We start from the raw sequence: 72,089 nt of genomic DNA, 5'->3' as shown, positions 1-72,089 counted from the left end.
GCGAGACGTGTGTGTGACTACTTATAGCCATCTCATGGACACTGAAAGGAAGGCCATTGGAAAAAAACTGGCCTATTTTGAATGTAGGGAGTAGAACGCTTCCTAAGTCGCTATTTGCGTTCAAAATGAGCAAGAATATTAAAGACATTATTGTCCACACTAGACCACGGGCATGACAAATTAGTCAGGGCCCATGACCCTCTGGTCCTTACCTCCAATAGTAGAACACTTTCCTTGTGGGTCCTGTGCAGTTTGTCTTTACACTAGAGCAACACATGAGGTTGATCTTGGTCTCAGAACACCATGGACAAATTGTAACACTGAGAGTGTGATCTATCAACTGAAATGTCCCTGTAACCTAATGTATGTGGGGAAAGCAAAAACTAGGATCACTTATCACTGTAGTGCCGTTAGATGCCTGAAAACAAACACAAAACTAACTAGGCACTTTCTAGATCATGCTCACAGCCAATTACATCTTTTGGCTGATACTAGATAAACCTCAGTACACCACCACAATGCTTTCATTAGAGTCAGTGCTCTTTTATAGAGAACAACGTTGGGTGTTTGAGTTAAAAAGTAACAGAGCGGGGCTAACAACAAGATACCATGGACCAACTTATCCAAATGATTAGATAGGTCTATACCTCTAGCCCTATGTTGTTCTCATAGCGCTATAATGCAGCAGCGCACCAGGAGTTAGATTAAATGACTTATACTATACTTATCTCCGTGATTAGTGACCATGGTTTTATCTGTGTACATAAGATTAAATCAGTCAAACACGCCTGAGTCAAGAGACTGATGGACATGTACTCTCTTATGCTAATATTGATCAGTATTTTCACCAAACTGCTCATTAACTACAGCAGGATGTGAAATAATCATAATCCTACAATTGTTTGCTTTTTAAGATTTGGGGCTTAGTGTAGTCTCCTTTTAGGTATTACAACATCTTCAAACACTGATGGGGTATTACACTACTATGACATTTTTGCAGGGACACATGTCTTCCTTCTTGACAAAATTGGGACTATGGGTCCCTGAATCCTTAGCGGGTCCTCTGACCCATGCGACAAGTGTCACAAGTTGGTTGACGGGTTTGATACAGTCTTTGTATTTCCTTTAAAGAACATCCAGGTGGCTTGAACCTCACTCTCGCCGGGAGGTCCGTACAGTTTCTGCACCACGCGAGTGAGGTAAGCAGATAAGAGCGCTACCACCCGTTATACCGCAGATATATATATATGGAGATGAAGGATACAGGTCTTTTCAATTGTTTCTAGATGTTATACATGAATATATAATATATATGGACATAAATATATATGAAATAGACACTGAGTTGTGATTTGTTTTTTATAGTTGGGCACAATGAGGGGTACCTAGAGCTTGGAGAGTTGTTTTGGTAAATTATTTTATAGGTAAGCAAAACCACCATTAATAATCCCAAATTACTTTTCAGAACATGAAGTCATGATTGTTTTTTATTTTGGCTTTCACAACAGACAAACCATTTGAAGTTACTTGGGTCATTGATCACCTGACCACGCTTTTCCTGTGGTGGCCAGTATATTTATATTTTTTTGTTTGCATATATGGAGAGTGAGTACTAAACAAAGGTCCTGACAAATGCCACTGGATCCCATTCGGGGACCAATTTATGGCAGAAACATGTTGACCTATATTTAGGGATATATTGTTTTGATCCCTAGTCCTCTCTCTTTTTTAACCATGTCCTCGAGGCCACCCAATAAAGATTTAGTGGACCCATTAGAGATAATTTAAAATCACTACTCTTTTTTGCAATCTACCCCTCATTCACCTCTTTCCAAATGCTCATCTTTAGAAAACACCTCAGCTCCTCCCTTCGGGGAGTTGTGGCCCACACCTCGGTGTGAGGAGGGTACCTATATGATGAAGCAAGTCACCTAACGGTGAGTGAGGGTCCTCGTCCTGAAGGGATTTCTCCTCCCTGTTTTTTCTTCTCCCACAGTCTCTCTGACATTACCCAACTTCTAGTTTTCTCTGTCTTTTCTCCTTTACATACAGCCGGGCGTATTCTGTGTGATATTTAGTTCATTACTCTTCACATATATCACACCCTGCTTCTGCCTCTCCCCTACTTTACAGTTAAAACACCAGGACCTGAGACTATAAAGAAAAAGAATCTTTCAGAAACCTTGTCCAGCTGCTCTATTTCCAGATAAGTTCATATCTCTTTGTCCTCTCTTCATCTTCTGAACTAATATATCACCTCAACAGAAATTGAGAAGATGCACTCGTTAGAAACATTTAAGTGGGAAACAAACAGGAATACTACACATCCACAATGTAAAAAAATGCCTGTAACAAAAATGCATAACCACAACACATTAACACAATATATATATATATATATATATTCACTTAAAAAACCATAGGTTTCACACACGTTATAGTTAGGAATTAGCATTTAAAAAACCTTGCAAATTCACTTAAAAAACAACAGGTTTCACACATGTTATAGTTAGCTGGACATTTCCCTCGTAAAAAGACAATGAAATTCCCCCGTTATAGTTAGTGCAGGCAACTATAACTCACGCGACCGCAATCCTCTGCTGATGACGTCAGATATTACATCACTGTATTTAGACACCTATTTACCCATGTCTTCTTCCATTAATCTTTAGCTATACATATATTACAAATATTTATTTTTCAGAAAGACACATATTTAATCAGTGATGTAATATCTGACGTCATCAGCAGAGGATTGCGGTCGCGTGAGTTATAGTTGCCTGCACTAACTATAACGGGGGAATTTCATTGGTTTTTTACGAGGGAAATGTCCAGCTAACTATAACATGTGTGAAACCTATGTTTTTTTAAGTGAATTTGCAAGGTTTTTTAAATGCTAATTCCTAACTATAACGTGTGTGAAACCTATGGTTTTTTAAGTGAATTTGTACGGTTTTTTAAATGCTAAGTTATGTATTTATTAATATTTGTTTTTTTCAGGTTCTTCACCGTGCGCGCACCGTGCATGCACCGTGCGCTTCGCGCACCATGCGCGTGCTGTCGGCACTCGGTGCGCTTCGCGCACCGAGCACCCACGATGCGTTGTGCGTGCCGTGCGCGCACAGTGCGCGCACCCCGTGCTTTTTCAAAAAAAAAATAATGTTTTTTTCATCCTTGGGGGTCCTTCAGTGACCCCCTGACAGAGGCTAGGGGGTCAGGAACTGTCCACCCTGCCCCCTTTTCACATTCTCCACCTTTGTTTTTCACTGCCTCAGACTGCGAGAGACAAAATGGCGGCCGACACTTCCTGATTTCGACCGACTGGAATGTTTACTGTCATGTAACCACCAATCAGAATTATGCTTGCGCACGTCAGCGTGCGCGTACGGTATGCTTACCATAGGCGTACGGTGCACGCCTATAGATATCTATGTACTTTTAACTGAAATTTTCTCAGGAACTACTGAACAGATTGACTCCAGATATTTAAAAGGCACATCCCTGACCTGAGGACTTTCTCTTTGCCAAATTTCAAATAATTCTGTTCAGCCGTTCGGGCTGTACCTTGGACTAAAGGTCCCTATGGAAAAATGCATGGGGAAAATGCGTTTTGGGACCCCCCTTTTTCTCGGCCCCCGCTTGACTAATCACCCCGAGACTTTCAGGGTAGGAGCGGAGCGGAGCGCCCCACCTATTTTGAAAAATTCGCGAGGATTCGTCAACCGGCGCCAAAGTTATTCAAAATAGAATTTTCAGATTTCCTATGGAAACACGGTCCTAACTATAACTATCTACTGGCGACCGCCAGTAGATAATATATATATATATATATATATGTATTCACAGAAAAAACCATAGGTTTCAGGCACGTTATAGTTAGGAATTAGCATTTAAAAAACCTCAGAAATTCACTGAAAAAACCATAGGTTTCAGGGGTGTTATAGTTAGCTGGACTTTTCACTTGTACAAAACCATTGAAATTCCCCCGTTATAGTTAGTTCAGCTAACTATAACTCGCGCGCCCGCAATGCACTGCTGATGACGTCACATATTACATCACTCATGACATGGTCAGTGACATCACTCATGACATCACTGATGACATCTCAAATGACATCACTGATGACATCACTGATGACATCATCCAGTGAATGTGTGTTTTTCTGAAACGTACATATGTTTTATATATGTATATCTCAAGGTCGATGGAAGAATAAATGGGTATATAAGTGTCTAAATGGATGATTTGTTTTTGAAAAATTGATTGTGTAACTGACTGATTAAGTGTATCATAGTGAATACATGGCTTAGTGAGAAATGTTTAAATATGTAAATATCTGTATCAGTCTCTCACTTTGTGTATAAGTGGCTGCATGGGTTGGTGAGTAGCTACATGGGTGTCTATATAGGTTATTAGTTGGTTTTTTGAGTATCAGTCTGAGTGTCTGCATGGTTCGGTGGGGGTATTACGTAGTGCATAGGTGCATGAATGAGTGACTCACTGTTTGTATGTGTTGAAGACAGCATGTGTGCAGGACTGTATGGGTGGATGAGTGTGTGTATGGGTGTGTTAGTGAGTGAATGACTGTCTCAATAGTGTCTTTATGAGTAACTACATATGATTTAAACTAGTATATGTGACTATTGGTGTATATAAGTGAGTATATGTGAGAGTGAGAGATTGAAAGAGTTCCTGTATGAATAAGTATGTGTTTCTATAAGTGATTGTTTAAAAGACTAAGTATGTGTAAGTTTCCGTAGAAGTAAGTGTGGTGGTGTGTATATAACTGTATATGCAAGTAAATGTATGTTTGATTCTTTATTAGCATGAGTGACTATGTGTGTGAGTAACTCTATGGATGAGTGGCATTGTGTAACAGGATGTATAGGTGTATGAGTACATATGACGAGTGAGTACATGTATGAGTGACTGTATAGGACTGTTGGTAAATGAGTGGATGTGTATGTGGATTTTAGAATTAATGAAGAGGTTGTTGTAACTGGTATTGGTATGTCCATTGTTTTGAAAATTTTAGTCTCTATTTTTGAATGTGTGTATCAAAGGTTATATTCTGCCACTCTATCACAAGGATGATGTCATCAGTGAAGGTTATATTCTGCCACTCTCTCACAAGGATGATGTCATCAGTGATGTCATCAGTGATGTCATTTGAGATGTCATCAGTGATGTCATGAGTGATGTCACTGACCATGTCATGAGTGATGTAATATGTGACGTCATCAGCAGTGCATTGCGGGCACGCGAGTTATAGTTAGCTGAACTAACTATAACGGGGGAATTTCAATGGTTTTGTACAAGTGAAAAGTCCAGCTAACTATAACACCCCTGAAACCTATGGTTTTTTCAGTGAATTTCTGAGGTTTTTTAAATGCTAATTCCTAACTATAACGTGCCTGAAACCTATGGTTTTTTCTGTGAATTTCAAAGGTTTTTTAAATGCTAATTTCTGACTATGCCTACAGAGATAGGACATGTGAAGAAAGAAGAAAAAATGCACAGAAAGAAAAAAAAGAAGTGCAAAAAGAAGCAACAGAAGTCCTCAAAGACAAAGAAAAGTGCAGGAAGAAGGATAACGTGCAGAAAGAACAAAAAGAAGAGCAGAAAGAAGCCTTGTTGCAAAATCATCCTGTACCCTCAACTTTGTCCGACGGATACTGGTGGTAACTGAGTCTGACTAACCAGTCCTAGAGCCAGTGCTATGTTAAAAGACACTTAGAATACAGTGAAAACACCTACATACACTAGGGAACATTATGCGTTGGGGTCCCCCTGTGATTAGCATGACCTCCTCTGTAAGCCCCTAGTATATAATAGGGCAGGGGGATTAAAACTACCTCTTAAAACAGGCCACAGGGCAATTTTGCACACGTTAACTCAGGCCCCGTCCCCTCCCTTCACCACTGTGTAAACACACCCTGTGTCCATTTTTAGTTGGGAGATTAAGTTCATTTGAATCCTGAGGGTCCCTAGGGTCCAACTAGCCCACTAGGTACCTTCAGTAGGTGCCACAGAGCTGCGTTGCAGAGAGGTGTAAAAAGTGGCACGGCCTGGACCACCTCTCTGCAATGCAGCTCAGTGGCGCTTACTGGAAGCACTTGGTGGGCTAGTTAGCCCCCAGAGGCCCTCAGTAGTGAAGGGAAATTATATCCCCAATTTAAAACGTGCCATAGTGCGTGTTTGCACACGTCACCTCAGGCCCCGTCCCCTCCCTTCACCACTGTGTAAACGCGCCCTGTGGCTGTTCTAAGTTGAGAGATTAAGTTCCCTTAATCCTAAGGGTCCCTAGGGTCAAACTAGACCACTAGGTACCTCCAGTAAGCACCACAGAGCTGCGTTGCAGAGAGGTGTAAAAAGGGGCTTGGCCTCAGAACACCTGTCTGCAGCGCATCTCCCTGGCGCATACTGGAGATGCCTGTTGGGCTAGTTGGCCCTCAGGGACCCTCAGTATTGAAGAGGAATTAATTCCCCAACTTACAATTCGCCAGGGAGTGCGTTTGCAGAGTGCTGCAAGGAGGGGGCGTGGCCTCCGGCACGATGCCAGTCTTTTATTTATTTACAGTTTTTAAGAAGGGGGGCTGTGTGGTTCCCCTTCTTATTCTAATTTATTGGCCCTGATGACCCCATCCCCCAGGGCCTGTCTCCTAATTATATTTTTTTGACCCCAATCCCCAGGGCCGGCCACTGTTTTTTATTATTTTAAAAAAATATATATTTATAGACACACCTAGGACATGCTGGACAAACCGTACGTACCTATCACCATGACGATTTGCGTGATATTCATTAAAAGGCGACTATGCATACAATGAATCCACGTGGAATGTATTTACACCACTAGTGAAGCTCTGACATGTCTGATGCCCTACCGTGCCTAATCCCGGTAGACACCCTTGTCGTTTATTTATACAAACATGGGTATCTATTGACGGGCACATTTAATACACATGCACACCAAGCCATTCAAAGGGGATTCGACAAAAATACGACCAAAACTATGCAAGAAACCCCCCTCACGGTTAATAAAACACACATCCACTGCCGGATGTGTAATACTTTTTATTTTACTCTCTGGAAAGGGGACGAACATCACTTGAGAGTCACAGCGCGCTCCTGGCAGAGCCCAATGCTGTGTTACACCCACCATTGCCTGCTGAGTGCCACACACCTCTGTGTTGTATTCCACTAGCTAGTGCATATGCTATGACACTTTCTAGCCCATGTGCACTGTAACACCACCCCGTGAATATGTCATGCCACACTTGTCTTTGCACGGGTTATATTGCCCCATCTAACGTGCCTTCCTCGATGCCTATGTTATAACGCACAGTGCTATGCCATACATATTACAATCTGGGATCCATATCTTTGTCACAGTGCATATGCAACGTTACACTCCCCAGCACATATTTTATATTACAACTTTAGAGACTAGTTAGGTTACACAACACTGCCCTGTGCATATTACTCTCCAAGGCGCATATCGCATAGCACGCGCTAGGGCCTGTGCTATCTCGCGCTCTCCAATGAATCTGTAATTGCGCACAATGTATTGCATATTATATTTCACGCCCGGTTCATCTTATATCACACTTTTTGGTGCATAGTTTATACCATACACTATATCTAGTTTTCATTTTCAATCGTGCTCTCAATCAATCAATCAATCAGTGACACTTGTAAAGCGCGCTACATACCCGTAGGGTCTCAGGACTATGTTCTATATAACACTGTGTTCACCTACCCTTTTCACGGGCATTACATTTTGCCATAGGGGGTGGAGGGTCAGGGGGTGTTTCTGCCAAGTGAGCCCGGAGTCACAGTCACAAACGTCCTCTTCTTCCTGAATAAAAGTGAGATTATGCTGCATACTTGTTCATATTTTAAGTAGTTCGCACAGACACACGTTTTAAAAACAATAAAGTTCCTAATACCCGCCTTCTTTGAACAGTTAGCTTGCTGCCCCATCCCCCTCCTCCCTATTCTCTGTTGTGTGAATCCATGGACTAGCCTCCTCCCTCCTGCCATGCATGGTCTGATGTGCTGCCACTGCCCTCAATTTAGTATGATGTACCAGTCCACTCCTCCTGCCCTCCATTGCCCAATTCTATGCCCCATCATTGACCTCCTGCTTAAACTCTGTGCTTAGCTTGCTGCCCCTATTCTCCTTCCCCCTGCCCTACGATGTCTTTGTGCATGCCCCTGCTCCATCCTTTTTGCCCACCATGTTCCATGGACCTGCCACTCCTATCTACTCTGAGTGTTCTGTTGAGCTGCCACTCCCCTCCCACCTGCCTAGCATTGTCAGATGACTGTAACCTGTCCCTGCCACCTCCACCCTGCCTGTCCACATACCATGCCCCTATCCTCTTCCTCCTGTCCTACATGGTCCATTGTACTGCCACACCCTTCTGCCCTCCCTGGTCTGTTGTGCTGCAACTGCTCCTCCTGCCTGCCCCGTGCGGTCTGCTGTGAGGCCCCTTCCCCTGAACTTTCTTGTCTGTGCATAGGTCCTGACCCTCCCTTCTATCCTCCATCGTCCTTTGTGCATGCCCCTGCACCTTCCTTCTTGCCCATCCTAGCCATTGTGCTGCCACTAACCCTCCCACTTGCCATGCATGGTCTTCTGTGCTGCCATGGCCCCTCCCACCTTCCCTGTGTGGTCAGTTAACTGCCCCTGACCCCCTCCCACCTTCCCTCCATGGTCTCTGTGTATGCCATCACAGTCTCAGTGTTGCTCTTCATGGTGTGTCTTGCTTCTAGTGCCCATCCTGCCTGACCTCCATGGCGATCTTGCTGCTCCTGCCCTGCCCCCTTGCCCCCAGCCCTCTGTTTACATGTGCAGACCCCTACTCCCTCCCTCCTGGCTTGTCTGTTCTATTGTAATGCCCCTGATCCGTCCCTCCTGCCCTTTATGGTCTGTTATGCTGCAGCTTTCCTCTCCTGTCTCTCCCTTATTGTCAGCTAGCTACCATTGCCTCATGCCCCTCTGTTCTCTGTTGTCCATGTGCATGGTCCTGTCCCCTCCCTCTTGCTTTCAATGGATTGTTGTGCTGCACTCCCGTCCCGCATGCCCTGTGTGGTGTATTGTGCTGCTGCAAACCCTGATGCCTGCCCTGCAGGGTCAGTTTGGTGCACCTCTCCATGTCCCTCCTGTCCTCTGTTATCCAAGTCCATGTCCCTACCCCATTTCCTTCCATGATCCAATGTACCATACTTGCGAACATTTTGAACTTGGTAAGAGGGAGATTTTGAAAAAAAACTGGGGTATTGATTTTCCCCTTTGAGTTACATTGAAAAAGAGGAGATTGTAGACAGGAGACAGATCAAATAAAGCCCATTTGAGCTTAAAAACATTGGACGTTTCCTGGCTGAATCGGGTCTGTTGGCATGAATGATTGTACTACCATTGCCTCTTCCTTCTGCCAGCAATGGTCTATTACATTGCCACAGCCTCTCTTGCAAGTCCTGTATTGTTGGTTTGTTGCCCCTGCCCCCCTTTCCACTGCCCTCCATAGTCTGTTGTGCTGCCACGGCTCTTCCTGCCTGCTCAGTGTGGTTAAATTGTTGCCTTTGCACCCTACTACCTGCCTTCAATTTTCAGAGTCCGTGCCCCTGGTCTCTGCCTCTCAACAGTATCCTAATGAACAACTAGATTGCTAACATTCTATATTTATTACAAAAGTGTGGAACGCCTGACGTCATCTTGATGTGATCAAAACTGTAATACCTAGAGCATTTCCTTTAGAAATTACATATATGAGAGGGTCTTATTGGCATCAAAATTATGGTTAGTGCTCTAAAAGACTAAAATAAGGACATATTTTCTGATTTTTCAAATAGCGACAAAGCACTTTTAAATTATTTGTTATCTTTATGTTTTTTTATCCAGTTGACCACTTGATTAAATGTTGCACTTAAGGGAGAGGATGTGGTGTTACTTCCAGAACTGCAGACTTTGCAACTGGGGAACCAGGTTGGAGTTTCTGCTTCAGCTCGACATTCTGTGATTCTGGTCAAATCACTTAGTCTCCCCATGACTACAACCAAAATGAATTTGTTCTTGTGTGATGTAACCAATGCTCATGTAAAGCACTCCAATACCTGACAAGTCTGCACTATATAACACTGCAAAAACACAAAATAATAAGTGTTTTGCACACTTCTGTCATTGGGCTATATTTGGGCTACATCTGGGTGATTTTGGGCTACATTTGGGCTCTTTTGTCTCCGGTGGCCATCTTGGGAGATTTATATGTTATGAAGTTTCCTAATTTCCTCATGTACTGCAGTCTCCTCAGTAGGAAATGCTTTCAGTTTTTTACTTTGATTCCATCATGAAGGTATTCAGATATGTCACACATTTGCCATAAATTCTGAATGTTAGCACTCTAGTTGCTCATTAGATCACTGTAGTAAAACTACTGTTCACCACGGAAGTCTGCTGCTGGTATTAAAAGTGCATGTTTCAGTCTGCATGTCAGAATTTTTTAATGAAATAGAAGAGGATTTGAGAAGTCACTCAAAATGTGCCCTCATTTTCTTTCTTCAGCATTAATCATAATTTCTATGGCAAAATGAACCCCCTCATTGTGTTCCTTTTTAAATTAAATGTTTTAAGTGTTACCAGTTTATTCCAATCAAGATGGCTTCAGGTGTGCCATACTTTTGTCATAATGAAGACAGTAAGCGCTCTAGTTGTTCTTAAGAACACTCTGGGACATTCTGTCATTGGGCTATACTTGGGCTACATCTGGGTGATATTTGGGCTACATTTGGGCTCTTTTGTCTCTGGTGGCCATCTTGGGAGACTTATTTGTTATGAAGTTTCCTAATTTCCTCATTTACTGCAGTCTCCTCAGTAGGAAATATTTTCAGTTTTTTACTTTGATTCCATCAAGAAGGCATTCAGATGTGTCACACATTTGCCATAAATTCACAATGTTAGCACTCTTTTTGCTCATTAGATCACTGTAGTAAAGCTACTGCTCACCAGGGAAAACTGCTGCTGGTATTGAAAGTGCATGTTTCAGTCTGCATGTCAGAATTTTTTCATGAAATAGAAGAGGATTTGAGAAGTCACTCAAAATGTGCCCTAATTTTTCTTTCTGCAGCACTAATCATACTTTTTATGGAAAAATGAACCCCCTCATTTTGTTCCTTTTTAAATTAAATGTTTTAACAGTTACCGCTTTAATCCAAGCAAGATGGCTTCAGGTGTGCCATATGTTTATCATAAGTAGGACTGTTAGCGCTCTAGTTGTTCTTTGGAACACTCTGGGAAGCTGCAGTAGAACACAAAGGAATCAACTGACAGTCTCTGCCCTTGTTGGATGTACATGTTTTACTGAGAATGTCAGACTTCATTCTCACATGACTGAGAAAGATAATATGAATTTACAGAAAATAAGCTCTCAGTTTAGCTTATAGATCACCTTCCAAACCTCTGTGGGAAAAGCATGAGAAAATATTTTTCTCTCAATCATGATATCCCAGTAGAAGGCTTTTTCACATGGTGAAATCACCTTAGAACATACCACAATTCCTAAAATGATTATGGTACCATCAACATATGATTTATAATGTAACTAAAGTCTTAAAACCTTCTATTAACTGCAATGCTTTTTAATGAGGTGCTATCATGTATATTGGTCCCAAGATGGCTGCCAACACTTCTTGGATGAAGTGCTGACAGCCAATCAGATCTCAGGATGAGATGTGTGGTTAGGCTCCGCCCACATATATATATGATTTTACTTTTGATTTTCTCAGGAACTACTGAACAGATTGACACCAGACCTGCAAAAGGCACTTCCCTGACCTGAGGACTACCTCTCTGCCATATTTCAAGTAATTCTGTTCAGCCGTTGTACCTTGGACTAAAGGTCCCTATGGAAAATTGCATGGGGAAAACGTGTTTAGAGACCCCCCTTTTTTCTCAGCCCCCGCTTGACGAATCCCCCCGAGACTTTCAGGGTAGGAGTGGAGCGGAGCGCCCCACCTATTTTGAAAATTTAGGGAGGATTTGTCAACCGGCGCCAAAGTTATTCCAAATAGAATGTTGCGGATTTCCTATGGAAACACGGTCCTAACTATAACTATCAACTGGCGACCGCCAGTAGATAATATGGATATATATAGATATATTTATATATATGTATATATCGATTTCAACAAGATGCCCTTCCGACTCCTCCAAGCAAAATAAAGAGCACAAACTCCTCTTAGTTAGAAGTGCGATTTATTCCTCACATCTCACATTCCATATATATATAGCATAGTAGCATAGGTAGTACGTTTTATATATATATATATTCAGTGAAAAAAACCATAGGTTTCACACATGTTATAGTTAGCTAGACATTTTACTCGTAAAAAACCATTGAAATTGCCACGTTATAGTTAGTTCAGCTAACTATAACTCGCGCGCCCGCAATGCACTGCTGATGACGTCACATATTACATCACTCATGACATGGTCAGTGACATCACTCATGACATCACTGATGACATCTCAAATGACATCACTGATGACATCATCCTTGTGATAGAGTGGTAGACCTCCTCTCACCCTAATATAACCTTTGATACACACATACAAAAATAGAGACTAAAATTTACAAAAGAATGGACATACCAATAACAGTTACAACAACCTCTTCAGTAATTCTAAGATCCACATACACATCCATTCATTCACCAACAGTTCAATACAGTCACTCATACATGTACTCACTTATCATATGTACTCATACACCTATACATCCTGTTACACAATGCCACTTATCCATAGAGCTACTCACACACATAGTCACCCATGCTAATAAAGAATAAAACATACATTTACTTGCATATACAGTTATTCACACACCACCACACTTACTTCTACGGAAACTTACACATACTTAGTCTTTTAAACAATCACTTATAGAAACACATACTTATTCATACAGGAACTCTTCCAATGTCTCACTCTCACATATACTCACTTATTTACACCAATAGTCACATATACTAGTTTAAAACATATGTAGTTACTCATAAAGACACTATTGAGACAGTCATTCACTCACTAACACACCCATGCACACACTCATCCACCCATACAGTCCTGCACACATGCTGTCTTCAACATATACAAAGAGTGAGCCACTCATTCATGCACCTATGCACTACGTAATACCCGCCACCGAACCATGAAGACACTCAGACTGATACTCAAAAAACCAACTAATAACCCATATAGACACCCATGTAGCTACTCACCAACCCATGCAGCCACATATACACAAAGTGAGAGACTGATACAGATATTTCCATATTTAAACATTACTCACTAAGCCATGTATTCACTATGATACACTTAATCAGTCAGCTACACAATCAATTTTTCAAAAACAAATCATCCATTTAGACACTTATATACCCATTTATTCTTCCATCGACCTTGACATATACATAAATAAAACATATTTAATTTTCAGAAAAACACACATTCACTGGATGATGTCATCAGTGATGTCATTTGAGATGTCATCAGTGATGTCATGAGTGATGTCACTGACCATGTCATGAGTGATGTAATATGTGACGTCATCAGCAGTGCATTGCGGGCGCGCGAGTTATAGTTAGCTGAACTAACTATAACGTGGCAATTTCAATGGTTTTTTACGAGTAAAATGTCCAGCTAACTATAACATGTGTGAAACCTATGGTTTTTTTCACTGAATTTCTAAGGTTTTTTAAATCCTAATTCCTAACTATAACGTGTGTGAAACCTATGGTTTTTTCACTGAATTTCTAAGGTTTTTTAAATGCTAAGTCCTAACTATAACGTGTGTGAAAGCCATGGTTTTTTCAGTGAATTTGCAAGGTTTTTTAAATGCTAATTTTTTTTTTTTCTTCTATTTTTTCTAACATATTTTTATTTTAATTTTCTTACCTTTTATAAAGACTATGATTAAATTTTTAAAATTCTTTAATATGTTTTTTTTAATATATTTTTTAAAATAAACATGTAAAATTTATTTGCAGTACTTTTTTTCTATTTTTTTTATTATTTTTTTAGTACGCGTACCGTAAGCTCACGGTAAGCGTACGGTTTACGCTACGTCCGTAATTTATCCACGCTGCTTGCGTATAGTTACGCAATTTGCGTAGCCGCGCGTACTCCGCGTGGGACGCGTACGCGTGTGCGCTACACGTGCACGTTACGCGGAAGTGTCGGGTAGTGTCTGTTATGCGCATGCGCGCAAGCGCGTGTCTTTTTTACGCGCATGCGCACTTTTGCCGTAAGCATACCGTAAGCGTACCGTAAGCGTACGGTAGGTCATGTGATCATGAAACACAACTTTTGATTGGTTGAAACTACTTTCAGTTCTAGAACTCTCCTACACCACACCCATTCCCCTCATTTCTGCTTGTGATCCCTTAGGAGAAGGAGCTGGTTTGTCTTTGGGATACGATGGCAGAACAGCAGAGCTCTTCTGAGAGTGAGGCTAGCACTAGCAGCACTGTCTTGAGGCAGAGATCGAGGAAACAAAAGCCCTCTTATGTATGGGATTATTTTACTTTTCCTGAAGGCCAGCAAAAGGTGAATGCACCCTTAGTAACTTGCAGGCTGTGTCAGCGTGTACTTTCTAGAGGTAATCCTGACAGGAAGTATTCCTTTGGGAATCACACCATGAAGAGACACCTCAAGGATGTACACAAAAGGACACATGGTCATCTTTTTGGAGGTAACTCTTCAGAAAGACAAGCAAGTACATCCACAGCAGCTCAGCCTGGATCATCATCTGCAGAGCTGACTCCTTCTTCTGCAGGTCAGGTGAGCCCTTCATCTGTGGGGGGAGAATCTCCTTTTGCTGGCCCTCTGGAAATGAACCCTCGATTTCGAAGGGTTGATATTCGATGCGCCTTTTGTCAAGATCTAATTTGCCATAGGGAGACCAGTGTTTCCCTAGTGAACAACAAAATAGATCAGCACATTTGTCACTTTGAATAATTTTCCCATGCTTTCTTTCCTCTGTCCCTGCATGAACACAACGGTTCTTTTAAGAGCCAACCTTATCTTTCATCTTTTTTTTACATATGTTTTTAAAAACTTTTTTTTTTTTTTTTTACCGTACGCGTACGGTGCGCGTACTTTTTTTTTATTTTAAAAAAAAAACACTAAAAATGAATTATCACATTACAAGGTCCTTGAGAGACTACAATTATTATTATTGACTTACCATACTCACTCAAAAAAATATTTATTCATTTGTTTTTTTAAAAAATAGCTTTAAAAATGGTTCTAGTTTTCGAAAATTTTCTATATGAATCTGAAAAAAAAGAAAAAAGTATTAATATTTTTAAAACATTTTATAATACAGTACACATATTTACATTTTTTTCCCAAAAATATTTTTGCCTTATTTTTGCTGTTTTCAGAATATATTGCATTTCACTATAAATTGTGAAAGCAATTGCATTCATCATTTTACAGCGGGCAAAAAAAAATAACAATCACAAAGATTGTAATAAAAAAGCCCAGAATCTCTTTTTACTTAAACTTAACATTATAGAAATGCATAATATTCTAAAAAAATATCATCTAATACCAATAGTTATTTCTTTAAAATACCGTCTGATATGTTTGTTTCAGAAGTATAATCACAATATTATATCTCAAATAACTCCACAATACATCTGATTCCATTTCCTTTAGGCCAAATAGTAATTTTAAAATTTTTTGGGGAATAAATTTCCAACAGTAATCAAATAAAATTCTAAAGTTTAATTTGTCCAGATCTCACCGATTCTCTGTTACATTTTGGTTCACGAAAATTTTTGGAATAATTTATTAAGTCCACAATAGAATTGGTTACTTTTCCGCATGGCCAAATAGTAATTTTTTAAATCATTTTTGAAAAAAATTCCAATGGCAGTCCAATAACATTCCAAAATTTAAATTGAGCAGATGTTACCGATTATCTCTAAATTATTGGTTTTTCAAAGTTTCATTAAAAATTAATAAAGTCCACATTACAATTGGTTATCTTTCCATTAGGCCAAATGATAATTTAAAAAATCTTTTTTCTACAAAATTGCAATGGTAATCCAGTAAAATGGTAAAATTATTTTGTCCAGATCTTGCCAAATCTGTCTAAAATTTAGGTTTCAGGAAGATTAGATAGGAATTTGCTAAATCAAAAGGCAAACGTTGTTTGAAAATCAATTGGGAATCATTACACAATGTCCAACCTTTTTCACATTTAAGATAAACTGTGTAATGTCCAGAAGTAACAGTAGGTCCATCATGGAAAATTATTGCAACAGTTACAAAAGTTTTTCCTGAAATTGATAATTGCTGTCCTGTAAACTTCTTTATTAAAGTATCCAATTTTGAACCATCAGCTCTACATCGTTGCATCATTAAAATTACATACTGTCCGTATTCCTTTAAAATTAATGTTGAAAACATGTCAGATTTACACTCACCACATTTCATGCTATGATTAGCATCTTTAACTAATTTTGCAAAAGTAACTGTTTTACTTTCTGGCAATGTCAAATAAATAAACCTTTCATTATCAACATTAGAACCACATATATTATAACAATTATCACAACTATGTTCCCATTTATAAGAGAGACCAAAAAAAATGTCAATGGGAACTCCTTCTTCTTCCACTACCTGAAGAAAATACATCAAAAATTCCTGTACGTCTTGCTGTACATTTTGAGAAAACTGTGTTCGTCCTGAACATACATCTAAAAGTTTTCTAATTTCAGTAGCACTTTCTATTTGAGTTTTATCTTTACTCAGCTTTTGAAAAAGGAGACTCAGCTCTGAACAGAATCTTTTTCCCTGATTTACTATTATCTGCTCTTGCAAACTTTCCAGATAAAATGCAACATTCAGCACTACATTTGCGTAGCAGTTGACACCAGAGCTATTTTCAAAATGACATCCTACAACCTGTTCTTCATTTTCCTTTTTCTTTTTGCTTGCAATTACATCATTCCTCTTTTTTTTCCTCTTCTCTACATCTTCATTACAGATATTGTCATTTTTTCTTTTACGAGAAACTACACGTTTCTCTAACACAGGATACTGACCTAAATGAGGAGCATAGCTTCTTCTTAATCTATTATACTCCTTTACACAGTTTGTATCAGCACTAACTTTTGAGTCATCAAACTCTATCATGAATAAACCTGATAATGTTTTCACTCGTGACAAAGCAACATATGCCATACCTTCTTTGAACACAGTTGAACCAATGTTCACAAATGCACAATCTACAGTCAATCCTTGAGACTTGTGAATAGTTACAGCATATGCTAGAGAAAACGGAAACTGCTTCCTACGTACATATAAGTCTTTCACAAGCATGAAACGAACTGTACAACGACAAATATCTTTAACTTCTTCTATCTGATCAAATTTTATTTTTAAACATTCAATTCCTTCTTTTTTCTGATAATTAATAAAACCCACAACTCTTCCCATAGCTCCATTAACTAAACCTTTTTCAACATCCAAATTTCTTCTTAAAAATACTCTACAGTTCATGCAAACATATAGATTTTTTTCTAATCCAGCTGTTTTGGAGATGTTCTTCTCTAGTGAGTCCAATTTATTTTTCATTTTGCCTGTTACTGTGACAGTAATTCTTCCATCCTCAATTTTGTCCACTGCTTCCAATTTCCTGATCTCTTCCTTTTCCAATTTCAAAAGCTCCTCATTGAATATTGAGCATTCACGTAGAGTTGGCATTAAGCAGATGACACTTTTGTTTTCTGCAATGTTCTTGTATATCTTCTCTGCAACTATTTCTTCCTTTGGAAATAAATTATGTAGCAGCCGACTCTGTAATGCTTTTTTGCCAACTTCTGTGAGTAGTCCAATTCTGATATCCTTCAGAATACTTCCATATTCTTCATCGCTTGCTTGCCTCATATTAGTAGTAAGTTCCTTGTACTCAAAGAAGGACCAAATATTTGTATTTCCGATGCTTCCCAATGACTTCTTTGTGTCTTCATGTGTGACAGTATTAAATACTGGTTGTCCTTTAACTGGAGTAAGTTGCAAAAGATCTCCAAAAACTATGACGTGTTTTCCACCAAATAACACGTCATAGTCTGTCTTCAAAATTTGCTGCATTCTTAAATGCACAAAGGCAAGCATTAAGTTTGATACCATGCTCACCTCATCAATAATGAGAACTTGCATCTTCTTCAATACTCTTGAAACTTCCAAGGATGCTTCTCCAGTTAGCTTGTTGAATTGTATTTTGTTCTCATGCTCCACTGGTAACATTAGCAAACGATGTAAAGTGATTCCTTTTATGTTATATGCTGCTAACCCAGTTGGAGCAGTAACCACACAAGACAAAGTAGAATCCGTTTTTTGCTTTAGGTAGCTTCTGATGACTTTTATTAGGAAACTTTTTCCAGTTCCAGCTTGTCCGCTTACATACATCCTGATTGGATGAAATGATGTGCATGAGCACTCTTTTTTTTCATGTAGAAATCCGTGATCAATTTTGTTTTTGATCTCTTCATAAATTTGTTGCTGCTCTTGATTCAGTTGTCTTTCCAAATTTTCTAAGTCTATAAATTCTTCTTGAGCTTGATTCATAGCCGTTTCCACTTCATTCATGGCTATTGATGCTTCATTTTCAACGATTGGTTGTCCTAGGGGATCTTGACTGAGTGTTCCTGAACTTTGGCTGTCCTGAGAACTGTCTCTAGCTATTTCTGCTGCAATTGTAGTTTCCTGTTCAATTTCTTCATTTAACATTTGCAGATAAGTTGAGAATGTACTGCATTGTATGCTGTCTTTGCAAGCATTAAAAGAATCTTCATAGCTTTGAAATTCTCCCAGTAGTTCATCCTCTGTACGCCATGGTTTAAACAACTGTAAAAGAGCCAAGTAGTAAAATTCCTTCTTGTCAGTAGTGTCACAACTCAGCTTCCGGTGATTTATCAAACTTCCTTTTGTTTGCTTCACCAAACATCCTTCTTCACCAACGACTTTATATTTTCCATTGTTGATGTCTTCTGCAGCTTTCCGTGAATAAATGTAGTTCTGCAACACTTCATAGAGACACATGTTCTCCAGATGATGACTTCTCTTGGGATAATAAGTGTCCAACATGTTTGATTTCAAAATATCTGTACTTTCTGGGTCATTCTCGGCCAAATATTCAATTTCTCCTACAGATTTCAGTACCCGATTTCTCATTGCTGCAAGGCCTAAACTTGCCCAAATTATTCTTCTTGACTTCGAGTAGAGACTTGCAGAAGATAACCTATCTGAACATTCGTAGGATCCAATTTCTCGATGCGATAACATCTTCAAACTGAAACTGTACAGCTTCTTACTGACAGTCTTCTCGTGAGAAATCTCTTCCCACATTTCCTTCAATTCTGTTTTTTCTGATTTCGTAATGTAAGATGTTACATATCGAGCAACAGCAATGGAATTGTCAGCAACATACTGTATATCCATGTTAGCGTTCCACATGGATAAAATGACTGGGTTGTAGTCATTTATATTTTTTGATTCTTCTTTTCTTTTAAGGTTGTAGGTATTCTTAGGTGATTTTCTTGTGATAGTATGTCTCACAGCTGACATAAAACTGTTTACTCTTCCATTTGAAAGAACAGGTCTAGGAAATCCAAATCGACATTTAGTGTAGTATTTTTCTTTGCTCTTGTATTTCCGTCGACAGTATTTTCCACACCGATGACTTTGGAAACGTAAAACTTGCTCCTTTAACTTGTTCTCTTCTGTGCTTTTTGGTATAGCACATGTTGCATATTCTTCAATGTAAGATAACACTGCTTCATCAGTATCTGTTCCAAACTTTGGGGCATCCTTGATCCACAACAGCATATGAATATGAGGAGCACCTCTTGCCTGGTACTCTTTTCTCCAAAAGAAATCCACTACTTCTCCAAGAGGTGGATTTTTTTTATTGCAGATGAAGGACATCATAGCCTCAAATCTATGATTGAAATATCTGCAAACATTAACCGGATCCAATGAGCACAGTTCTCCTGCTGTCTTGTATTCGATGTTTTTAATGTTTGAATTGGCCTCTCGTAGAAAATCCAGTAAATCATCCCAAGCGTACTCGGCACAGCTTAGGGTAAGGAACCATGTTGGTGTTCCTAAATTCCGTAACATGCATTTTAGTTCACCATGGCGTCGGTACCAATATTCATTTGTCCCACGCTGACAAGCCATCAGATTGATCAGTTGTGTTTCCAAATGATCATCTCGGTGCTGCACTTTCTCCATAAAATCCTTAGCAGACACATTTTGTAAATGTACTCCACTTTTTAAAATGTGATTTACTGCATAAGACAGTGCAGACAAGTCGCTTTCAAATAAAAGATGGAACAAATAAGGAATACTTTGTCGAAATCTGGGATCTTCAGCATATAGTCTTGTAGTCCGATACTCAGAAGCTGGAATCTGTTCTGGACGTTCATCGTATCGTCCTCCTTTTCCTTTAGGAAACAGCTGGGGAAAACATCGAGCTTCCAAGCTCTCCTCCCATACACTCACGGGAGTTCCTTTTGCTTTCTTCATCTGAAAGAGATCAATATTGTCTCCCATAACTTCTTTTGAATGAAGAGGATGTATGCTAAAATGTTCATAAATTTCTTCTTCCTTTGACTTGTCCACTTTTTCAATTTGTCCAGTTGGTGTTTCTGTGTCTTCTTGTAAATCTTCTTCTTCTTCTTCTTCTTCTATATAAATTGATTCATACCATTTGTTATTCCTTTTCAAATACAAATTTGCTTTTTGTACTTTCCGTACATCTACCAGCTCCTGCCAAATCTTCTTATTCTTTGTAGGTACACCATTAACCAGAATAATTAATGGTTCAGTTTCCAAAGTATCCGCATCAATAGTTTCCATATTTTTTTTCAAATCCAAGGGCAAATACACCACTCTACCTTTTAAACCTCTCAGTAAATCTGAAGGAGGTAATTTACCAGTTTTGGGCTCCATACGTACTATGGTCTGGAACGGATGAACACATTGAATGAGTATAGACTCATATGTATTTAATTCAGAAAGTTCAGCAGGAATAGCATCCAATTCTAAATTATTATGTACAGCTCTGGTCGGCATTCTATTTTCCTCTAACTTGTTGTAACAGTATTTACAAATACGCTGATCTTCACCCAATTCAAAACAATTTTCTAGAAATATATATGTGGCAAAATCCTTCCACTTATAATTATCTTCATTTTCACTCTTTCTGTAGAGATCAACATTCCTAGTTTGTTTTCTATAATGAGTTCTGCGGCAACAAATACAAGTAAAATTTGGTCTTTCATTAGAGACTATTGCAAATTTTGTTATGTGATCATTAAATGTGTTACTTACAGAGGGTTCTACATTCTCTTCCACTTCTTCCTCATTTACTGTGTCCTTCTCTGCACTGTTTTGTTCAGGACCAAAGTAACAAAACTGAATTTCATCAACAACCTTCTCTACATCTGATACCGTTCCTCGGAACAGAGCCCTATTCAATTCATTTAACTTTATTGCTGGACTTTTGGCAAAATACAACCGTCTCACAAACTTTCTCATTTCAGTATGATGAACAGCCAGCATCCTAAAATGATGGAAAACACTATTGCACACTTTTCTAGATAGACAAGCCAGAGAATGACCCTGCAAACCAGTATTCTCTCTCACTCTGCATGGATCCAGACTTTGAAGCACCTTAATCTTCTGTTTTATACTTTTTTTACTATATTCTCTTAGAAACTCTCGAAATTTGTCAATAGATTCCTGACGCACAGTGCAAATACTACTACAATTCCAAGTGTACACTGGGGCTTTAGGACGTCTCCCCATTGACTCATCTGCCATCACTTGTACCTCATCTCTTGGAACCATTATCTCCTTCTCCATTATGCAACCATTTTTTACTTCGTATGAACGACCTCTGGTGTCAACTGCATGCAGCAAACTATTACATTGAAAATAGCTCTCTTCATTAAAAAAAGGTTCACTACTTGAACTATGCATCCACTTTCCTAAAAACACTTTACAAAAGTTTGTTCTGTTCACTACTCTTTTCCTTTTGCTATGTGATTTCAGTACATTAACCATTTTGTCTAATGTACGCATCCTATTCAAAATTAATATGAATAGTTTCCTTTTTAATTCTAATGCCTTTGCTGCAATGGCTTCAATTTCTTTTTTTCTCTTATAAAACTTTGCCTTTTGCTTATATTTCTTCACATCCTTTATCAAATTGGACATAACTCTTCTCTGAAACATTTTTCTACGTATCTCTTTAAACGCTGTTTTTCTGTTTAAGTTTAACTTTTTAGTTGCAGAAGGTATATTTGCATTAACTAAATTCTCAATTTTTTCTTGTCCTTTTTGTTTGAAATCATTCTTTCCTGTACAGACATTTTGTACATTTTTCCTTTTTTTGAATATATTCCTTAGAAAATCTTTTTTTTGCTTACCAGAAGATTTTTTCTTCCTCCCAACATCAGCATCTTCTACTAACTTTGATCCTCTAGTTGTCTTCAAATATAGTTTTTTTTTTAGCGTTTTCTGAACTCTGGATTTTGTAGGCATCTTAAATTTTGTTCACTGCTCTTCAGCAATACCTGAAAAAAACTAAAAAAAAAATTCCTTTATTTTATTTAAATATATTACTACATTTCTTTTCACAATACTCACAAAACGAAATTTCTTTGCCAATTTGAATGCACACTTACTGCTCTTTTTTTTGGGCAAGTGAAAATCACTTTTACAAACTGACACATTATGAAACCACTTTTCAGATTTTTTAAAAAGCCCATGTCCAGACTGCTACACTCCAGCAAGGGCAACCAGCCTTAGTGATGCTGAATGTTTTTGCATTACAGACTGAAACCTGAAAACCCCACTCGCTTGTAAATACTGTGCATGATTATACATGGCAAGCAGATGGGTGTGTGCTAAGAGTCTGCTTCTTCCCCCCAAAAATCGCTCCCCCTTTCCATCTAATGCAACTGTGAAATCACCAGAAAAAAACGCAATAAATCTCTGCCTATAATTCCTCTTTGCACACAGAGTCATGTTTTCACATTAGTCCCAAAACGAAATTTCTTTGCCAATTTGAATGCACACTTACTGCTCTTTTTTTTGGCAAGTTAAAATCACTTTTACAGACTGACACATTATGAATCCACTTTTTTGATTTTCTTAAATGCACATGTCCAAACTTCTTTTTCAGACCACCACCATGTGTAACCTGGGTGGCTGCCTACACTCCAGCAAGGGCAACCAGCCTTAGTGATGCTGAATGTATTTGCATTACAGACTGAAACCTGAAAACCCCACTCGCTTGTAAATACTGTGCATGATTATACATGGCAAGCACATGGGTGTGTGCTAAGAGTCTGCTTCTTCCCCCAAAAAATCGCTCCCCCTTTTTCCTACTAATGCAACTGTGAAATCACCAGAAAAAAACGCAATAAATCTCTGCCTATAATTCCTCTTTGCACACAGAGTCATGTTTTCACATTAGTCCCAAAACGAAATTTCTTTGCCAATTTGAAAGCACACTTACTGCTCTTTTTTTTTGGGCAAGTGAAAATCACTTTTACAGACTGACACATTATGAAACCACTTTTTTGATTTTCTTAAATGCACATGTCCAAACTTCTTTTTCAGACCACCACCATGTGTAACCTGGGTGGCTGCCTACACTCCAGCAAGGGCAACCAGCCTTAGTGATGCTGAATGTATTTGCATTACAGACTGAAACCTGAAAACCCCACTCGCTTGTAAATACTGTGCATGATTATACATGGCAAGCACATGGGTGTGTGCTAAGAGTCTGCTTCTTCCCCCAAAAAATCGCTCCCCCTTTCCATCTAATGCAACTGTGAAATCACCAGAGCAAAACGCAATAAATCTCTGCCTATAATTCCTCTTTGCACACAGAGTCATGTTTTCACATTAGTCCCAAAACGAAATTTCTTTGCCAATTTGAAACCACACTTACTGCTCTTTTTTTTTGGCAAGTGAAAATCACTTTTACAGACTGACACTTTATGAAACCACTTTTTGGATTTTCTTAAATGCACATGTCCAAACTGCTTTTTCAGACCACCACCATGTGTAACCTGGGTGGCTGCCTACACTCCAGCAAGGGCAACCAGCCTTAGTGATGCTGAATGTATTTGCATTACAGACTGAAACCTGAAAACCCCACTCGCTTGTAAATACTGTGCATGATTATACATGGCAAGCACATGGGTGTGTGCTAAGAGTCTGCTTCTTCCCCCAAAAAATCGCTCCCCCTTTCCATCTAATGCAACAGTGAAATCACCAGAGCAAAACGCAATAAATCTCTGCCTCTAATTCCTCTTTGCACACAGAGTCATGTTTTCACATTAGGCACAAAACGAAATTTCTTTGCCAATTTGATAGCACACTTACTGCTCTTTTTTTTTGGCAAGTGAAAATCACTTTTACAGACTGACACATTATGAAACCACTTTTTTGATTTTCTTAAATGCACATGTCCAAACTTCTTTTTCAGACTACCACCATGTGTAACCTGGGTGGCTGCCTACACTCCAGCAAGGGCAACCAGCCTTAGTGATGCTGAATGTATTTGCATTACAGACTGAAACCTGAAAACCCCACTCGCTTGTAAATACTGTGCATGATTATACATGGCAAGCACATGGGTGTGTGCTAAGATTCTGCTTCTTCCCCCCAAAAATCGCTCCCCCTTTCCATCTAATGCAACTGTGAAATCACCAGATAAAAACGCAATAAATCTCTGCCTATAATTCCTCTTTGCACAGAGTCATGTTTTCACATTAGTCCCAAAACGAAATTTCTTTGCCAATTTGATAGCACACTTACTGCTCTTTTTTTTTGGCAAGTGAAAATCACTTTTACAGACTGACACATTATGAAACCACTTTTTTGATTTTCTTAAATGCACATGTCCAAACTTCTTTTTCAGACTACCACCATGTGTAACCTGGGTGGCTGCCTACACTCCAGCAAGGGCAACCAGCCTTAGTGATGCTGAATGTATTTGCATTACAGACTGAAACCTGAAAACCCCACTCGCTTGTAAATACTGTGCATGATTATACATGGCAAGCACATGGGTGTGTGCTAAGAGTCTGCTTCTTCCCCCAAAAAATCGCTCCCCCTTTTTCCTACTAATGCAACTGTGAAATCACCAGAAAAAAACGCAATAAATCTCTGCCTATAATTCCTCTTTGCACACAGAGTCATGTTTTCACATTAGTCCCAAAACGAAATTTCTTTGCCAATTTGAAAGCACACTTACTGCTCTTTTTTTTTGGGCAAGTGAAAATCACTTTTACAGACTGACACATTATGAAACCACTTTTTTGATTTTCTTAAATGCACATGTCCAAACTTCTTTTTCAGACCACCACCATGTGTAACCTGGGTGGCTGCCTACACTCCAGCAAGGGCAACCAGCCTTAGTGATGCTGAATGTATTTGCATTACAGGCTGAAACCTAAAAACCCCACTGGCTTGTAAATACTGTGCATGATTATACATGGCAAGCAGATGGGTGTGTGCTAAGAGTCTGCTTCTTCCCCCAAAAAATCGCTCCCCCTTTTTCCTACTAATGCAACTGTGAAATCACCAGAAAAAAACGCAATAAATCTCTGCCTATAATTCCTCTTTGCACACAGAGTCATGTTTTCACATTAGTCACAAAACGAAATTTCTTTGCCAATTTGAAAGCACACTTACTGCTCTTTTTTTTTTGGCAAGTGAAAATCACTTTTACAGACTGACACATTATGAAACCACTTTTTTGATTTTCTTAAATGCACATGTCCAAACTGCTTTTTCAGACCACCACCATGTGTAACCTGGGTGGCTGCCTACATTCCAGCAAGGGCAACCAGCCTTAGTGATGCTGAATGTATTTGCATTACTGAGTCCAACCTCAAACCCTTAAACTATTCTTTTTTTTTCCAGTACACCTTAATTTATTGTGAAAACATAGTCCATATTATTTTACATGTTCCTCACATTTAAATTTCTCCCAAAACAGAAAATGATAAACGCAACTTCAACAAAAAGAATTTCCATTTCTATTATTCATTTCTTAAGTTACCACATACATCCCCTCTCAAACTCATAACTCACCTTTAAAATTAGTTAGTTGTGAAAGAAATGTGGCACTCAAACAGCAGATTATCAGAGCCAGGATCTCTGTTGTGTTCACCTCTCTCCTCTCAGCAGAACCAGATAATGGCAAACTTTCCCTCTATTTTTCCACACATATACATGTAAGTTTCAAATCTCAGTGCTTCCCCCTTTTTTTCAAATGTAATCACACATTTCTATTGGTTGAAAACCAACCCTTTTCCAAAAGTACCCTGCCCCCAACTTGACTTCTGCCTAGTACCCTTCCCCCAACTTGACTTCTGCCTGCTACCATAGCAACAGCTCATGGAACACTGCTGTGTGGAGTTAGGTCAGAAGTTCGCCACACAATGTTTCAATTCCACAGAGCAAGAGTGCTTGACTTTTCAAACCTAACAGCAAATCCATAGTACTGTTCTTTGGTAACACATTTTTATGTACCAATACAAAACATGCTTCTATTAATTTACACATACAGCCTAGTTTTTATTCTAGAATGGTATGAAACAGCCAATCAGTTCTTTTTGTTTTGAAAAAAATATGTATGCCTCCATTTCCAAACTGTCTTTCTTTTCATATTGCCATTCTACTGAAAGACACCTCCTGAGTGCATCCAGTTCTCCTTTGAAGATGTTCACAGTGTGGATTGTAGGGCACAGCTATGTCTTCTGGAGTGAAAAGTTTGCAGAGAAAACAGATATGGTGAGAGACCTTGCTTTGCCAAATGTAGACATTAAATGGATTGGTCAGAGAGGGTTAAAGTGGCACCAGTTGATGCCATTGGTGAAATCCTTCATGCAAATCCAACACCCTGACCTCATAATAGTGCACTGTGGTGGCAATGACCTAGGCACTTTGACTGGGGTAGGTCTGGAAATGCTTATGAAGGACACCTTTGCACAACTGTTTTCACTTTTCCCTAAAACTGCCTTTGTGTTTTCCAACATATGCCAAAGGCAAAAATGGAACTGGTCCAATCATTTCTGTCCGCAGATTGACAAAGCAAGAAAGCACGTCAACAAATCTGTTTCTGCTTTCCTCCGTGACTATGGTATGGGTGCCATTTACCACAACAACTTGCGTTATGACATGCAAGACATTTATAGAGGAGATGGTGTGCACTTCAATGATGAAGGGAACAGAGTCTTCCTTTTGAACCTTAGACTCTGCATCGGTACTTACTTGTAAGTACCACTTAAAAAAATGACTTCATAAACACAACAGCTCTTTTTAGAGCTCCCTAATATCTAAACTCTTAATTCTGCATTTCATTTTTTTTTTTATTTTATTTTTTTACCGTACGCTTACCGTACGCGTACCCCGTGATTTTTTAAAAAATCAATAAATGTTTTTTTTGTACTTTTCTGTCCTTCTTTGACCCCCTTACAAATGTTAGGGGGTCTGTAACTCTCCTCATTGCCCCCTTTTCTTGTTTTCACTCTTTTTTTTCAGAGTGAAATACACAAAATGGCGGCCGCCGCTTCCTGGTTTCGGCCGATTCGAATGTTTACTAAGATCTAAGAGCCAATCAGAATCGCGCTCGCGCACGCCACCGTACGCTTACCGTAAGCGTACGGTAAGCGTACCGTAAGCGGGCTCAGATATATATATTGATTTAAAGGCTATTTTCTCAGAATCTACTGAACAGATTTACACCAAACCTACAAAAGGCACTTCCTTGACCTAGGGACTACCTCTCTGCCAAATTTCGAGTAATTCTGTTCAGCCGTTCGGGCTGTAGCTCGTTCTAAAGGTCCTATGGAAAAATGCATGGGGAAAACGCGTTTTGGGACCCCCCTTTTATCTCAGCCCCCGCTTGACGAATCCCCCCGAGACTTTCAGGGTAGGAGCGGAGCGTAGCGCCCCACCTATTTTGAGAAATTCGCGAGGATTCGTCAACCGGCGCCAAAGTTATTCAAAATAGAATGTTGCGGATTTCCTATGGAAAAGGGGTCCTAACTATAACTACCTACTGGCGACCGCCAGTAGGTAATATATATATATATATATATATATATATATATATATATATATATATATATACATATGACTACACAGGGAGGCAAGTTCATTATAGCTTGCTTCACAGCCCGACTTGTTCGACTATTGTGGCTGGACGTTGGGGACTGGAGGGATTCCTGGACACTTTTATTAGGGTGAGCATCCACCACTACATGCCCTCCCCTTCTGCGAGGCAAACACAGCACTCACTCGAGCATTACTTGACCCTGACCCTGTTGCAAGATACCATCCAAGTGCACATTGGGAGCTGTAGTCTGCCATTTGACTACACACGTCCTGATAGGATCAAGGTCAGCTGTTCTCCCGCCAATGGGAGCACCGTAGCAACATCAAAGGAGGGAGAAGTTGCAATCCAGTTGAAAGTGGCGTCTGACGGAGGCTGGGAAGCCGAAATGAATTATGCCGCACTTCATCTAGTGAATAAAGGATTCCTGAAATGTTCCCCGCTGTGTCCTTGGATTGCTTTCCGCCAAGTGATCTCCTCTTTGATATATATGTATACGTATATATATCACCTACTGGCGGTCGCCAGTAGGTAGTTATATTTAGGACCTTGTTTCTATTCAAGAAGAGTTTTTTCTTTTGCCAATATCTTTGGAGCCGTTTGACTAATCTTCGTGAAATATTCAAAACTAATGCCCTGCTCCGGTCAGCTGCAGTCTTGAAAATTTCGGGGTGATTCGTCAAGAGGGGGCTGAGAAAAAAGGGGGTCCCAAAACACGTTTTCTCTATGTTAATTTCCATTGGAAAGTTTCGACAAAGCTACAGCTCGAACTGCTGAATGGAATTACACCACATTTGGCAAAACAGTAGCTCTTGATTTAGAAAGCGACCTTTTTCTCAAATGGTGTAAATCTGTTCAGCAGTTCTTGAAATATTCATATATAAAATATTTATATATCTGGTGACCACAGTGGGTCCGCGAACCCTCCAGAGCACGAGCTTGATTCTGATTGGCTGCCAACACTCTAAACCAAAAAGTGTTGGCAGCCATCTTGTGACTCGGTTGAACTGAGTCACAGGAAAAAAGGTCATAAACCAAGAAAAGGGGGCAAGGTAAAAACACCCTGACCCCCTAGGCCTGGTCATGGGGTCTCACAGGGACCCCCAGGGACACAAATTCTTTTTTTCTTTTGGTGGGATTAGTTATTTATGCACCAGGGGCACGTGCCCCCCCACAGCACCGAGGACCGCCACCTCCCCCCACACTGCCCCAGGGACCATCACCTCCCCGGGGCTTCAATTTATTAGGGGCGGGGGGACCTCACAGGCCCCTCCAGCCCCAGGGACTGCCTCCTCCCCGGGGCTCTGTTAATTATGCAAGGGGATGCCTCACGGGCCTTCCCAAGCTCCAGGGACAGCCATCTCCCTGGGGCTACTTGTAATACTAAGTATGGGGGGCTCGAGCCCCCACACTGCCCCAGGGACTGCCACCTCCTCGGGGCTTTAAATCAGTTGGGAGGGGGGCCGCGTGGCCCACCTCCTGGAGCCCTCCAAGGCCCTGGACACCACCACACCCCAGGGCCGGCTCAAGCAATGTCTCAGGGTGCCCACCCCAGGACATTGATGTTTGCAATGGCAAGCCCTGTCATTGCAAACTTCTGCTTTGCTTCCTGGAAGCGAGAGCAGAATTGCTTTTTGATAAGGAAAGCTGCATGTTTGCAGCTCCCATTGTCCAAAAGGCATGCCAGCTCCTGCAGGAGGCAGGGAGCCCGCATGGACTGTGGGGGCATTGGGGCTCCCCCATGGTCCCCAACATGAGGCCAGGCTCCGGGGATGGGGTCCCTGGGCCCAAAGTGGCCTGGGAAGGGGGCCACTTTGGGCCCTCCCTTTTAAATGTTTTTCTTTTTTTTAAATGGAAGGCTGGCCCCGGGGGAAGGGGTTCCTGGGGTCATAATTGGCCTCAGGAGGGGGGCCACATGGCCCCCTCCAAATTAAAAATTAATAAATAAAGGCTGGCCAGACCCCGAAGGATGGGGTCCCAGGAATAGGCCTCTTTTGCTTCTTTCTGCACCCCTTGTGCCTCTTTCTGCACCCCTCTTGCCTCTTTCCACAGCTCTGTTGCTTCTTTCTGCACTTTCCTTGCTTCTTTCTGCACCACTCTGGCTTCTTTCTGCACCCCTTGTGTGACTTTCTGTACCACTCTTCCCTCTTTCTGCACCTCTCTTGCCTCTTTCGGCACCTCTGTTCCTACTTTCTGTACTTCTTTTGTTTCTTTCTGCACCTCTCTTGCTTCTTTCTGCTTCCCTCTTGCCGCTTTCTCTACCCCTCTTCCCCCTTTCTGAATGTCTGTTGCTTCTTTCTGCACTTCTCTTGCCTTTTCCTCCACCCCTCTTCTCTCTTTCTGCACCTCTGTTGCTTCTTTCTGCACTTCTCTTGCTTCTTTCTGCACCTCTCTTGGTTCTTTCTGTACCCCAATGTCTCTTTCTGCACCGCTTTTCCTTCTTTCTGCACCCCTCTTGCCTCTTTCTACACTTCTGTCGCTTCTTTCTGCACTTCTCTTGCCTCCTCCTCTACCCCTCTTCCCCCTTTCTGAATGTCTGTTGCTTCTTTCTGCACTTCTCTTGCCTCTTCCTCCACCCCTTCTCTCTTTCTGCACCTCTGTTGCTTCTTTCTGCACTTCTCTTGCTTATTTCTGCAACTCTCTTGGTTCTTTCTGCACCCCAATGTTTCTTTCTGCACTGCATTTCCCTCTTTCTGCACACCTCTTGCCTCTTTCTGCACCTCTGCTACTTCTTTCTGCACTTCTCTTGCTTCTTTATGCACCTCTCTTGCTTCATTCTGCACACCTCTTGCCTCTTTCTGCCCCCTTCTTCCCTCTTTCTGCACCCCTCTTGCCTCTTTCTGCACCTGTCTTCCCTCTTTCTCTACCCTCCAGCCTCTTTCTGCTCCTGTTTCTTCTTTCTGTATTTCTTTTGTTTCTTTCTGTACCTCTTTTGCTTCTGTCTGCATCCCTCGTGCCTCTTTCTGCATCCCTCTTCCCTCTTTCAGCACCCCTCTTGCCTCATTCTGCAGCACTGTTCCTTCTTTCTGTACTTCTTTTGTTGCTTTCTGCACCTCTCTTGCTTCTTTCTGCTTACCTTTTGCCTCTTTCGCCACCCCTCTTTCCCCTTTCTGCATGTCTGTTGCTTCTTTCTGCACTTCTCTTGCCTCTTTTGCCACCCCACTTCCCTCTAGCTGCACCTCTGTTGCTTCTTTCGGCCCTTCTCTTGCTTCTTTCTACACCTCTCTTGCTTCTTTTTACACCCCTTGCGTCTCTTTCTGCACCGCTTTTCCCTTTTTCTGCAACCGGCTTTCCTTTTTCTGCAGCTCTGTTGCTTCTTCCTGTACTTCTCTTGCTTTTTTATGCACCTCTCTGGCTTCTTTCTGCACCCCTCAAGCCTCTTTCTGCAACCCTCTTCTCTCTTTCTGCACCCCTCCTGCCTCTTTCTGCACCTCTGTGCATTCTTTCTGCACTTCTTTTGTTTCTTTCTGCACCTCTCTTGCTTCCTTCTGCACCCATCTTTCCTCTTTCTGCACGTCTGTTGCTTCTTTCTGTACTTCTCTTACTTCTTTCTGCACCTCTCTTGCATCTTTCTGTACCCCTTTTCCCTCTTTCTGCACCAATCGTCTCTCTTTCTACCCCATCTTGCCTCTTTCTGCACCTCTGTTCTTTCTTTCTGCAATTCTTTTTTTTCTGTCTGCACCTCTCTTGCTTCTTTCTGCTTCCCCCTTGCCTCTTTCTCCACACCTCTTCCCCCTTTCTGCATCTCTGTTGCTTATTTCTATACTTCTTGTGCCTTTTTCTACACCCCTCTTCCCTCTTTCTGTGCCTCTGTTGCTTCTTTCTGTACTTCTTTTGCTTCTTTCTGCACCTCGCTTACTTCTTTTGGCACCCCTCATGCTTCTTTCTGCACCATCTTTCCTCTTTCTGCACCCCTTGCCTCTCTCTGCACCTCTGTTCCTTCTTTCTACATGTCTTTTGTTTTTTTCTGCACCTCTCTTGCTTTTTTCTGTACCACTCTTGCCTCTTTCTCTACCCCTCTTACCCCTTGCTGCACCTCTGTTCCTTCTTTCTACATGTCTTTTGTTTTTTTCTGCACCTCTCTTGCTTTTTTCTGTACCACTCTTCCCTCTATCTCTACCCCTGTTGCTTCTTTCTGCACCTCTCTTCCTTCTTTCTGCACCCCTTGTGCCTCTTTCACACCCATCTTCCCTCTTTCTGCACCCTTCTTGCCTCTTTCTGCACCTCTGTTCCTTCTATCTGCACTTCTTTTGTTTGGCTGCACATCTCTTGGTTCTTTCTGCACCCCTTTTGCCTCTTTCTGCACTGCTCTTGCCTCTTTCTGCACCCCTCTTCCTTATTTTTCCACCCCTGATCTTTCTTTCTTTTCTTTTGTTGCTTCCTTCTGCACTTCTCTTGTTTCTTTCTGCAACTCTCTTGCTTCTTTCTGCACCCCTCATGCCTCTTTCGGCACCGCTCTTCCCTCGATCTGCACTGCGGCTGCCTCTTTCTGCACCTCTGTCCCTTCTTTCTGCACTTCTTGTGTTTCTGTCTTTACCCCTCTTGCCTCTTTCTCCACACCTCTTCCCCTTTTATGCACCTCTCTTGCTTCTTTCTGCACCCCTCTTTCCTCTTTCTGCATCCTTCTTACCTCTTTATGTACCTCCCTTGCCTCTTTCTGCACCTCTCTTGCCTCTTTCTGTACCCATGTTGTTTCTTTCTTCACTGTTCTTGCTTCATTCTGCACCTCTCTTGCAATTTTCTACACCCCTCTTGCCTCCTTCTGCACCTCTATTAATTCTTTATGCACTGTGTCTGCGTCTTTTCGCACCTTTTTTGCCTGTTTCTGCAACTCTCTTGCCTCATTCTGCACTTTTCTTGTCTTCTTCTGCACCTCTGTTGCTTCTTTCTGCACCCTCTTGACTCTTTCTGCACCTCTGTTGCTTCTTTCTGCCCTTCTCTTGCTTCTTTCTGCACCTCTCTTGCTTCTTTATGCACCCATCTTCCCTCTTTCTGCACCCTTTTTTGCCTCTTTCTGCACCTCTGTTCCTTCTTTCTGCACTTCTTTTGTTTGTCTGCACCTCTCTTGGTTCTTTCTGCACCCCTTTTGCCTCTTTCTGCACAGCTCTTGCCTCTTTCTGCAGCCCTCTTCCTTATTTTTCCACCCCTGATCTGTCTTTCTTTTCCTCTGTTGCTTCCTTCTGCACTTCTCTTGTTTCTTTCTGCATCTCTCTTGCTTCTTTCTGCACCCTCATGCCTCTTTTGGCACCCCTCTTCCCTCGATCTGCACTGCTGCTGCCTCTTTCTGCACCTCTGTTCCTTCTTTCTGCACTTCTTGTGTTTCTGTCTTTACCCCTCTTGCCTCTTTCTCCACGCCTCTTCCCCCTTTCTGCACCTCTGTTGCTTTTTTCTGCACTTCTCTTGCCTCTTTCTGTACCCTTCTTGCCTCTTTCTGCACCTGTTGCTTGTTTCTGTACTTCTCTTACTTCTTTATGCACCTCTCTTGCTTCTTTCTGTACCCCTCTTTCCTCTTTCTGCACCCTTCTTCCATCTTTATGTACCCCCCTTGCCTCTTTCTGCACCTCTCTTGCCTCTTCATGTACCCATGTTGTTTCTTTCTTCACTGTTCTTGCTTCATTCTGCACCGCTCTTGCAATTTTCTACACCCCTCTTGTCTCCTTCTGCACCTCTATTAATTCTTTATGCACTCTGTCTGCTTCTTTTCGCACCTTTTTTGCCTGTTTATGCAACTCTCTTGCCTCTTTCTGCACTTTTCTTGCCTTCTTCTGTACCTCTATTGCTTCTTTCTGCACTTCTATTGCCTCTTTCTACACCCCTCTTGACTCTTTCTGCACCTCTGTTGCTTCTTTCTGCCCTTGTCTTGCTTCTTTCTGCACCTCCCTTGCTTCTTTATGCACCCCTCTTGCCTCTTTCTGCATCCTTCTTCCTTCTTTCTGCATCTCTCTTGCCTCTTTCTGCACCCCTGTTCCCCTTTTCTGCACCTCTCTTGCCTTTTTCTGCAACTCTCTTGCCTCTTTCTGCAGTTCTCTTGCCTCCTTCTGCACCCCTCTTGCCCCTTTCTGCACCCCTCTTGTCTGTTTGTGCACCTCTGTTGGTTCTTCCTGCACTGCTCTTGCTTCTTTCTGCACCTCTTTTGCCTCTTTCTGCACTTCTCTTCCCTCGATCTGCACCTCTGTTGCTTCTTTCTGCTTTTCTCTTATGTGTTTCTGCATCTTTCTTCCTCTTTCTGCACTACTATTGCCTCTTTCTGTACCTCTGTTGCTTCTTTCTGCACTTCTCTTGCCTCTTTCTGCACCCCTCATGACTCTTTCTGCACCTCCCTTGCTTCTTTATGCACCCCTCTTGCCTCTTTCTGTACCCTTTTTCCCTCTTTCTGCATTTCTGTTGCCTCTTTGGGCACCCCTGTTCGCTTTTGCTGCACCTCTCTTGCATGTTTCTGCAACTCTATTGCCACTTTCTGCAGTTCTCTTGCCTCTTTCTGCACCTCTGTTGCTTCTTTCTGCACTTCTCTTGCCGCTTTTCTGCACCCCTCTTGTCTGTTTGGGCACCTCTGTTGCTTCTTTCTGTCCTTCTCTTGCTTCTTTCTGCAACCTCTCGCTTCTTTATGTATCCCTCTTGCATCTTTCTACACCCTTCTACTCTCGTTCTGCATCTCTATTACCTCTTTCTGCACTCCTGTTCCCTTTTTCTGCACCTCTCTTGCCTGTTTCTGCACCTCTGTTGCTTCTTTCTGCCCTTCTCTTGCTTCTTTCTGCAGCTCTCTTGCTTCTTTCTGCACTCTTCTTGCCTCTTTCTGCATCCTTCTTCCCTCTTTCTGCATTTCTCTTGCCTCTTTCTGAACCCCTGTTCCCTTTTTCTGCACCTCTAGTGCCTGTTTCTGCAACTCTCTTGCCTCTTTCTGCAGTTCTCTTGCCTCCTTCTGCACCTCTCTTGCCTCTTTCTGCATCCCTCTTGTATGTTTGTGCACCTCTGTTGGTTCTTTCTGCACTGCTCTTGCTAGGCTAACATTTCACTCATACAAAACCAGAGAAATTCGGCTATTATAGTTAGCTGAGCTAACTATAACTCGCGTCCCCACAATGCACTGCTGATGACATCACATATTACATCACTCATGACATGGTCAGTGACATTACTGGTGACATCACTGATGACATCTCAAATTACATCACTGATGACATCGCTGATGAGTTAATCAACTTAATATCTGATGCACCTCCTCACACCCTAATATAACCTTTCATACATCCACTCTAAAATACAGACTATCATATACGAAACCATAAACACACCAACACCAGTTAGTACATACCCACTCACTAATTCATAGATCTACACACATCCACTAACTCAACCACAGTCACTCATACATGCAGTCACTCATCAATACAGCCACTGATATCTACACTCATACACCCATAAAGACACTCATATACCACCACTCACCCACAGAGATACTCACACACCTAATCAGTCACTCAAAGACTGAATCACACTGCCATTTACTCACCTATACAATTATACACACATCCTTATTAATACAGATACTAACACATACTTACTCTCTTATACAATCACTGACATAAGCACACACTCATCCATACAGCCACTCCCACAATCACTCTCACATTTAGTCACTTATATACTCCAACACTCACATATACTATCTTTCACATATGTAGTTACTCACACATATACTACTGAGATAGCCATTCACTCGCCAACACATCCATAAGTATACTTACTTACCCATACAGCCCCTCACAGATGTCCTCATGAACCCATACACCCACTGAAACACCCACTCACACATTCATGTAGGGAGTCACACAACACAGAGACACCCAGGCACCCATACAGGTAATCAGACAACCAATCATTAACCCATATAGACACTCATGTAGCTACTCACCAACCCATGCAGCCAATTACACACCAACTGACAGACTGATTCAGATATTCACACAGATTAGTCATTCACCCACGCATTCACTAATACACGTTTAATCACTCACTTATACAGTCAGTCATGCACCCACTAAATCGTCCATTCAGACTCTCATACACCCACTCATTCTTCAATAACCCTTGGTGTGTATACATATAACATTCTTAAACTTTTTAGAAACACAGAAACACAGTCAATGAATCATGTCATCAGTGATGTCATTTGAGATATCAGCCTAATTATATCATCCCTGAAACCTGTGTTTTTTCATATATATATATATATATTCACTGAAAAAACCATAGGTTTCAGGGGCGTTATAGTTAGCTGGACTTTTCACTCATACAAAACCATAGAAATTCCCCCGTTATAGTTAGTTCAGCTAACTATAACTCGCGCGCCCGCAATGCACTGCTGATGACGTCACATATTACATCACTCATGACATGGTCAGTGACATCACTCATGACATCACTCATGACATCTGAAATGACATCACTGATGACATCACTGATGTCATCATCCAGTGAATGTGTGTTTTTCTGAAAATTACATATGTTTTATATTTGTATATCTCAAGGTCGATGGAAGAATAAATGGGTATATAAGTGTCTAAATGGATGATTTGTTTTTGAAAAATTGATTATATAACTGACTGATTAAGTGTATCTTAGTGAATACATGGCTTAGTGAGTAATGTTTAAATATGTAAATATCTGTATCAGTCTCTCACTTTGTGTATAAGTGGCTGCATGGGTTGGTGAGTAGCTACATGAGTGTCTATATAGGTTATTAGTTGGTTTTTGAGTATCAGTATAAGTGTCTGATGTCTGTATGGTTCGTGGGGGGTATTACGTAGTGCATAGGTGCATGAATGAGTGACTCACTGTTTGTATGTGTTGAAGACAGCATGTGTGCAGGACTGTATGGGTGGATGAGTGTGTGCATGGGTGTGTTAGTGAGTGAATGACTGTCTCAATAGTGTCTCTATGAGTAACTACATATGTTTTAAACTAGTATATGTGACTATTGGTGTATATAAGTGAGTATATGTGAGAGTGAGAGATTGAAAGAGTTCCTGTATGAATAAGTATGTGTTTCTATAAGTAATTGTTTAAAAGACTAAGTATGTGTAAGTGTCTGTAGAAGTAAGTGTGGTGGTGTGTGAATAACTGTATATGCAGGTAAACAGATGTTTGATTCTTTATTAGCATGAGTGACTATGTGTGTGAGTAACTTTATGGATGAGTGGCGTTGTGTAACAGGATGTATAGGTGTATGAGTACATATGATGAGTGAGTACATGTATGAGTGACTGTATAGGACTGTTGGTGAATGAGTGGATGTGGATGTGGATCTTACAATTACTGAGTAGGTTGTTGTAACTGGTATTGGTATGTCCATTGTTTTGAAAATTTTAATTTCTATTTTTGAATATGTGTATCAAAGGTTATATTAGGGGGAGAGGAGGTCTGCCACTCTATCACAAAGATGATGTCATCAGTGATGTCATCCGTGATGTCATCAGTGATGTCATGAGTGATGTCACTGACCATGTCATGAGTGATGTAATATGTGACGTCATCAGCAGTGCATTGCGGGCGCGCGAGTTATAGTTAGCTGAACTAACTATAAGTTGGGAATTTCTATGGTTTTGTACAAGTAAAAAGTCCAGCTAACTATAACGCCCCTGAAACCTATGGTTTTTTCAGTGAATTTCTAAGGTTTTTTAAATGCTAATTCCTAGCTATAACGTGCCTGAAACCTATGGTTTTTTCACTGAATTTCAAAGGTTTTTTAAATGCTAATTTCTAGCTATGCCTACAGAGATAGGACATGTGAAGAAAGAAGGAAAAACGCACAGAAAGAAAAAAAAAGAAATGCAGAAAGAAGCAACAGAAGTCCTCAAAGACGAAGAAAAGTGCAGGAAGAAGTATAACGTGCAGAAAGAACAAACAGAAGAGCAGAAACAAGCCTTGTTGCAAAATCATCCAGTACCCTCAACTTTTTCAGACGGATACTGGTGGTAACTGAGTCTGACTAACCAGTCCTAGAGCAAGTGCTATGTTAAAAGACACTCAGAATACAGTGAAAACACCTATATACACTAGGGCACACTATGCGTTGGGGTCCCCCTGTTATTAACATGATCTCCTCTGTAAGCCCCTAGTATATAATAGGGCAGGGGATTAAAACTACTTCTTAAATCGCACCACAGGGCGTGTTTGAACACGTCACCTCAAGCCCCGTCCCCTCCCTTCCCCACTGTGTAAACACGCCCTGTAGCCATTTTAAGTTGGGAGATTAAGTCCCCTTGAATCCTGAGGGTCCCTAGGGTCCAACTAGACCACTAGGCACCTCCAGTAAGCGCCACAGAGCTCCGTTGCAGAGAGGTGTAAAAAGTGGCACGGTCTGTACCACCTCTCTGCAACGCAGAGCAGTGGTGCTTACTGGAAGCACCTGGTGGGCTAGTTGGACCCCAGGGTCCCTCAGGATTGAAAGGGAATTATTTCCCCAACTTAAAAATGCACCACAGGGCGTGTTTGCACACGTCACCTCATGCCCTGTCCCCTCCCTTCACCACTGTGTAAACGCGCCCTGTGGCCGTTCTGAGTTGAGAGATTAAGTCCCCTTGAATCCTAAGGGTCCCTAGGGTAAAACTAGCCCACTAGGTACCTCCAGTAAGCGCCACAGAGCTGCGTTGCATGGAGGTGTAAAAAGGGGCGTGGCCCCAGAACACCTGTCTGCAACGCAGCTCCCTGGCGCATACAGGAGATACCTGTTGGGCTAGTTGGCCCTCAGGGACCCTCAGTATTGAAGGGGAATTAATTCCTCAACTTACAACTGGCCATGGGGCGCGTTTGCAGAGTGCTGCAAGGAGGGGGCATGGCCTCCAGCGCGATGCCGGTCTTTTATTTATTTATTTTTTAGAAGGAGGGCTGTGTGGCCCCCTTTCTTTTTCTAATTTATTAGCCCTGGGGACCCCATCCCCCAGGGCCTGCACCCTAATTTTTTTTGTTGAAAAAAATTAATTTGGCCCTCCCAAGGCCTTAATCGGCCCCGTGGACCCCAACCCCCGGCTCATGGCCTATTTTTTTTTTTTTATTCTTTAGGAGGGGGGCTGTGTTGCCCGCCTCCTCAGGCCACTTATGGCCCCGGGGACCCCAACCCCGGGGCCAGCCTTTGATTTTTATTATTTAAAAAATATATATATTTATAGAAACACCTAGGACATGCTGGACAAACCGTATGTACCTATCACCATGAGGATTTGCGTGATATTCATTAAAAGGTGACTATGCATACAATGAATCCACGTAGAATGTATTCACACCACTAGTGAAGCTCTGACATGTCTGACACCCTACCGTGCCTAATCCCGGCGCCCCCGCTGGTGGGTACTTTCCAAGTAGACACCCTTGTCGTTTATTTATACAAACATGGGTAGCTATTGACGGCCACATTTAATACACATGCACACCAAGCCATTCAAAGGGGATTCGACAAAAATTCGACCAAACTATGCAAGAAACCCCCTCACGGTTAATAAAACACACATCCACCGCCTGATGTGTAATACTTTTTATTTTACTCTCTGGAAAGGAGACAATCCTCACTTGAGAGTCACAGCGTGCTCCTGGCTGAGCCCAATGCTGTGTTACACCCACCAGTGCCCGCCGAGTGCCACACACCTCTGTGTTGTATTCCACCAGCTAGTGCGTATGCTATGACACTCTCTAGCCCATGTGCACTGTAACACCACCCCGTGAATATGTCATGCCACACTTGCCCTCGCACGGGTTATATTGCCCCATCTAACGTGCCTTCCTCGATGCCTATGTTAAAAGCACAGCGCTATGCCATACATATTATAATCTGGGATCCATATCTTTGTCACAGTGCATATGCAATGTTACACTACCCAGCACATATTTTATATTACAACTTTAGAGACTACTTAGGTTATACAACACTGCCCTGTGCATATTACACTCCAAGGCGCATATCACATAGCAAGCGCTAGTGCCTATGCTATCTCGCGCTCTGCAATGAATCTGTCACTGCGCACAATGTATTGCATATTATATTTCAAGGCCCGGTTCATCTTATATCACACTTTTTGGTGCATAGTTTATACCATATACTATATCTAGTTTTCATTTTGAATCGTGCTCTCAGGACTATGTTCTATATAACACTGCGTCCACCTACCCTTTTCACGGGCATTACATTTTGTGATGGGGGGTAGAGGGTCAGGGGATGTTTCTGCCAAGTGAGCCCGGAGTCACAGTCCCAAACGTCCTCTTCTTCCTGAATAAAAGTGAGATTATGCTGCATACTTGTTCATATTTTAAGTAGTTCGCACAGACACACATTTTAAAAAGAATAAAGTTCCTAATAGCCACCTTCTATGAACAGTTAGCTTGCTTCCCCATCCACCTCCTCCCTATCCTCTGTTGTCTGAATCCATGGACTAGCCTCCTCCCTCCTGCCATGCATGGTCTGATGTGCTGCCACTGCCCTCCATTTAGCATGATGTACCAGTCCACTCCTCCTGCCCTCCATTGCCCAATTCTGTGGCCCATCATTGACCTCCTGCTTAGCCTCTGTGCTTAGCTTGCTGCCCCTATTCTCCTTCCCCCTGCCCTCCGATGTCTTTGTGCATGCCCCTGCTCCATCCTTTTTGACCACCATGTTCCATGGACCTGCCACTCCTATCTACTCTGAGTGTTCTGTTGAGCTCCCCTCCCACCTGCCTAGCATTGTCAGATGACTGTAACCTGTCCCTGCCACCTCCACCCTGCCTGTCCACATGCCATGCCCCTATCCCCTTCCTCCTGTCCTCCATTGTCCATTTTACTGCCACACCCTTCTGCCCTCCCTGGTCTGTTGTGCTGCAACTGCTCCTCCTGCCTGCCCCACGCGGTCTGTTGTGAGGCCCCTTCCCCTGAACTCTCTTGTCTGTGCCCAGGTCCTGACCCTCCTTTCTATCCTCCATGGTCCTTTGTGCATGCCCCTGCACCCTCCTTCTTGCCCATCATAGCCATTGTGCTGCCACTTACCTTCCCACTTGCCATGCATGGTCTTCTGTGCTGCCATGGCCCCTCCCACCTTCCCTGTGTGGTCAGCTAGCTGCTCCTGACCCCCTCCCACCTTCCCTCCATGGTCTGTGTGTATGCCATCATAGTCTCACTGTTGCTCTCCATGGTGTGTCTTGTTTCTAGTGCCCATCCTGCCTGACCTCCATGGTCATCTTGCTGCTCCTGCCCTGCCCCCTTGCCCCCAGCCCTCTGTTTCCATGTGCAGACCCCTATTCCCTCCCTCCTGGCTTGTCGGTTCCATTGTAATGCCCCTGATCCGTCCCTCCTGCCCTTTATGGTCTGTTATGCTGCAGCTTTCTCTCCTGTCTGTCCATTATGGTCAGCTAGCTACCATTGCCTCTTTCCCCTCTGTTGTCTGTTGTCCATGTGCATGGTCCTGTCCCCTCCTTATTGCTTTCTATGGATTGTTGTGCTGCACTCCCGTCCCGCATGCCCTGTGTGGTGTATTGTGCTGCTGCAAACCCTGATGCCTGCCCTGTAGGGTCAGTTTGGTGCACCTCTCAATATCCCTCCTGTCCTCTGTTATCCGAGTCCATGTCCCTACCCCAATTCCTCCTGCCTACCATGATCCAATGTACCATACTTGCGAACATTTTGAACTTTGTAAGAGGGAGATTTTGAAATAAAACTGGGGTATTGATTTTCCCCTTTGAGTTACATTGAAAAAGAGGAGATTGTAGACAGGAGACAGATCAAATAAAGCCCATTTGAGCTTAAAAACATTGGACGTTTCCTGGCTGAATCGGGTCTGTTGGCATGTATGGTTGTACTACCATTGCCTCTTCCTTCTGCCCACAATGGTCTATTATATTGCCACAGCCTCTCTTGCCAGTCCTGTATTGTTGGTTTGTTGCCCCTGCCCCCCTTTCCACTGCCCTCCATAGTCTGTTGTGCTGCCAATGCCCTTCCTGCCTGCCTAGTGTGGTCAAATTGTTGCCTCTGCACTCTCCTACCTGCCTTCAATTTTCAGAGTCCATGCCCCTGACCTCTGCCTCTCAACAGTATCCCAATGAACAACTAGATTGCTAACATTCTATATCTATTACAAAAGTGTGGAACGCCTCACGTCATCTTGATGTAATCAAAACTGTAATGCCTAGAGCATTTCCTTTAGAAATTACATATATGAGAGGGTCTTATTTGCATCAAAATTATGGTTAGTGCTCTAAAAAACTAAAATGAGGACATATTTTCTGAGTTTTCAAATAGCGACAAAGAACTTTTAAATTATTTGTAATCTTAGTTTTTTTATCCAGTTGACCACTTGATTAAATGTTGCATCCAAGGGGGGAGGGTGTGGTGTTACTTCCAGAGCTGCAGACTTTGCAACTGGGGAACCAGGTTGGAGTTGCTGCTTCAGCTCAACATTCTGTGATTCTGGTCAAATCACTTCATCTCCCCATGTCTACAACCAAAATGAATTTGATCTTGTGTGATGTAACCGATGCTCATGTAAAGCACTCCAATACCTGACAAGTCTGCACTATATAAAACTGCAAATACACAAAAAATAAGTGTTTTGCACACTTCTGTCATTGGGCTACATTTGGGCTACATCTGGGTGATATTTGGGCTACATTTGGACTACATTTGGGCTCTTTTGTCTCTGGTGGCCATTTTAGGAGATTTATTTGTTAAGAAGTTTCCTCATTTCCTCATTTACTGCAGTCTCCTCAGTAGGAAATGCTTTCAGTTTTTTACTTTGATTCCATCAAGAAGGTATTCAGATATGTCACACATTTGCCATAAATTCTGAATGTTAGCACTCTAGTTGCTCATTAGATCACTGTAGTAAAGCTACTGCTCACCACGGAAGTCTGCTGCTAGTATTAGAAGTGCATGTTTCAGTCTGCATGTCAGAATTTTTTAATGAAATAGAAGAGGATTTGAGAAGTCACTCAAAATGTGCCCTAATTTTTCTTTCTTCAGCACTAATCATAATTTCTATGGCAAAATGAACCCCCTCATTGTGTTCCTTTTTAAATTAAATGTTTTAAGTGTTACCAGTTTATTCCAAACAAGATGGCTTCAGGTGTGCCATACTTTTGTCATAAGTAAGACAGTAAGCGCTCTAGTTGTTCTTAAGAACACTCTGGGACATTCTGTCATTGGGCTATACTTGGGCTACATCTGGGTGATATTTGGGCTACATTTGGGCTCTTTTGTCTCTGGTGGCCATCTTGGGAGCTTTATTTGTTATGAAGTTTCCTAATTTCCTCATTTACTACAGTCTCCTCAGTAGGAAATACTTTCAGTTTTTTACTTTGATTCCATCAAGAAGACATTCAGGTGTGTCACACATTTTCTATAAATTCTGAATGTTAGCACTCTAGTTGCTCATTAGATCACTGTAGTAAAGCTACTGCTCACCAGGCAAGTCTGCTGCTGGTATTCAAAGTGCATGTTTCAGTCTGCATGTCAGAATTTTTTTATGAAATAAAAGAGGATTTCAGAAGTCAAAATGTGCCCTAGTTTTTCTTTCTGCAGCACTAATCATAATTTCTATGGCAAAATGAACCCCCTCATTTTGTTCCTTTGTAAATTAAATGTTTTAAGTGTTACCACTTTATTCCAATCAGGATGGCTTCAGGTGTGCCATACTTTTGTCATAAGTAAGACTGTTAGCGCTCTAGTTGTTCTTTAGAGCACTCTGGGAAGCAGCAGTAGAACACAAAGGAATCAACTGACAGTCTCTGCCCTTGTTGGATGTACATGTTTTACTGAGAATGTCAGACTTCATTCTTACATGACTGAGAAAGATAATGTGAATTTACAGAAAATATGCTCTCAGTTTAGCTTATAGATCACCTTCCAAACCTCTGTGGGAAAAGCATGAGAAAATAGTTTTCTCTCAAACATGGTTCATGATATCACAGCAGAAGGCTTTTTCACATGGTAAAATCACCTTAGAACACACCACAATTCCTAAAATGAGTATGGTACCATTAACAAATGATTTATAATGTAACTAAAGTCTTAAAACCTTCTATTAACTGCAATGCTTTTTAATGTGGTGCTATCATGTATATTGGTCCCAAGATGGCTGCCAACACTTCTTGGATGAAGTACTGACAGCCAATCAGATCTCACGATGAGATGTATCGTTAGGCTCCGCCCAGATATGTATGTGATTTTACTTTTGATTTTCTCAGGAACTACTGAACAGATTGACACCATATATGCAAAAGGCACCTCCCTGAGCTGAGGACTACCTCTCTGCCAAATTTCAAGTAATTCTGTTCAGCCGTTCGGGCTGTACCTTGGACTAAAGGTCCCTATGGAAAATTGCATGGGAAAAACGCATTTTGGGACCCCCCTTTTTTCTCAGCCCCGCTTGACGAATCCCCCCGAGACTTTCAGGTTAGGAGTGGAGCGGAGCGCCCCACCTATTTTGAAAATTTCGCGAGGATTCGTCAACCGGCGCCAAAGTTATTCCAAATAGAATGTTGCGGATTTCCTATGGAAACACGGTCCTAACTATAACTATCTACTGGCGACCGCCAGTAGATTATATATATATATATATATATATATATATATATATATATATAAATATATATATATATATATATATATTATCTACTGGCGGGCGCCAGTAGATAGTTATAGTTAGGACCATGTTTCCATAGGAAATCTCAAAATTCTATTTTGAATAACTTTGGCGCCGGTTGACGAATCTTTACGAAATTTTCTAAACTAATGGGGTGCTCCACTCAGCTCCTACCCTGAAGTTCTCGGGGGGATTCGTCAAGCGGGGGCCTAGAAAAAAGGGGGATCCAAAAACGCGTTTTCCCCATGCATTTTCCCATAGGACCTTTAGTCGAAGGTACAGCCTGAACGGCTGAACAGAATTACTTGATATTTGGCAGAGAGGTAGTCCTCAGGTCAGAGATGTGCCTTTTGTATATATGGAGTCAATCTGTTCAGTAGTTCCTGATAAAATTGCAGTTAAAAGCACATACATATCTATAGTCGCGCACTGTGCGCGCACCGTGCGCGCACCGTGCGCGCACCCTAACGTGCGTGAGCGTAATTTTGATTGGTTGTCAGTCAACGTTCGAATCGGTCGAAATCAGGAAGTGTCGGCCGCCATTTTGGGTTTTTTCAGTGCGAGAGTGGAAAAGGAAGGTGGCGAACGTGAAAAGGGGGCAGGGTAGAGACTTCCTGACCCCCTAGCCTTGGTCAGGGGGTCCCTGAAGGACCCCGAAGGCAGAAAAAAACATTTACATTTTTTTTTTTAAATCGCGGGGGTGCGCGCTCCGTGCGCGCACGGTGAAAAACCATAAAAAAAAAAAATTCTTTTTAATAAGTAGTTTATTGAAAAATAAATATAGAAAAAAATTATAATACATACATAACTTAGCATTTAAAAAAACGTACAAATTCACTGAAAAAACCATAGGTTTAACACACGTTATAGTTAGGAATTAGCATTTAAAAAACCTTGCAAATTCACTTAAAAAACCATTGGTTTCACACATGTTATAGTTAGGTGGATATTTCACTCGTAAAAAACCAATGAAATTCCCCCGTTATAGTTAGTTGAGATAACTATAACTCGCGCGACTGCCACTCTATCACAAGGATGATGTCATCAGTGATGTCATGAGTGATGCCACTGACCATGTCATGAGTGATGTAATATGTGACGTCATGAGCAGAGGGTTGCGGGCGTGCGAGTTATAGTTATCTCAACTGACTATAACGGGGGAATTTCACTGTTTTTTTACGAGTGAAATATCCACCTAACTATAACATGTGTGAAACCTATGGTTTTTTAAGTGAATATATATATATATATATATATATATATATATATATATATATATATATATATATATACATACATATAAAACCTACTGGCAGTCGCCAGTAGGTAGTTATAGTTAGTTATAGTTAGGAAAATCGTAACATTCTATTCCCAATAACTTTGGCGCCGGTTGACGAATCTTTGCAAAATTTTCAAAAACGAATGGCCTGTTCCTGTCTGCCCCTATCCTGAAAGTTTGGGGGTGATTCGTCACATAGGGCTCGAGCCCCTCATGTTCCCCAGGGACTGCCACCTCCCCAGGGCACCAAGTATGCAAATTGGGGGGTCCGTTACGAACCCCCCAACCCCGGGGACCACCACCATTATAAATGGTGGTAGGGGGGCCATGGAGGGCCATATGGAGCTCTCGATGGTCCTGGGACCGCCACGCAACAGGGCTGGCTCCTGCACTGTCCCGGGGTACCCACACCCCTTTTACACCTTTCTGCAACGCAGCTCCGTGGTGCTTACTGGAGGTACCTAGTGGGCTAGTTGGACCCTAGGGACCCTCAGGATTCAAGGGGACTTAATCTCCCAACTTAAAACGGCCACAGGGCGTGTTTACACAGAGGTGAAGGGAGGGAACGGGGCCTGAGGTGACATGTGCAAACACGCCCTGTGGCGCATTTTAAGTTGGGGAAATAATTCTCCTTTAATTCTGAGAGTCCCTGGGTCCAACTAGCCCACCATGTACCTCCAGTAAGCACCACAGAGCTGCGTTGCAGAGAGGGGGTCCGAGGCCATGCCCCATTTTACACCTCTCTGCAATGCAACTCTGTGGCACTTACTGGACATACCTGGTGGGTTAGTTGGCCCCCAGGGTCACTCAGGATTCAAGGGGACTTTATCCCCCAACTTAAAGGGTGCGTTTGCACACGTCACCTTAGGCTCCCCCCTCCCTTCACCAGTGTGCAAACGCACCCCGTGGCGTGTTTTAAAAAGTAGTTTTAATCCCCCTGCCCTATTATGTACTAGGGGCTTACAGAGGAGGCTGCTGATGACGTCACATAATATGTCATGACATGGTCAGTGACATCACTTATGACATCACTGATGACATCTCAAATGACATCACTGATGACATCACTGATGACATCGTCCTTGTGATAGAGTGGCAGACCTCTTCTCACCCTAATATAACCTTTGATACACACAGTCAAAAATAGAAACTAACATTTTCAAAACAATGGACATACCAATACCACTTACAACATACCTATTCAGTAATTCCAAGACCTACACACACATCCTCTTATTCACCAACAGTCCTATACAGTCACTCATGCATGTACTCACTCATCATATGTACTCATACACCTATACATCCTGTTACAGACCGACACTCATCCATAGAGTTACTTACACACATAGTCATAAATGCAAAGAATCAAACATCCATTTACTTGCATTTACAGTTAGACACACACCACCACACTTACTTCTACAGAAACTTACACATACTTACTCTCTTAAGCAATCACTTATAGAAACACATACTAATTTATAACGGAACTCTTCCAATCTCTCACTCTCACTTATATACACCAATACTCACATATACTAGTTTAAAACATATGTAGTTACTCATAAAGACACTATTGAGACAGAGATTCACTCACTAACACACCCATACACACACTCATCCACCCATACAGTCTTGCACACATGCTGTCTTCAACACATACAAACAGTGAGTTACTCATTCATGCATCTATGCACTACGTAATACCCCCACTGAACCATACAGACACTCAGACACTCATACTGATACTCAAAAAAACAACTAATAACCTATATAGACACTTATGTAGCTACTCACCAACCCATTGTTCTGCTCGATTTTCCCGGCCTTCTTGTGAGGAAAAGATGATCGAATGTGACTTCAGTCTCTTACCATTCAAGTCTAAGGGTTAGAGTAGTGAATGGAGCCTATTTACTAGGCACTTCGACATGATTCTGTGTTCTTCCCCATAGATCAGGGCTTGCACACATAGCCTAGGGGATAGATTCGTTAGTATTAGGGATAACCTGTCCTGTAGTGAGGGTATTTCATGGAGCCGTGCTGAATTCAGGCCTGGTAGGCCTCAAACGGGAGAGACTCCATCTTTCTTTCTGCTCTGGCAGCTTGGGATGCTTCTAGGTCAAATGTAATGTTTTAGTTATGAGGTGTTATTCGCTTGGAGAGAACCGGTTCAGGCCGGCCCTTATCGAAGGATTGTATTTTTCTTCATGCCGAAGACACTACATCAGGCCGGCCGGCTGGGAACGTGTCCTTGGTACGGGGAGGTACAAGAATTTAGTGGGCGGCAGGTTACGGGCCGGAATTTTCCATGAGGAAACGCACCTCTATATTAGTGAAAGTCTGAGGCAGTTACTTGTTCAGTCCGTAGGCGGCATCTAGCCGTTAGCAGTAAATCTACTACTTATTCCAGGGAAGACAGACGCCATCTTGAAGGCGGAGAAGAACCGAGAGACAGATACTCTCCTAGCAGAGTAGCCAGAGAGGAGAGAGTAGCCGATAAGGAAGAGGTCCCAGTGACTCGGAGAAGGGTGAAGAGAACAGCGCATAGTGGTGCAGATATGTATCCGTGACTGCGGAGGTGTGACTTCCAGGCGAGCCGAGGCACAGACGAGAAGGGAACCTAGATGACCACTGAGTGCAGGCTACACACTACTAATGTGATGTCGACCCTTTCTTATTAGAGTGTACAACTTAATCTTTCACTTTTCTTTGCAGGTTATGTGTTATATTGTAATGTTATGTGGTTGCGTATGTAATGAGTAATAAAGTACCCAGTTTGTAGTGAACCAACATGTGCTGCGTGTTCTTGTATGAGAGGGTAGCCTATTCTTCTAGTCAGCTGCGGCTACATGAACAGATGTTAACCCTGATCAGGTAAGTGGTAACTGAATAAGGGAAAGAGGAGCCCCTCGAACCGGAGAACAGGCTATGCTCGAACTGGCAGTCCTTGTGTGATCTGATGAATAGTGAGACTGACTCCCTTTTTGTATGTTATGGTGATCATAGGATGAACTTCGTATGAGACTGCCGTCTGGGTAGAGAGGTCTGGATTCGTATGGAATCGCGAGGCCGCCACTTGTGATACTGTCGTATGGGCAGAGAGGTCTGGATTCGTATGGGATCGCGAGGCCGCCACTTGTGCTGAGACTGCCGTCTGGGTAGAGAGGTCTGGATTCGTATGGGATCGCGAGGCCGCCGATTGTGCTGAGACTGCCGTCTGGGTAGAGAGGTCTGGATTCGTATGGGATCGCGAGGCCGCCACTTGTGATACTGTCGTATGGGCAGAGAGGTCTGGATTCGTATGGGATCGCGAGGCCGCCACTTGTGATACTGTCGTATGGGCAGAGAGGTCTGGATTCGTATGGGATCGCGAGGCCGCCGATTGTGCTGAGACTGCCGTCTGGGTAGAGAGGTCTGGATTCGTATGGGATCGCGAGGCCGCCACTTGTGATACTGTCGTATGGGCAGAGAGGTCTGGATTCGTATGGGATCGCGAGGCCGCCACTTGTGATACTGTTGTATGGGCAGAGAGGTCTGGATTCGTATGGGATCGCGAGGCCGCCACTTGTGATACTATCGTATGGGCAGAGAGGTTTGGATTCGTATGGGATCGCGAGGCCGCCACTTGTGATACTGTCGTATGGGCAGAGAGGTCTGGATCCGTATGGGATCGCGAGGCCGCCGATTATAAGAGGTCTTGGTATGTATAGTAGGAATTCCCTGTCCTTAGGTGGTAGATATATGTGGTTGCACTATTGTAAATAGGCCCTAGGGAGAGGGTAACGTTCTGGCTGGGTTAGTGAGGCTCTGATGAGCGGGTTCTATCTGATCCGAAAACCCAAGCAGAACATTTGGCGTCACGAACCGTTTACGAAACCTGTGTGCGTTGTGGTTGTATCGTGTTGGCTTTCGGCGCATGCGTGGTTTCGTTTGTATATTATTTCTATGTAATTGTGAGTGTAGTTTTTTTTTCTCTTTCTTCTTTCTTCTTTCTCTTTTTCTCTTTTTCTTTCTTTTCCAAGATGTTTTCTAGAAAGTCGAAATCTACTTTTAAGTTGCCCGTTGATATTCCCGGTTGGGATTCAACGCCTTATGAAGCCTTAGCCCGTGAGTGGGCTGATTCTACTGGTTTGAGTGAGAATTGGAATTCTTTTTTGGAGCTGGCGGAGCCGGCTAATGTGATTACTTGTTTACAGAAGGCGCCGGTATCTAAGGGTGATGAGCTTCCCGTTTTGGGGCGCAGAGGTTGGATTGTTCTGTCTGCGTACAGGATCCTGCATGAGAGGTTGTTGAAGTTACAGAATGTGCATAAGGATGTGGAAGCGAACTTTGTTGAGATTCAGAATGCTCATACTTTGTTGCGGCTTCAAAATAAGTTGCTTGCTGACAAACTTGATACGTACCAAACTATTGCCGAGAGGGCGGCTGTGCGAATTGCTCGTTATAAATACAAGAATCGGCGTGGTCGGGTTTCGACGCGAAAGGTGCGTCTGGTCGTGGCGAAAGCCGGACTGGATTGGAATCCTGATGAATGGGATGGTAATATCTGGAACTCGAGTGATTCTCCTTCCTCGGGTGAGGAGTCTGCCAAGCGCGAGTCCTCTCGCTCCGGCCGTGATTGTACGTCTGCTTCTTGCGCCTCTGATGGTGCACCCCGTGATTGCGCTCGTCCTCCGAGCGGGGTCGATGCTTCTTACACTGATTGTTCCTCTACGTGTACTGGTCGAGCTCCTTGTGATGCTCGTCCCGCGGTCTCGGTGCATCCAGTTTTTCGGCGGAAGTTGCAGCAGGCTCCCGGTGCTCCGAATGGTATTGCTTTAGACTCTTTGGAGGATTTTACTCAACAAGAAATTAGTGATATTTTGCAGCGATTTCGGCAGCGAGCTGGTGAGACCTTACTCACATGGATGGTGCGCCTTTATGAACTGGGCGCTGCTGGCATTATGTTGGATGCTGGCGATTGTTTGAAGTTTTGTTCCTTGAGTTCGGATTCTACTGTACAGGATCATTTTCGTAACTTTAATGTTGGTGGTCAAATTTCTTTGCTTCAATTGGCGACTGAGGGTTGTAATCAAAAATATCCTACTGAGTCTGACTGGCCTGTGAATGACAAACCGTGGTATACTTTGCGCGATGCTGCACAACGTCTCAAAGAGGAGGTGATGAAAACGGCAATTTTTCTGAATACTGCTGACAGGTTGCTTGATGGTTTGTTGACATCTTCTGTGCAGAATCGTATTATTCGTTCTTCCCCTGTTGCTTATAAGCAGGTCATGATGACTTTATTGATTAATCAGACTGGTAACGTATTGTCTATGGTGCTGGAATCGGTACGCCAACTCGGTGAGTTGGGTGAGTGGTTTAAACCTGAACGGCAATCCCGGCCTGACACTCGTACTCCTGGTGACAATAAACTTACTAGACGTGATATGTTTTTTGGTCTTATGGCCGATGGTGTGCGGAAGGAGGACATTGACGGTGAGACTACTTCTCGTTTGTGGGAAATGTTTCGCAAACGTGGCTTGGATCGAAAGGAGGGTGCCCGGCGTGTTCGGACGACTGAGTGTGATCGTGTTTTTTCTGACGGTAGCGGTGATGACGACCGCCGTGGGCGCTCTGATCGTCGTGATGATCGACGTTATGTACGTGATTTGTCCCCCCGTCGTGAGAGAGACAGGGAGAGAGAGGGGGAAAGAGAGAGGGGGAGAGATGATTATGTTAACAGCAGACGTAGAGATGATAGGGATCAATCCCCTGAGTTGAGAAGGAGAGAGGATCGACACAGATTGGCCGATCGAAACCCACAGTACAATGCAGAGGACAGGAATCCATTTCGTAATGGAGATGGATATGAACAGGAGGTATCGATACCTGGGAAACGTGAGAGTCTTTATCCTGATTTATCCTGGTACACAGAACGCAGTAAAAATGACTAGGAAATAGGTCAAGCTCCAGTACACAGATGGGCTCACAGAGATAATAGACCCTATGTAGATATTGATATTTATTGGAGACATCGTAATATCCAAAGGGCCCGAGCATTGGTAGATACAGGAGCGGAGGCCACTCTTATTCATGGAAAATCAAAGAAGTTTAAAGGTCAGCCTTTTACAATTACCGGATTAGGTGGAAAGGAAACTCCCGCAGTTCAAACTTTACTTGAAATGAGAATAGGTAGAATTCCTAGAAAAGAATACTCTGTATTAGTGGTACCACTCTTAGAATTCATAATTGGAATTGATATTTTGAAAGGAATGACTTTGCACTTAGATGATGGATATTACCAATTTGGAACTAAACATTATATATCGTCCAGGCCTGTACGGGTTGGTCGTTTAAGAATGCCCCCCATAAAAGTTCCCCAGGCGACAAAAGTGGTTCGTCAGAAGCAGTATCGTATTCCAGGTGGTCATGAAGAGATTAGTACCACTATTCAGGAGTTGGTGGATGCAGGGCAGGAGTTATAACCCCAGTTACTTCTGCTTGGAATAATCCTGTTTGGCCTGTACGTAAGAGTGATAATTCTTGGCGCATGACTGTTGATTATCGAGAATTGAATAGACACACACCCCCTTTGACTGTTGCAGTACCGGATGTTATTACCCTAATTGAAAGAATCCAAAAACATCCAGGTACATGGTATGCGTCCATTGATATTGCTAATGCTTTCTTTTCGATTCCGATTGCCCCTGAGTGTCAGGAACAATTCAGTTTTACGTGGAACGGGCGTCAGATGACGTTTAGAAGTCTTCCCCAGGGCTATGTGCATAGTCCTACGATATGTCACCGGCTGGTGGCAGAGCATTTGGCTGAGGTACCGGTTCATCCGCGAATTCAGATATGTCACTATATTGATGATATTTTGATCCAAGGTGAAACACAAGAGGAAGTTCAGACCCAATTGGACAGAGTCATTGAGTGCCTGCGTGAGAAAGGTTGGGAAATCAACCCGGATAAATGACAAGGTCCGTCCCAGGCTGTGAAATTTTTGGGTATTAATTGGCATGAGGGGCACCGAGAAGTGATCCCTCAGGTTAAACAGAAAATTCTTGATTTTGCAGTTCCGAGGAACAGGAAAGAAGCCCAAAGCTTCATTGGTTTGTTTGGTTTTTGGCGCCAGCATATTCCTCATTTGAGTCAAATATTGGCCCCTTTGTACCGTGTCACTCGTAAAAAGAATGCATTTGAATGGGATAAACCACAGCAAGATGCGTTCAGTCTGGCAAAAGAAGCAATTCAGCATGCTCTGGATTTATGGCCTGTATGTGATGGTGATGTGGATTTGAATGTGTCTGTACAAGGCCTTTATGCGAATTGGAGTTTGTGGCAGAAACAAGGCAAGAGTAGAGTACCGTTAGGTTTCTGGACCAAAAAGTTACCTGATGCTGGTGAGCGTTATACACCTTTTGAGAAACAGTTACTTGCATGTTATTGGGCTCTGGTGGATACCGAGCAATTGACTTTGGGACATGATATAGTTTTGCGACCTGAAATTCCTATTATGCAGTGGGTTATGAGTTCGCCGAAAACTCACCGAATTGGACACGCTCAAGAGGCGAGTGTGATTAAATGGAAATGGTATATACAAGACAGGGCACGTGTGGGACAAAAAGGAGTTGCATCTTTGCATGAGCAGGTGGCACGGGCGCCATCGACTGAGACTGAGAGTGAATGTTCCGTACCTTTAGTACAGGAGTCTCCTGTTCAGTGGGGTAGACCTTTTGATGATTTGTCCGCAGAGGACAGAAACCATGTCTGGTTTACGGATGGTTCAGCAAGGTTCATAGGGACAAAACGGCATTGGAAGGCGGTCTCCTATAATCCGATCACACAAAAATTGCTGAGCACAACTGGTGAGGGTAAGAGCAGTCAATTTGCTGAACTCTATGCTGTTTATCAAGTTCTGAAACAAGAGTTACCTGGCACATGTCATATTTTCACCGATTCTTGGTCTACTGCCAATGGACTGGCAGTTTGGTTACCGACTTGGCATTCCCATAGTTGGAAAATCCATTCAAAAGAACTGTGGGGAAAAGAATTATGGCAGGAGATTTGGGAAATGCTCCCACAGAGTACTGTTACAATCTTCCATGTGGATGCTCATACCCCGATAGACTCTCTTGACAAATTCTTTCATAACATTGCAGATGAGAAATCTAAAATTGCTGAGGCAGTGGTGGACAGGCAAGATTCTGATATTGCGGGATTGGCGAAATGGGCCCACCAGAAAGCAGGACACTTTGGAGAGAAAGCCACTAGCAGGTGGGCTGCTGATCGAGGAATTTATATTCCCCTAGATTTAATCAAAAATGTTATTCTACATTGTCCCATTTGTCAGCATATCAGGCAGCGCAAAGTGCCCCAAACTGTTAAAGGTCATTTACATCGCGGGAAATTGCCCGCTCAAATTTGGCAGATTGATTACATCGGTCCACTTCCTATGAGTAGGAATTGTCAATATGTTTGCACTATTGTTGATACATACAGTGGGCTGTTGGTGGCCCTTCCCTGTAAGCAAGCTACCCAATTGAATACTATTAAAACAGTGGAATTGATTATGATGTATTATGGTGTGCCATTCCAAATTCAATCTGATAATGCATCCCATTTTCGTGGAAGATTGGTACAGGAATTCTGTGTGGAAAACAATATTGAATGGGTGTTTCATATACCATATTATCCACAGGCCTCGGGTCTTGTGGAGAGGTTGAATGGCCTGCTGAAAGATCAGTTACGTAAATTAACAGATGACAAGTATAAAAATTGGCGAGACTTTTTGCCTCAAGCGCTATTGATTTTGAATAACCGTCCTTTTCTAAATGCTGAATCCCCACTTATGCGTTTGTTTCCTCCGAATGTTGATGCTAAGCCCAATGAAATCAGAGAGACTGTGATGTACTGGGAAATTACTCCCGGAGCTTTGGCTCCATGTAGAGCGACCCCAGGGTCGGCAGGTTTAGACTTGCATGCCATGGATGACACCGTTATAAAAAGTAAGGATCGAGTCATCATTGAAACTGGTGTTGGTGTTCATATACCAACTGGGAATTTCGGATTAATCGCCCCTAGATCGGGGCTGGCTGTAAAAGGCATTCAGGTGCTTGGAGGAATCATTGATAGTGATTATCAGGGAGAGATTAAGGTGCTCCTGCTGAATAGCAGTGAGGTTGACTTACTGATACATCAAACTGACCGAGTGGCTCAATTGCTAATAATGCCTGTTTTCAGTGGTGAGATCACAAAAGGCACTGCCCCAACGTTGCTAACTGTACGAGGCCAGAAAGGTTTTGGCTCCACAGATAATCCTGGGGCCAGAGTTTGGGTGCAGTCGCCTAAGAATCCCCCTGAACAAGCAGAAGTCATTGCAACCGGTCAAGACAACACCATTTTAGTTATGAGACCAGGGAAAGATAGCTGGGAAGCAGTCCCGGCTGACAAATGTTACTTACGAGAATGAATAATGCCTGTATTTGATTCTCTTTCAGATCATTCTTTGGACTGTTGCTGCAGGATGTGTCGGCGTTGGACTCCTTTTGGGCTGGTACGACGAGAGAGGAGGGATCCCATCAACCCGGGCTGAGTTGAGAACCCGAGTGTTGCGTTCCTTCGCTGCGTGGGATTCGTCGTCGAACTTTTGGATTACATTAGCCAAACAAGTGACTAAAGCCCCTCATTTCTGCTTGACACCGATGAGATCGGTGTCTGACATTCTAGCGACTTGTTTAGTTGCTGTCCCTGCTTCATTGGAGACTTTGACTCATATTTTTAATATATCGAATGCTCGCCCCAATGTTCTTCTGGGCGATTTTGCTGCCCATGAGTATTGCCCCTTGTGTACTGTACTGTCAGACCCGATACCCCCCATCCAGTCCCAAATAGTTACCTATAATATCACACAGGGTGATTTGTGTTTTTTCCTTACTTGTGATCCTAATGCGATTTCTGAATGTATGCGTTTAAGATTGAAAGGTGCCACTTCATTCACCTCTCATGAACGAACTTTGTGCCTTCAAAGGACACCGAAAACATGTACTTCTGTTCAGAATAACATGACTTGCAAGAGTTTGGTAGTTACCCCCAGTCATTATCGCACGATGTTACTACCTGCCGGATGGCTTTTCTCATGTGGTAATACTTCCTGGCCATATATCCCCGCAAATATTTCTGGAGGCCCTTGTGCCATTACTAGACTGAGCTTGTTGATGTTTTCATCACATCCGAATGCCAACTCTCGTGTGATTCGAGATACAGTGAGGTTACAGGAGGATTGTGACTCATCTTTACATTTATATTCCAAGTCTGAATACCTTAGCCTGGCTATTTCAATTGTTGGTGTTCCTGCTTTGGCAGTTTATATTGCCAAATCTATTGGGAAAATGGCCTGCTGGATGGTAAAATCCATTAATCATACTTCTACAGTCCTGTCTGACATGCTATTAGACGCCCAGGGTGAACGTAGAGCTATCTTGCAAAATAGAGCGGCCATTGATTATTTTTTGCTTAAACATGGACACGATTGTTCTGATTTTGAGGGTCTTTGTTGTTTTAACTTGTCGGATCATACAAAATCCATTCAAGCTCACATTGATAAACTACATGACTTGACAGAAGAAGTTAGAAAACACATTGACCAGGGCTGGTTTGACTGGCTCTTTAATTGGTTACCTGATTTGCATATGTTACGTCAGATATTAGGAGGTATTCTGATTACTATCGGCATTTTGATTTCTATCTGTTGCTTTATTCAGTGTATTCCTTCACTATTTCAATTCTGCACACCTGGTACTAGACATAGATCAGTTAGTCTTGTTTCATATTATTCTTCCGCAGATATTAGTTCTGTTTAATGAATGTATAATAGACTGAAGTCAAGGGTGAAATGTTCTGCTCGATTTTCCCGGCCTTCTTGTGAGGAAAAGATGATCGAATGTGACTTCAGTCTCTTACCATTCAAGTCTAAGGGTTAGAGTAGTGAATGGAGCCTATTTACTAGGCACTTCGACATGATTCTGTGTTCTTCCCCATAGATCAGGGCTTGCACACATAGCCTAGGGGATAGATTCGTTAGTATTAGGGATAACCTGTCCTGTAGTGAGGGTATTTCATGGAGCCGTGCTGAATTCAGGCCTGGTAGGCCTCAAACGGGAGAGACTCCATCTTTCTTTCTGCTCCGGCAGCTTGGGATGCTTCTAGGTCAAATGTAATGTTTTAGTTATGAGGTGTTATTCGCTTGGAGAGAACCGGTTCAGGCCGGCCCTTATCGAAGGATTGTATTTTTCTTCATGCCGAAGACACTACATCAGGCCGGCCGGCTGGGAACGTGTCCTTGGTACGGGGAGGTACAAGAATTTGGTGGGCGGCAGGTTACGGGCCGGAATTTTCCATGAGGAAACGCACCTCTATATTAGTGAAAGTCTGAGGCAGTTACTTGTTCAGTCCGTAGGCGGCATCTAGCCGTTAGCAGTAAATCTACTACTTATTCCAGGGAAGACAGACGCCATCTTGAAGGCGGAGAAGAACCGAGAGACAGATACTCTCCTAGCAGAGTAGCCAGAGAGGAGAGAGTAGCCGATAAGGAAGAGGTCCCAGTGACTCGGAGAAGGGTGAAGAGAACAGCGCATAGTGGTGCAGATATGTATCCGTGACTGCGGAGGTGTGACTTCCAGGCGAGCCGAGGCACAGACGAGAAGGGAACCTAGATGACCACTGAGTGCAGGCTACACACTACTAAGGTGATGTCGACCCTTTCTTATTAGAGTGTACAACTTAATCTTTCACTTTTCTTTGCAGGTTATGTGTTATATTGTAATGTTATGTGGTTGCGTATGTAATGAGTAATAAAGTACCCAGTTTGTAGTGAACCAACATGTGCTGCGTGTTCTTGTATGAGAGGGTAGCCTATTCTTCTAGTCAGCTGCGGCTACATGAACAGATGTTAACCCTGATCAGGTAAGTGGTAACTGAATAAGGGAAAGAGGAGCCCCTCGAACCGGAGAACAGGCTATGCTCGAACTGGCAGTCCTTGTGTGATCTGATGAATAGTGAGACTGACTCCCTTTTTGTATGTTATGGTGATCATAGGATGAACTTCGTATGAGACTGCCGTCTGGGTAGAGAGGTCTGGATTCGTATGGAATCGCGAGGCCGCCACTTGTGATACTGTCGTATGGGCAGAGAGGTCTGGATTCGTATGGGATCGCGAGGCCGCCACTTGTGATACTGTCGTATGGGCAGAGAGGTCTGGATTCGTATGGGATCGCGAGGCCGCCACTTGTGCTGAGACTGCCGTCTGGGTAGAGAGGTCTAGATTCGTATGGGATCGCGAGGCCGCCGATTGTGCTGAGACTGCCGTCTGGGTAGAGAGGTCTGGATTCGTATGGGATCGCGAGGCCGCCACTTGTGATACTGTCGTATGGGCAGAGAGGTCTGGATTCGTATGGGATCGCGAGGCCGCCACTTGTGATACTGTCGTATGGGCAGAGAGGTCTGGATTCGTATGGGATCGCGAGGCCGCCGATTGTGCTGAGACTGCCGTCTGGGTAGAGAGGTCTGGATTCGTATGGGATCGCGAGGCCGCCACTTGTGATACTGTCGTATGGGCAGAGAGGTCTGGATTCGTATGGGATCGCGAGGCCGCCACTTGTGATACTGTCGTATGGGCAGAGAGGTCTGGATTCGTATGGGATCGCGAGGCCGCCACTTGTGATACTGTCGTATGGGCAGAGAGGTCTGGATTCGTATGGGATCGCGAGGCCGCCACTTGTGCTGAGACTGCCGTCTGGGTAGAGAGGTCTGGATTCGTATGGGATCGCGAGGCCGCCGATTGTGCTGAGACTGCCGTCTGGGTAGAGAGGTCTGGATTCGTATGGGATCGCGAGGCCGCCACTTGTGATACTGTCGTATGGGCAGAGAGGTCTGGATTCGTATGGGATCGCGAGGCCGCCACTTGTGATACTGTCGTATGGGCAGAGAGGTCTAGATTCGTATGGGATCGCGAGGCCGCCACTTGTGATACTGTCGTATGGGCAGAGAGGTCTGGATTCGTATGGGATCGCGAGGCCGCCACTTGTGATACTGTCGTATGGGCAGAGAGGTCTGGATTCGTATGGGATCGCGAGGCCGCCACTTGTGATACTGTCGTATGGGCAGAGAGGTCTGGATCCGTATGGGATCGCGAGGCCGCCGATTATAAGAGGTCTTGGTATGTATAGTAGGAATTCCCTGTCCTTAGGTGGTAGATATATGTGGTTGCACTATTGTAAATAGGCCCTAGGGAGAGGGTAACGTTCTGGCTGGGTTAGTGAGGCTCTGATGAGCGGGTTCTATCTGATCCGAAAACCCAAGCAGAACACCCATGCAGCTACTTATACACAAAGGGACTGATACAGATATTTATATATTTAAACATTACTCACTAACCCATGTATTCACTAAGATACACTTAATCAGTCAGTTATACAATCAATTTTCCCCCCCAAAAAATCATCCATTTAGACACTTATATACCCATTTATTCTTCCATCGACCCTGAGATATACATATATAAAACAAATTTAATTTTCAGAAAAACATACAATCACTGGATAATGTCATCAGTGATGTCATGAGTGATGTCATGAGTGATGTCACTGACCATGATATGAGTGATGTAATATGTGACGTCATCAGCAGTGCATTGCGGGCGTGCAAGTTATAGTTAGCTGAACTAACTATAATGGGGGAATATATATATCACACAGAAAAAAACATAGGTTTCAGTGCATTGTGGGCACACGAGTTATAGTTAGCAGAACTAACTATAACGGAGGAATTTCTATGGTTTTGTACGAGTGAAATGGCCAGCTAACTATAACACCCCTGAAACCTATGGATTTTTCTGTGAATTTATCAGGTTTTTTAAATGCTAATTTCTAACTATAATGTCTCTGAAACCTATGGTTTTTTCAGTGAATTTCAAAGCTTTTTTAAGTGATAATTTCTAACTATAACGTCTCTGAAACCTATGTTTTTTTTTCAGTGAATTTCAAAGGTTTTTTAAATGCTAATTTTTAAGTGTGATAGTAGTTATACCTATTTTTCTGTACAGATTTTCTAGTTCTTTAACTGTTTATTTATAAAAATTGTATTAATTAAATACCATTATATATTTTTATGTAAAATTGCAAAAAATAAATTAAAAAAAATAAAAACTGAAATCTTGATTAATTTTCTTTTTTTATTTTTTTTATTTTAATATATTTATATTATTTTCTTTAAAGAAAAAAAAATATATTTTTTTTCGGAGTCATGCACTCAAAGCGTACACATCACGGTGGGTGTGTTCATTCTAGCCGCCATTTTAGAAAAGTCGTGCAGGATCCATGTACGGTGTGCGATAGCTGCGTGTTTTTCAGTTACATCATATACATTTAATATTATGTGATGTGCGCCATTGGTATGCGACCAGTCCGTGACTCCTGCTCCCGTGCATTCGCGACACATGTGCATTACGGTACGAGATGCTTGCGCGGTTGCCGGTCCCGCGTGACATCATAAATGTGCTGGGGCATGCTGGGTGCGCGACTCCAGCAAAAAAAAATTATGTTCCAAAATGATATGTATGTGTCTTTAATATACATATTAGGGCAAGAGATTATCAAAGATATTCCTAAAAATATTATATTTGTACTTATAATAAACTTATATTATTTTTAAATATATTTTCGCGAAGTCTGGTGCGTGCATCGTGAGTACAGAGAACCAGGTCAGCAGAGCTGCTGTAGAGCCAGAGAAACCAGGTCAGCAGAGCCGTTGTAGAGCCAGAGAACCAGGTCAGCAGAGCTGCTCTAGAGCCTAAGAAGCAGGTCAGCAGAGCTGCTCTAGAACCAGAGACCCAGGTCAGCAGAGCTGCTCTAGAGCCAGAGACCCAGGTCAGCAGAGCTGCTCTAGAGGCCGAGAACCAGGTCTGCAGAGCTGCTGTAGAGCCAGCGAAACCATGTCAGCAGAGCTGCTTTAGAGGCAGCAAACCAGGTCAGCAGAACTGCTTTAGAGCCAGAGAACTAGGTCAGCAGAGCTGCTCTAGAGCCAGAGAACAAGGTCAGCAGAGCTGCTTTGGAGCTATAGAACCAGGTCAGCAGAGCTGCTCTAGAGGCAGAGAACCAGGTCAACAGAACTGCTTTAGAGCCAGAGAACCAGGTCAGCAGAGCTCTTTAGAGGGAGAGAACCAGGTCAGCAGAGCTGCTTTAGAGCCAGAGAACCAGGTCAGCAGAGCTGCTTTAGAGCCAGACAACCAGGTCAGCAGAGCTGCTTTAGAGCCATAGAACCAGGTCAGCAGAGCTGCTTTAGAGCCAGAGAACCTGGTCAGCAGAGCTGCTCTAGAGGCAGAGAACCAGGTCAGCAGAACTTTTTTAGAGGGAGAGAGCTAAGTCAGCAGAACTGCTTTAGAGCCAGAGAACCAGGTCAGCAGAGCTGCTCTCAAGCCAGAGAAACCAGGTCAGCAGAGCTGCTTTAGAGGGAGAGAACCAGGTCAGCAGAGCTGCTTTAGAGCCAGAGAACCAGGTCAGCAGAGCTGCTCTAGAGCCAGAGAACCAGGTCAGCCAAGCTGTTTTAGAGCCATAGAACCAGGTCAGCAGAGCTGCTCTAGAGGCAGAGAACCAGGTCAGTAAAGCTGATTTAGAGGGAGAGAACCAGGTCAGCAGAGCTGCTTTAGAGCCAGAGAACCAGGTCAGCAGAGCTGGTCTGGAGCCGGAGAACCAGGTCAGCAGAGCAGCTCTAGAGGCAGAGAACCAGGTCAGTAGAGCTGATTTAGAGGGAGAGAACCAGGTCAGCAGAGCTGCTTTAGAGCCTGAGAACGAGATCAGCAGAGCTGCTCTAGAGCCAGAGAACCAGGTCAGCAGAGCTGCTTGAGAACCATAGAACCAGGTCAGCAGAGCTGCTTTAGAGCCAGAGAACCAGGTCAGCAGAGCTGCTCTAGAGCCTAAGAACCGGGTCCGCAGAGCTGCTCTAGAGCCAGAGAACCAGTTCAGCAGAGCTGCTGTAGAGCCAGAGAAACCAGGTCAGTAGAGCTGCTTTAGAGCGAGAGAACCAGGTCAGCAGAGCTGCTTTAGAGGCAGAGAACCAGGTCAGCAGAGCTGCTTTAGAGCCAAGGGACCAGGTCAGCAAAGCTGCTCTAGAGCCAGAGAGTCAGGTCAGTAGAACTGCTTTAGAGCCAGAGAACCAGGTCAGCAGAGCTGCTTTAGAGCCAGAGAACCAGGTCAGCAGAGCTGTTGTGGAGACAGAGAACCAGGTCAGCAGAGCTGCTCTAGAGCCTAAGAACTAGGTCAGCAGAACTGCTTTACAGCCAGAGAACCAGGACAGCAGAGCTGCTGTAGAGCCAGAGAAACCAGGTCAGCAGAGCTGCTTTAGAGGGAGAGAACCAGGTCAGCAGAGCTGCTTTAGAGCCAGAGAACCAGGTCAGCAGAGCTGCTTTAGAGCCAGAGAACCAGATCAGCAGAGCTGCTTTAGAGACAGAGAACCAGGTCAGCAGAGCTGCTCTAGAGGCAGAGAACCAGGTCAGTAGAGCTGATCTAGAGGGAGAGAACCAGGTCAGCAGAGCTTCTTTAGAGCCAGAGAACCAGGTCAGCAGAGCTGCTCTGGAGCCAGAGAACCAGGTCTGCAGAGCTGCTATAGAGCCATAGAACCAGGTCAGCAGAGCTGCTTTAGAGCCAGAGAACCAGGTCAGCAGAGCTGCTCTAGAGCCTAAGAACTGGGTCCGCAGAGCTGCTCTAGAGCCAGAGAACCAGGTCAGCAGAGCAGCTGTAGAGCCAGAGAAACCAGGTCAGTACAGCTGCTTTAGAGCAAGAGAACCAGGCCAGCAGAGCTGCTTTAGAGGGAGAGAACCAGGTCAGCAGAGCTGCTTTAGAGCCAATGGACCAGGTCAGCAAAGCTGCTCTAGAGCCATAAACCTGGTCAGCAGAGCTGTTGTAGAGCCAGAGAACCAGGTCAGCAGAGCTGCTCTAGAGCCTAAGAACTAGGTCAGCAGAACTGCTCTAGAGCCCGAGAACCAGGGCAGCAGAGCTGCTGTAGAGCCAGAGAAACCAGGTCAGCAGAGCTGCTTTAGAGGGAGAGAACCAGGTCAGCAGAGCTGCTTCAGAGCCAGAGAACCAGGCCAGCAGAGCTGCTTTAGAGCCAGAGAACCAGGTCAGCAGAGATGTTTTAGAGCCAGAGAACCAGGTCAGCAGAGCTGCTCTAGAGCCAGAGAACCAAGTCAGCAGAGCTGCTTTAGAGCCATAGAACCAGGTCAGCAGAGCTGCTTTAGAGCCAGAGAACCAGGTCAGCAGAGCTGCTCTAGGGCCTAAGAACGGAGAACCAGGTCAGCAGAGTTGCTGTAGAGCCAGAGAACCCAGGTCAGTAGAGGTGCTTTAGAGGGAGAGAACCAGGTCAGCAGAGCTGCTCTAGAGCCAGAGAACCATGTCAGCAGAACTGCTTAAGTGCCATAGAACCGGGTAAGCAGAGCTGCTTTAGAGCCAGAGAACCAGGTCAGCAGAGCTGTTGTAGAGCCAGAGAACCAGATCAGCTGAGCTGCTCTGTAGCCTAAGAACTAGGTCAGCAGGCCTGCTGTAGAGCCAGAGAAACCAGGTTAGCTGAGTTGCTTTAGAGGGAGAGAACCAGGTCAGCCGAGCTGCTTTAGAGCCAGAGAACCAGGTCAGCAGAGCTGCTCTAGCTGACACTGACTGACTGACACTGACTGATTGACACTGACTGACACTGATTGACTGACACTGACACTGACTGACACTGATTAACTGAAACTGACTGACTGACAATGACTGACACTGATTGACTGACACTGACTGACTGACACTGACTGACACTGATTGACTGACACTGACTGACATTGATTGACTGACACTGACTGACTGACTGACACTGACTGACCCTGACACTGACTGACTGACACTGACTGACACTGACTGACACTGACTGACACTGACTGACTACTCTACTACTCACGCTCTGCTACTCTCGCTCTACTACTCACTCTCTACTACTCACTCTCTACTACTCTACTACTCACTCTCTACTACTCACTCTCTACTGCTCACTCTCTACTACTCACTCTCTACTACTCTCTACTATTCACTCTCTACTACTCTCTCTCTACTACTCTCTACTACTCTCTACTACTCACTCTATACTACTCACTCTCTATTACTCTCTACTACTCACTCTCTACTACTCTCTACTACTCACTCTACTACTCACTCTCTACTACTCTCTACTACTCTCTCTCTGCTACTCACTCTCTACTACTCACTCTACTACTCTCTTCTACTCACTCTCTACTACTCCCTCTCTACTACTCACTCTCTACTACTCTCTACTACTCACTCTCTACTACTCTCTACTACACCCTCTACTACTCATCTCTCTACTACTCTCTACTACTCACTCTCTATTACCCACTCTCTACTACTCTCTACTACTCACTCTCTACTACTCTCTACTACTCACTCTCTACTACTCACTCTACTACTTTCTACTACTCACTCTCTGCTATTCTCTCTACTACTCTCTACTACTCACTCTCTACTCTCTACTCTCTATTACTCATCCTCTACTCTCTACCTCTCTACCCCTCTCTACCTCTCTCTCTACTCTTCTCTACCTCTCTACCTCTACCTCTCTACCTCCATCTCGCTACCTCTACACATCTACCTCTCTACCTCTCTCAACACGGACACATATGCACATATATATATGCATATATATGCATATGCATTTACATATATGTATGTATATATATAGATATTACCTACTGGCAGTCGCCAGTAGGTAGTTATAGTTAGGACCGTGTTTCCATAGGAAATCTCAAAATTCTATTTTGAATAACTTTGGCGCCGGTTGACGAATCCTCGCGAAATTTTCAAAACTAATGGGGCGCTCCGCTCCGCTCCTACCCTGAAAGTCTCGGGGTGATTCGTCAAGCGGGGACCGAGAAAAAAGGGGGGTCCCAAAACGCGTTTTCCCCATGCATTTTCCCATAGGACCTTTAGTCCGAGCTACAGCCCGAACGGCTGAACAGAATTACTTGTAATTTGGCAGAGAGGTAGTCCGTAGGTCAAGGATGTGCCTTTTGTAGGTCTGGTGTAAATCTGTTCAGTAGTTCCTGAGAAAATAGCATTTAAAGCAATATATATATCTGTAAGCGCGCTCCGTGAGCTTACGGTAAGCTTACCGTACGCGTACGGTGCCGTGCGCGAGCTCAAATCTGATTGGTTGTCACATGACTATAAACATTCGAATCGGACGAAATCAGGAAGTGTCAGCCGCCATTTCGTGTGTTTCACACAGAAAAAAAAAAGGTGGATAACATGAAAAGGGGGCAAGGAAGAGAGTTACAGACCCCCTAACATTTGAAAGGGGGTCAAAGAAGGACACAATAGTACGAAAAATACATTTATTAATTTTTTTAAAAAATCGCGGAGTGCGCGTACGGTAAGCTTACCGTACGCGTACGGCAGAAAAAATAAAATAAAAAAAGAAATAAAATTCAGATTTAAGTGTTTAGATATTAGGGGGCTCTAAAAAGAGCCGTTGTGTTTATGAAGTGATTTTTTAGTGGTACCTACAAGTAAGTACCGATGCAGAGTCTAAGGTTCAAGAGGAAGACTCTGTTCCCTTCATCAGTGAAGTGTACACCATCTCCTCTATAAATTTCTTGCATGTTGTAACGCAAGTTGTTGTGGTAAATGGAACCCATACCATAGTCTCGGAGGAAAGCAGAAACAGATTTGTTGACGTGCTTTCTTGCTTTGTCAATCTGTGGACAAAATTGATTGGACCAGTTCCATTTTTGCCTTTGGCATATGTTAGAATACGCAAAGGCAGTTTTAGGGAAAAGTGAAAACAGTTGTGCAAAGGTCTCCTTCATAAGCATTTCCAGACCTACCCCAGTCAAACTGCCTAGGTCATTGCCACCACAGTGCACTATTATGAGGTCAGGGTGTTGGATTTGCATGAAGGATTTCACCAATGGCATCAATTGGTGCCACTTTAACCCTCTCTGACCAATCCATTTAATGTCTACATTTGGCAAAGCAAGGTCTCTCACCATACCTGTTTTCTCTGCATACTTTTCACTCCAGAAGACATAGCTGTGCCCTACAATCCACACTGTGAACATCTTACAAGGAGATCTGGATGCACTCAGGAGGTGTATTTCAGTAGAATGGGAAAAAAAATGAAAGACAGTTTGGAAATGGAGGCATACATATTTTTTAAAAATAAAAATAACTCATTGGCTGTTTCACACCATTCTACACTAAAAACTAGGCTGTATGTGTAAATTTATAGAAGCATGTTTTGTATTGGTACAGAAAAATGTGTTACCAAAGAACATTACTATGGATTTGCTGTTAGGTTTGAAAAGTCAAGCACTCTTGCTCTTTGAAAATGAAACATTGTGTGGTGAACTTCTGACCTGACTCCACACAGCAGTGTTCCATGAGCTGTTGCTATGGTAGCAGGCAGAAGTCAAGTTGGGGGAATGGTACTTTTGGAAAAGGGTTGGTTTTCAACCAATAGAAATGTGTGATTTCATTTGAAAAAAAGGGGGAAGCAATGAGATTTGTAATTAACATGTATATGTTTGGAAAAAGAGAGGGAAACATTGCCATTATCTGCTTCTGCTGAGAGGAGAGAGGTGTACAGAACAGAGATCCTGGCTCTGATAATCAGCTGTTTGAGTGCCACATTTCTTTCACAACTAACTAATTTTAAAGGTGAGTTAAGAGTTTGAGAGGGGATGTATGTGGTAAATTTAGAAATGAACAATAGAATTGGAATTCCTTTTGTTGAAGTTGTGTTTTTTAATTTGTGTTTTGGGAGAAATTTAAATGTAAGGAACATGTAAAATATTATGGACTATGTTTTCACCATGTGCAAAGAGGAATTGTTGAAAGAGATTTATTGCGTATTACTCTGGTAATTTTAGATTGGCATTAGTAGGAAAGGGGCAGCTATTTTTCTGCAGAAGCAGACTCTGAGCACACACCCAGCTGCTTATCCTGTAGAATCATGCATAGTATTCACAACCGAGTGGTGTTTGAGGTTGCAGTGAGTAATGCAAAAACATTCAACAACACTCAGGTGCCGATCACGATCCTGCAAAAACCGGGTACGAACCGTCGGACGGAGCACAATCTCCGCCCGACGCGTACCCGGTCGTCAATTTTCACAAACAAGGAATTACGATTCGCACGGGTACACCATTACCGTACGAATCGTAAAAAAGCCCGACCGAACAAAAAAACACCTACCAATGCGATCCGGGAAAGCGCCAACCTGACGTCGGGACGCTCGCAGCCAGCCATTCACGACCCAGGAATCACGATTCGCACCGACGTCACCCCGCACGGTGAATATTTTGCGGCAGCCAAAAACTGCCGGGAAATCAGGACGACGCGAACAAGGACCACCAGTACGCGACGGACAGACGACGACGCGAACAAGGAGGACCAGTACGTGACGGACACACAGGACGACGCCACCAAGGAGGACCCGTACGCGACAGGACGACGCGATCAAGGAGGACCCGTACGCGACAGGACGACGCGAGCAAGGAGTACCAGTACGCGACGGACAGACATGGACCCGAACCTACGAGTCATCCCTGCCCTCATAGCAGTACACCTCCTCTACAGGTTACGACGCAGACGCCGCAGAAGGTCAGAATAACTAAGGGAGGGGGGAAAGTGGGGTGGGGTGGGGGTGGCACGACCAGGGCAGGCCACAAAACAACCACATAAGTCACACACCACACATGGCCTGGACATACCTGACTCCCATGCCCTGGTCACCACGAGGGGGTGGGGGCGTGTCCTGATAAGCCAGCGACCGCCACAACGGAAGTCCGTCACCACGCGAACCGGCAACACAACCAGACAGGTACGTCCCGTACCCACGCCTGAAGAGCGTGGGTACGAGTCGGACCACGCCCACACACGTCACCCCAACAATGGCGGGACGGATCGCACCCACGTGGCAAAGGCCTGGGTACGGGCCGCACAAACATCACATAGCGTGGGGACGGACATGTACGGACCCTACCCCCACCCCGTATGCAAGGAGCGTACCCCCCAGCCCAACAGTGTAAGTACGACCCGTACCCCCACCCGCGTATGCATGGAGCGTACCCCCCATGCCAACAGTGTAAGTACGACTCGAACCCTCACCCGCGTATGCAAGGAGCGTACCCCCCAGCCCAACAGTGTAAGTACGACCCGTACCCCCACCCGCGTATGCATGGAGCGTACCCCCCAGCCCAACAGTGTAAGTAAGACCCGTACCCCCACCCGCGTATGCATGGAGCGTACCCCCTATGCCAACAGTGTAAGTACGACTCGAACCCTCACCCGCATATGCAAGGAGCGTACCCCCATGCCAACAGTGTAAGTACGACTCGAACCCTCACCCGCGTATGCAAGGAGCGTACCCCCCAGCCCAACAGTGTAAGTACGACTCGAACCCTCACCCGCGTATGCAAGGAGCGTACCCCCCAGCCCAACAGTATAAGTACGACCCGTACCCCCACCCGCGTATGCATGGAGCGTACCCCCCATGCCAACAGTGTAAGTACGACTCGAACCCTCACCCACGTATGCAAGGAGCGTACCCCCCAGCCCAACAGTGTAAGTACGACCTGTACCCCCACCCGCGTATGCATGGAGCGTACCCCCTAGCACAACAGTGTAAGTACGACCCGTACCCCCACCCGCGTATGCATGGAGCGTACCCCCCATGCCAACAGTGTAAGTACGACTCGAACCCTCACCCGCGTATGCAAGGAGCGTACCCCCCAGCCCAACAGTGTAAGTACGACCCGTACCCCCACCCGCGTATGCATGGAGCGTACCCCCCAGCACAACAGTGTAAGTACGACCCGTACCCCCACCCGCGTATGCATGGAGCGTACCCCCCAGCCCAACAGTGTAAGTACGACCCGTACCCCCACCCGCGTATGCATGGAGCGTACCCCCCATGCCAACAGTGTAAGTACGACTCGAACCCTCACCCGCGTATGCAAGGAGCGTACCCCCCAGCCCAACAGTGTAAGTACGACCCGTACCCCCACCCGCGTATGCATGGAGCGTACCCCCCATGCCAACAGTGTAAGTACGACTCGAACCCTCACCCGCGTATGCAAGGAGCGTACCCCCCAGCCCAACAGTGTAAGTACGACTCGAACCCTCACCCGCGTATGCAAGGAGCGTACCCCCCAGCCCAACAGTGTAAGTACGACCCGTACCCCCACCCGCGTATGCATGGAGCGTACCCCCCATGCCAACAGTGTAAGTACGACTCGAACCCTCACCCGCGTATGCAAGGAGCGTACCCCCCAGCCCAACAGTGTAAGTACGACCCGTACCCCCACCCGCGTATGCATGGAGCGTACCCCCCAGCCCAACAGTGTAAGTACGACCCGTACCCCCACCCGCGTATGCATGGAGCGTACCCCCCATGACAACAGTGTAAGTACGACTCGAACCCTCACCCGCGTATGCAAGGAGCGTACCCCCCAGCCCAACAGTGTAAGTACGACCCGTACCCCCACCCGCGTATGCATGCAGCGTACCCCCCAGCACAACAGTGTACGTACGACCCGTACCCCCACCCGCGTATGCATGGAGCGTACCCCCACCACACCAGTGTAAGTAGACTCGTACCCTCACCTCGAATGCATTGAGCGTACCCCCACCGTGTATGTTCCAAGCGTACATATCCTGAAATCGGAGGTGTGTGTGCAGAGTCCACCCAGCAGTGCCCTGAGACAGGAGGGGTGTGTGCAGAGTCCTCCCAGCAGTGCCCTGAGACAGGAGGGGTGGGTGCCTATCACTCCCAGCAGTGCCCTGAGACAGGAGGGGTGGGTGCAGAGTCCTCCCAGCAGTGCCCTGAGACAGGAGGGGTGGGTGTGGAGTCCTCCCAGCAGTGCCCTGAGACAGGAGGGGTGGGTGCAGAGTCCTCTCAGCAGTGCCCTGAGACAGGAGGGGTGGGTGCCTATCACTCCCAGCAGTGCCCTGAGACAGGAGGGGTGTGTGCAGAGTCCTCCCAGCAGTGCCCTGAGACAGGAGGGGTGGGTGTGAAGTCCTCCCAGCAGTGCCCTGAGACAGGAGGGTTGTGTGCAGAGTCCTCCCAGCAGTGCCCTGAGACAGGAGGGGTGTGTGCAGAGTCCTCCCAGCAGTGCCCTGAGACAGGAGGGGTGGGTGTGGAGTCCTCCCAGCAGTGCCCTGAGACAGGAGGGGTGGGTGCCTATCACTCCCAGCAGTGCCCTGAGACAGGAGGGGTGTGTGCAGAGTCCTCCCAGCAGTGCCCTGAGACAGGAGGGGTGGGTGTGGAGTCCTCCCAGCAGTGCCCTGAGACAGGAGGGGTGGGTGCCTATCACTCCCAGCAGTGCCCTGAGACAGGAGGGGTGTGTGCAGAGTCCTCCCAGCAGTGCCCTGAGACAGGAGGGGTGTGTGCAGAGTCCTCCCAGCAGTGCCCTGAGACAGGAGGGGTGGGTGTGGAGTCCTCCCAGCAGTGCCCTGAGACAGGAGGGGTGGGTGCCTATCACTCCCAGCAGTGCCCTGAGACAGGAGGGATGTGTGCAGAGTCCTCCCAGCAGTGCCCTGAGACAGGAGGGGTGGGTGTGGAGTCCTCCCAGCAGTGCCCTGAGACAGGAGGGGTGTAACACATGTGTGTGAGGCCAGAATTATCCACATGCATACTGGCTACAAGGGAACATGTCCCCATGAACTCATGTCAACAGACTCCACACACAAGTACAGTGATCACCAAGGATGCCACGATTGTTGCAGGTGGACACATGGCCCTGCATGCATGGCCAAAGTAGAAGGGCTCCGTCACACACACAGCTCATGTAGACACAGCTCTGCGCTAAACATTGGGAACACCCTGCAGGGAAGAAAGCTGGGTACACAGAGGAAGGAATACACCCTGGGACAAGTGCACCATGCAGTAACTGCTTACATGAACAAAGAAAGTTAGCCAACACCTTGTGATGGCACACAGATCCCAGGGTCCCACCAATGAGCAGTACACTACTACACATCCCACACACCCAAACCCTTACACACCACCCAAAACCATGTAGCAGCCCCACCAACACCAATACCAGCATAGCAGTAGTGTGATAATGAAAAAAAATTAAGCTTTATTCAGCATGAGCACAATGTCCGTGGATCGCAGGCAGTTCAATCTTCACAAAGCCCATAGGGCAGTCAATGATTCTCAGCTGGATGGGGGACACAGTGGGATGCGTGTCCCCTACCTTGCCTGCACAGTCAAATGGCATCGTCTTCCACACTGGTGAGGGCATCGGGGGGGGGGAAGCAACAGGCACCGCAGGGACATCAGGGCAAAGGGGCGGCGTTGTGGGTGCAGGGATGGAGGACTCCACCACAGGGGGTGGGGCAGGGCCAAAGGCGGAGGCCAGGATGGCACTACACACCTTTGCAAGGTCCTCCAGGGAGTCCCCTGCACCCGAAGGGACCTCAGGCCCCAAGGAGGGGGGGGGTCAGAGGGATGGGTCGCAGCGCCACTGGGGGAGGGTGGAGACAGGGGGGAGACTCAACCACCCTGACCGGGGACCTCCTTGACCGCTTGCATGGTGGTGTAACCGTGGGGCTCAGGGACAGAGCGGCCATGAAGGAGTCCTTGGGGGAGATGTGGCCAGGAGAGCTGAGGGGAGGGGATTTGGAGGGAGTGGACTGGGTGGAATGCGGACTCCCACTATGGCTGCGTGTCACACGTTTGCCCCCCGACCCAGTGGGTGTGCCTACCTCACCCTGTGTGTGCGTGTCAGGAGGAGTGCGGTGGACCTTCCCTGCTGGTGTGGTGCCCGTGTCCGTTGATGTGGGTGCATGCCGACGTCTGGGTGTACGTGGGACAGGCATGGGAGTGGGAAGTGTGGATGGGGCAGGGGTAGGTGGGGGGAGGTCACGCTGCAGGAGACCCACTGCTGCA

Source organism: Triturus cristatus, chromosome 2_1 (assembly GCF_964204655.1).
Source record: "Triturus cristatus chromosome 2_1, aTriCri1.1, whole genome shotgun sequence".
NCBI lineage: Eukaryota > Metazoa > Chordata > Amphibia > Caudata > Salamandridae > Triturus > Triturus cristatus.
Note: the sequence above shows the minus strand (reverse complement) of the source record.